Here is a 72,089-nt window from a genome sequence, read left to right as displayed (position 1 = left end):
TTTTGCTTTGTAGCTTAATTAGGTTTGAACCCATAACCATATCTTAACCTTGAACTAGACACACAGCATTGGCACATACTGCCAACTGGTATAGTGGTGTGGGCCATTATGGATCATTGTAAATTTCACAGAAAGGATAAGCAAAACATACTTAAATGATGCGTCTGTGAATGTCATTTCTAATTAAGCCTCATGAAAGAACAAAAAGTGATACGATTATCTATGGAAATCTATTATAAGAACATAATGTTACACTTTTGCATTTATAGTTTAAATTCAATATTTTCAAGGACAGTAGATCTTTTAATATTTGAACCTTATAGTTTATTTAGAGGGGTATTTCTGACTTGGGACATGGAAGAATAGAAGCAGCATTCTAAGGTCTTTAGATTTTACCCATTTTTCAGTCAACTAAATCTCTAATTGATTAAGATAAGCCCTGTTCGTTTCTTCTACGAGCAGAGGATAAAATTTTGGATACTCGTGGCACGCTTTTCAAACTGCTAAACGGTGTATTTCGTGCGAAAATCTATAGAAAGTCTCTAAAATATCAGATTAATCCAATTTTCAAGTTTGTAATAATTAAAACTTAACTAATCGCACGTTATTACCACCTCGTTTTGCATGAAACACTTAATCTTTATCTTCATCTTCATATTCACGAGATTCAAACACCACTTTAATATGTTCAAAAACTAGCATTTTATAATCCACTACAGCCCAATTTTCAAGTCAAAACTTCATGATTAAAAGCATGCACCTTGCTTTGCTCGTTGATATGGAGGACTCCACCCTGATGTGCTTGCTTAGTCCAGCACCGTGATTGGCCATTGTCCCTCGCCGCAGGTCACCTCTATGTGGGTAAGAAGCATCCAATGAAGAGGACGCCTTGGTAATGGTGGAGTTGGCTCATCCCACACCAAGAGCCACATCATAGCTCATCAGCTCGCAAATTTCACCGCCTCCCTACCCGTGCAGTGCAAAACCATCGTGCACCATTTTCATGGGCACAAAATCATCGAACCAATCAACTATCAAGTCACCGCCTTCATCATCCAAATCAGGCTAGAACTCATACTCATCCAAATCAGGCCTATCCTGGATATCCAAGATTATATTCTTGCCTTCTTATACTAAGTGATCAGATTTACAATCAAACCACTTGACTCGAAGCTGCTGCCCACACCTCTGGGTAGCAGGCCATATCCTTCCAAGATGTGAGTGTACCATGTTGCTGCCGCCACAGATCACACTACCCTTCTCCTCCATTTCCCTACAATCCTAAATCCCACTAACATTCTCCTCCGTTTCCCCACATTCTTGAATTCCACCACCCTTCTCCACCACTTTGCCATAGTCTTGAATTCTATCACCCTTCTCCTCCACTTCCACACAATCCTAGAACTCAGTCTCGGGCACAAACTCCTAGTCTAGGGAGAACCGACGGTCGTCGACTTCATCATCGGAATCGGGGGTGAACTTGAACTGGTCATCGTCAGACCCATCTTATATATCTAGAACAAAATTCTTGCCTTCTTCCAATAAGTGGTCGTATCTACGCGATTTCCATATGCCTCAACAACATTGCTTATTGCGCATCTAGGAGGCACTTTGCAACCTGCTGCCATCGACATCGTCACAACCCAACCTTTTGCGTATGTCACCGCCACCAAAACCCAACCCTTCCCCGCCATCGTGGCCGCCGCCGCCACCACATCCCAATCCAACGTCGTCGTGTTCGCCGCGACCGCAACCCAACCCTCCGCCACACCCCTAGGCTTGTTGCCACTGTAGCCCCTAGGGCCTCTGTTCCCGCTGCCCTAGGGTTTATGCCGCCGTCGCCCCTAGGGTTTCCGTCGCCGCCGCCCATAGGGTTTCCACTACCACCGCTGGACATGTTGTCGTACGCTGGATGTGGCTTGCTTGTGGGGAACTGGATGGGGGTTGGTGCGGCATGGTGATGGGAGGGAGAAGTGATGCACTGCTACAGAAAACATTTTCCTGGACGCTGGGCCTGTTTGTTTCCAGATGGGCCGTAAGTGGCGCCGTTTGGAAAAATCGGACGACTGGCATCGGACTGTCGCCCGCACGGGAAAATAGATTATCCCGTGTGGGCGTCTTAACCCGACCGCACCGGAAAATCCTCATTATCCTGTGCGGTCGACTTAAGAGAACCGCACGGAAAAATCAATTTTCGCGTGCGGGTCTATTAAGTGGACCGCACGGGAAAATACCTTTCTCTCTTTTCCCTCTCACCCATTTCAAACTTCACACTCTCTCTCTTTATTTTTCCTTTTTATTCTCTCTCTGCCTTTACTCCTGCCCATCCCTCTCTCTCTGCCTTTACTCGACTCCCCTCCCCCCACCCTCCCCACCGAGCGGCGCGGCGGTGCGGCTGCGGCGGCGGCGGCGGAGTGACGGCGCGCCGCCTGAGTGGTGGACCGCAGATCTCGCGGCCCTCTCGCCGGCATCCTGAATGTCGACACCGTGCGCCGCATCATCACCGCCTTCGTGGAGCGAGACTCGGCGTCTTCGGGCGGCGCGAATGGCTGGAGCCGAGGTACTGCAAGGCGGTGGTGGCGCGATGCAGACAATGGCGAAGACCATGGACGAGGTCGCGGCAGAGATCGCGACGGAGGCAGCGAGTAGCAGCATGCATGCATGAGCAAATGAAGGTACGCCCAGGAAATGCAGTAGCAGCATGCATGCATGAGCGGCTGCGGCGGGGAGCGGCGGCTATGCGACGACAGCGATGACGACGAAAGCGGCGGCGTGACGACGGCGATGACGACCGTGGCGCGACGACAGCGACGACGACGGCGACTGCTGGCAGAGGCAGAGTGGCGGCGGGGGGACAAGCGGCTGCGCAACCACCATGCGGATCGGAATCGGGATCGGGATACGGCGGCTGCGGGATCGGGATATTTTTTTGTTTTTTTGGGTTTTTTTTCTTTTGTTTCCATGCGGTTGGTATAATTTGACCGCACGGGATAATCGATTGTCCCGTGCGGTTACGTCGCCCGCACGCGAAAATATTGATTTTCGCAAACACCTAGGTGTAGACGGGCGCTACCTCTGTATAGAAAAATAGATTTGGACCGCACGGAAAAATGAATCTTGTAGTAGTACGCGATGGGAGAAGAGAAAATGAGAGAGGATAAGGTAGCGCTTGGGTGGAAAATTCGTATGGAGCAGAAACATTCGACGGTGCTAGATGGACCCAATGTGTGTTCTTATTTTTACGAGTTCTTTTGCTGATGGGGGAGTTCAGAGCGTGTCTTCAGGGTAAAGCGACCACGAGGGAGAGAGTATGAAACTTCTCTGACAACATCTCGTGTACGATAAGCTCCTCTGTTGACGAGTGACAGATACTCCCTCCGTTTTACAATGTAAGTCATTCTAACATTTCCTATATTTATATAGTTGTTAATGAATCTAGACAATGTAAGTCATTCTAGCATTTCCCACATTCATATAGTTGTTAATGAATCTAAACGTCTAGATTCATTAACAACTATATGAATGTGGGAAATGTTAGAATGATTTACATTGTCTAGATTCATTAACAACTATATGAATGTGGGAAATGCTGGAATGATTTACATTGTCTAGATTCATTAACAACTATATGAATGTGAGAAATGCTAGAATGATTTACATTGTGAAACGGAAGAAGTACCATTAATCCCGGCAGGAAATCAGAGAGCATTTGTGCAACTGGGCATAGGTACGCCTAACTTAAATTCCCAAATCTTGAGTTGCAGAGTTGAGAGCGATCGATGGGATCAAATTTGGTTGCAGTTAGCAGCCGTAATTATGCAGCCAATGCGATGGTACAACAAGGGGAGGCCCTAATGGGCGATCCAGCGATCATATCCGCCCCCCTCCCCTATACTCGATACATTCCTCCCTCATCTCCCCCTTTCTCCTCCCTTATTCTCTTCCTACTACAGTAAAAAAAAAATTTAAAAAAAACAAAAAGTTAGAAAAATTTATGTATAGAAATACTATATATAAAAAATTTGAATTCAAATTCAAATTTGAATCGGGTATGTAAACTTTTGACTTATAAACTTTGGGTCTATAAACTTTAGGTATATAAACTTTAGATGTATAGAAATACTATATATGGAAAATATTTGCATTTAAATTTAAATTTGAATCGGATATAATTCAAATTTAAATTTGAATCGGGTATGTAAACTTTTGACTTATAAACTTTAGGTCTATAAACTTTAGGTGTATAAACTTTAGATGCATAAAAATACTATATATAGAAAATATTTGAATTCAAATTCAAATTTGAATCAGATATAATTCAAATTCTAATTTGAATTGGGTATGTAAACTTTTGACTTATAAACTTTGGGTCTATAAACTTTAGATGTATAGAAATATATATAAAAAATATTGAATTCAAATTCAAATTTGAATCGGATATATAAACTTTTGGTCTCTAACTTTAGATGTGTAAACTTTGGGTCTCTAGATGTGTAAAATTGAGGTGTATAAACTTTAGGTGCATAAATTTACTAAAATAGGAAAGTAATGCGGTGCCAAAAAAAAAAGAAAACCAGTGGAGGGAGGGAGGGGGGAGGGGAATTGATCGCTACCCCCGTCCTAGGCGATCGATCGCCGATTAGGATTTCCGACAACGAGGTCGATCACTACAGTTTAGTCCTACCTGCAGCGGATTTAATTTGGAAACTACTCTATCCTAATTTAATCATCCACTAAATAGAAAACACCAAAATATCCATATTATTGCAAAATTAATCATCATCGATCAATGTCCTATATCCAACAGAAATTAATTCGCACTTTAAATGTTGCATGGGTTAAACCAACATAAATTAATCTTGATTGGCTACATACATGCAGAACATTCCATGATGAACATTTACTCTCTGCACAAATAAAGAAAAAGATATTTTGTCAGATGATATTCATTTTGAGAAAACCTAGATAATGATCAAACTAGGATAGATGGTGTATTTGTACTGATGAAACTATTGATAGATAAGTAACTCCACTTGTCCATGACAGAACTCGCACAGTATAGACGGCATGCATGTAGTCTCGTAGACTCGTATACATGCAATTGCAAGCGGACGACACTAGTATACATCTCATTCCTTTTTAAGCAATATATACTTCCTTCTTTTCTGTATTTAACGTTGTTGACTTTTTTTTTTTTGCTTGCAATTGAACTATTAATCTTATTTAAAGTTCTTTCAAATATATATATATATATATATATCATATATATATATATCATGTTTAAAGGGCATGTAATGATAATATAAATCACAACAATGTAAATGATAATTATATAATTAATTATGCTATAAGACGAATGATCAAACTCATATAAAAAATCAGTGGCATCAAACATTTAAACATAAACCAAGGGAATACAATATATACATCTCAGTGTGTTTCTTGAGTGTTCTCAGTGGTCTCTATAGTACCAGTCACGGGTGGAGAAGTGGTTTACTCTCCTAAAGGTCTCTATAGTACCAGTCACCGGTGGAGAAGTGGTTTACACTCTTAAAAGATAGATCGGTTAAAATAATCGGGACTAAAGATGATCTTTCACCAACCGTGACTAAAGATGGTAATGCCAGGTATATTTAAGGTGTTACCAACCGGATCTAGAGTTTTTTTTCTTTTTTTTCATTGTTTTTTTGCTTCTTGCATCTATTGGTTTTTGCTCCCAAATTCTCAAATCTAATTGAAATCCCCAAAGTCCCAAATCAAATTAACATCACAGATCTAATTGACATTACAGATCCAATTCATAACATCCTCAACAACAAAATTATTCACAAAAACATAACAAAAATATACAATGGAGAGGGATTCACAAAAACATCACGAAAAAATTCTGCCGCCATCAACACCTCCGCAGCCCGCCTCATGCATCGCCCGCCGCCCACATCGCCCGCCACTGCCTAATGCCTCCCCTCCCATCACATCCAGTGGAGGGGAGGGCTCTGCCGCTGCCTCCTCTCCCACAACGGTCGTCGTTGCCTGCCGCCCCCCTCGTGCCTCATGGGCGCCCGCCGCCCACATCGCCCACCGCCGCTTGACGGGGCTCTGCCGCCGCCTCCCCTCCCACAACGGTCGCCGCCGCCTGCCGCCTCCCCTCCTGCTAGATCCGGCGGAGGGGACGCCAGATCCGACGGAGGGGGCGCCCGCCACATCCCCTCCCACAACGGCCGCTGCCGCCCACCACCGCCTTGTGCGCCGCAGCTGCCACCTCCGAGCCGCCGGGCCACCGCCAACTCCGAGCCTCCCATCGCCGTCGCCGGGCGCGGGGGAGGGAGAGGCCTCGAGAGATAGAGCTGTGAGAGGGAGAGAGAGAGAGAGAGCTGTGAGAGGAAAGAAAGTGCGGTGGAAGGAGAGGGAGCGAGAGAAAATATTGACGCATTTGGCGAGAGAGAGTCCGGGAATATTATAGACGCGCAGTTGATTTTTCCAGTCCCAGTTGAACTTACCAACCGGGAGAGGTCATGACACCGCATGTTATGCTTTAACCAAGACTAAAATGATATTTACTCCCAGTTGATGTTAAAAAAGTACCGCCGGCTTTTAAAACAGGACTAATGATATTCTTTAGTCTCAGTTCCTTGTTAAATCGGGACTATTAACAACAAGCAGTTTATTGTCTTTTAGAATTTTAATTCAATGGATACTTAGTTTTTTTTTTTACTCACATATCGCCCGACCAAAAAATTTGACAATTTAGCTTTTTTTTTTTCTTTACCCAATTACTTTAATTGACACTTGTGAGGATAAGATTTGGGAACATCTAAGTGAATGAAAGTGGATGATATCGAATAATTGAAAAGAAGTGTTAAATTATCAAATCTCTCTCCGCCGACCAGTCAGTCACCACCCCTTCAACCGCTGCAGTCCTTCTCTCCCATCTTCTCCCTTCTGACCAACAGCGAGGTTCATGAATTGCAGTATATGTCAGCCACCAATTTTCTGTACCCGCAATCGCCACGCCCAATTCGTTCCACCATCGCCGTACGTTGTCATCATCTCTCCACTGCTGCCGATCTGCTCATCCCCATCATTAACTGCTGTCATTGCCTTCCCCAATCGTCCCTTTAACCACCGCCCTTGTCTCTCGTCGCTCTTGATCATCTCCTGCTATATCCCCTGTTCATTCTCACTACCATCATATGATCCTCTGGTCACCTCTTCTTTGATCCTTCTTCCCACAACTGCAGGGAGCATCAAGAAGAAGACTCTACGCTCCGAAGCGAAATCTTTCCTAAGTCTGCTCCTCGGTTTCCTGATTAAGAACGGACAACGCCGCCAACGTCTCGAGAAATTTGGGATTATACCATCACAAAAAGAATGATTTCGCTAGAATATCATTGCTTCAAACGGGTTCGCTACAATGCCATCCTAAACTGTGGTATGCGTTCTTTTTGTTAATATAAATGTTTTTGCTTTATTTTATTTTTTTTCTCCGGAACCAAAATACCCCTGCCTCTATCTCTTTCTCCCAGGATATCGCACCCGTCGCCTTCCAAGAGCCACGACCGCCGTCGTTGACCCTCCTTCCGTGTCGGCTCCAGGGCCAGCGCCGGTGCCGACCCACACAAACAAATCCAGTGAGTGCCAAATGGGCACTGAGTTCAGTTATAGATAAATGGGAGAAGCTAACTTGGGGGCACCACTACTTCTTTGCCGTTTAGTCCATGGATGTTGGTACTGGTCATCGCTGTTTGGGTTGAGCGGGCGGCGGTGGCGCGAATGGAGTGAAGGATGGCGGCGGTGCGGGAGGAGGGAGAGGAGGTGGAGAAGGTAGGGGAGGGAAGGCGCCGGCGCCTACAAGGAGGAAGGGGAAATGGCGGTCGCAGCTTGAGGAAGAATGGGGCGGCGGCACAAATTTAGTGAGGGACGTTGGAGGCGCGGGGAGGAGGGAGGAAAAGCGACGGTGCGATATCCAGGGAGAAAGAGATAGGGGTGTTTTGGTCTTAGAAAAAAAATAAAATTGAGCAAAAACATTTCTGTCAACCAAAGAGAACGAAAATGGCATTTTGGTGAACACCTCTCAGTTTAAAATGGCATTGTAGCAAACCCGTTTGAAGTGATGGTATTTCAACGAAACCACTCTTTTTACAATCTCCGGTTGTCTATGGTACGCTGTTTAATTAAGAACGAAGGAAGCTCGTTCCAAAAGGCTAAATTGTAGGGTTATGAAAATATAGTAGTTCTCATCTTACTATATGGTGTCCGAAAGAGACATTACATTTTTTTTCTACCATATATTACCAATATATAGTCACCTCATTAATCGAAATTGAAGGACAGGAAGAAAAACCTTTGGTTTTCGCATATGAACCATATATAGCCTTGCCCTCTATTTAATGTAATAAACTATATATGAACCAGTGGTGGACACAACTTTAAAATAAAAAAGATGTAACGGAGAACGGAGATGTTCACTCGATAAGAACAATCAAACACAACGCATATCGTATTTATAGTTTAATCACATAACTGCCTCGATCATTGCTTGCGGCGTGATTGCGTTGTGAAGAGACGAACTACTCTGTTAGGCGTTACCTAATTTTGATGACCCATGACTGCTATAAGGGGGTAGGGTAATCTTGGAGGTGTGGAGCGACACGGGTCGTAGCTAGGTCAATCGACCCACCCAGTATAATGGGTACGTAGATCCGCCCTGTATATATCATTGGCAAATGAAATCTTCTCAACTTCATATTAGGATGATGGCATTTTGCGAAATTCATCTCTTCGGTGAGATGGCACGATCAATCATATGTACTTTTTCAGAACTAAAAGGTCAGGTGAAGTTCACTTTAGGTAGCTACTCCTACCTAGTATATGTAAGTTACACAGAAAGCAGAAAAGGTTCTATCCTGAAACGCGTGTTTGAAATTAATTTGAGACACTACAGTTCGATCTAACCCCCATCCAATTTAACTCTTGTTCGTTCGCTATCAAACACAGACGAGGCACGAGAGAATTGAAATACACACCTGCTGCTGCTCATTAGTCCAAGTCGATGATCATATATGTCTCTAACGTCTAAAGTGCATCCTCGATCTGCACACGGCATCCACAAATTTTTTTTTTCTTAGGGCCTGTTTGGTACAGCTCCAGCTCTACCTCTTTTAGAGTTGCTCCACCAAAAATAGGAGTAGAGCTGGATGGAGCTCTCTCACAAAATAAATTAGAGAGGTGGAGCTGAGTTTAGGCAGCTCCACAACCCTACTCCAAACCCAACTTCTAGAGCTAAATTTAGGAGTTGGAGCTCAACCAAACATGTCTTAATTAATTTATCGATCCTTCTCATCTTTTTCACCTAACAAGACCGACCGCCTTAATTTTTCTCTTCTAGAATCAGATGCGATATTTGACATATCCCGTCATGTTAGCTAAATAACCTGGAGGACCCCATGATTGTTGGGACGCGTACATAATGGCGTGTAACATCACTTAGCCTATTCGGTTTGGAGGAGCTTCACAGGAATTCTGAAGAAATTGAACTGTATTATATGAAAATCCTATAAAATTTCTATTTTCTGAAGGAGCCCTTATGTTATATATACTCTTTTTAGCTTGTCGATCGGACATCCAACTTCATACAACAGTTTCGAATGCATCGATCTGTTTTATCTTTACCTTTTGTAATTATGTATTTATACAAAATAATATACTGAATTAAATTTCAATTATCAGAATAATAATAAATTTTTATAGTGGTTATTGAAAAATAAAGTTATATATTTTTTCAGTAATATAAGATTTATTTACTGAAGTTATTGAAAAAAAATATTTTTATAATGGTTGTTCAAACAAGAGGAAGAAACTATATTTTTCAATGATTGGCCAAAACCCAAAAGTAAAGGAAGATGAGATGAGAGAGGGCAAGGAGGAAGAAGAAGAGAAAGGGACTGACAGTGAGCCCTCAACAAGGGTATTTCACTGTCATTTCAACAAGGGTTTACTTTTCTCTTTTTTTTTTCTGACTGTAGCCCATTTAATCACCATGTAGGCACCTCGTCAAATGAAGATTTGCTAATTAATGTCCCACGCATGACAAAACCGCACCAAGCTTGAAGAGCAAGATGAATCGGTTTTGAGGGAGGTAACATAACTTTTTCTCCTTAATGAAAATATTATAATAAGGTTTGAAATAGGGAAGAATAAAACAAGCCCGTTAATGTGACCAGTTCACTTTGACTCCCTCAAATATAACTCCAATCTAATTCAACACCCCCCCCCCAACTATTAAAACCAATATAATTTGACTCCCTTAGTGATTTTGGAGGGCGCTTTCACTCGTGGCGCTTTGAATTGGTCCAACCTACTGAGTCATCCTATGGGGCTCACCCATCACTGACCCTTATCTTTCTTCTCTTCCTTCTCTTTTCTCTCGTAACTTTCCTCTCCGGTGGAAACAACAGGGCACGACGGTGATGAGGGGAAGCCGTCGTCATGCACATCGCTACATGAGCTTGAACAGAGACGGTGGTCAACAACAGTGGCAACGCGACGACGGCCTCCCCTCTCACCGACGCTAGCAGGCAGCCATGCAAAGGTGTCGCGCCATGCTAGTCTTCTCTTCTCTTCTCCAGTTCAGCGGGCAAGCAACCCTAAGGAGGGAGGCAAAGATGGCGTGCGTTTCACATCCCAGGAAGCGTATTGCTCCCTCCAAATCCAAGACCACATCAGAGAACACCTACCAGCCACCTTCGCCGCTGCCGCTGCCTGAGACGGAGCATGAATATCGATCGCCATGTCCCCGTCTACACCGACAGCACCTTCGATCTCTTCCACTTTGGCCACGCCTACACCCTCGAGCAGGCCAAGATGCAGTCCGTCATTTTATCCTCTTCTCTTCCTCTACCTCTCTTAGACAGATCAATACTACATAAGTGGATCCATAACTTAGAGCGATCCCTAAATTCGCTCGATTGTATTCAATCGCGGGCACCATGGATGAGCTTGGCAAAATCGGCCACGGTGGGCAGCAGCAGAGGGGAGGTGGAGGCGGTGGCGGGAAGGAGGGATGAGTGGCGCGGGGAGGTAGTGCACGATGAGACGGAGTAGGGTGGCCGTCGGGGTTGCGACGGCAACGTCGCTGGAGGAGCAGGTCTGGCAGCTTTCCCCATGCGCAGTTGAGGGTGGCAGCGGAAGGGAGGCAAAGGCGGTGGCAGCAGGGACGGCGGTGCAACGATGGCCTTCCCTCTCACCACCGCCACCATCCTCACTCGTGCTCCCTCCTAGGGGTGGGCAGAAAAATACCAAACCGAAAAGACCGAGACCGAGACCGAGAAATTCGGTCCTAGGCAGTGAAAGGCCGAATTTTGTTCGGTCAATTCGGTTAGTTTCCTCGGGTAACCGAATAGACCGAAAAGACCGAATTAACAAAAAAATATCTAAATGCAACCTACAATCCACTAAGTTCAATAGGATTAAACTCTAATGTCCACATCCCTACTTCTTATAGGAATGCAACCTAATAAGAATCTTTACTCATAATTGCTTATGAATTTTTTTTGTGATTTTTGTATTGAAATTTCCATTATTTCTTTGCATATATGAAAATGTTGTTGAATTTCAGTCAGGACCGAGACCGAATTTATCAGTCCTGACATTTTTGTGTTGAAATTCGGTCTTCACTTTTCAAAGACCGAAGACCGAGACCGAAATTTTCGGTCAGACCGAATATCCACCCCTACTCCCTCCTCCACGACGGAGGTGAGCGGAAGGGGAATGAGGGGGCGGCGTCATGACGATGGCCTCCTCTCGTCACCATCGCGCCCTGCTTCTTCTGTCGGAGACGAAAGCGAGTAGAGGAAAGGGAAGACAGAGAAGAAAGATAAGGGTCACTGGTAGGTGGGCCCCACAGAAGGACTCATCAAGTTGAACCAAGTCAAAGCACCATATCAGTGAAACCGACCTCCAAAACCGCTGATGAAGTCAAATTATACTGGTTTTAATAGTTTTTAGGGTTAAGATATCCGGTATTACGGTTGAGAGATATAAACTAGGTTGGAACTATATTTGAGAGAGTCAAAGTGGACTCATTCCGTAGAGAAAATAAGGCAGGAAACTTAGTGGGCCGAGAGTCATATGGGCTTGCCTCCAGGTGACAAATAAACGGAGGACAAGCAATGAAGCAATGGTTGGGAGAAAGGATGGGAAAAGCAGCGGGAGGAAATGAAGGACATATTTTTTTTTTTGTTAATTTCAACCATACTAAAATTTTGATGATATAAAATTTAGCGAGGTAATAAACTAACATAGCCTTATCGATACCATCCTATCAAATTTTAATAATTTCCGAAGTTTTCTCTCACAAAAACTCCACTAATATTTGGCAAAGCTTCAAACCAAACAATTCAATGCTTCCAAAAATTGGTAATATCAAAATGTGCTAAAATTACGTAGAATTTGACCACGAAATAAACAAGCTCAAAATCTTGAGTCAAGTGTAGATTTCTATGCTGGGCATGGATGTACTGGTGCTAAACATTGTTGCATTGCTACTTAACCAGATATAAATAGTGGTAATGGTTTTGAGCTTTCTATAGGCTCTATGGCCCTTTCTCTATGCTAGAATTTTGGCTCATGTGAATTTTATATTCTCATCACCACCAGAGTAATTGGCCCAGGCCCCAGGAGGTTCTTTTCTTTGGACATGCTATAACATATATTTTAAAGAGTAAATTACACTCATGGTACAACAACTTAATCTGTGAGCGCATTCCGATGCAACAACTTAAAAATTAACTATATTGGTTCAATGGCAAGATCGGTGCATCTTTGATCCAAAGGGCTCCACATAGGAATATTTTCCACGTCACTCATCCATCTCAGTAATTTTACAAAAGCGCCTCTCTCTTGTTCACATTTTGTTTCTTTTCTTCCAACAAATCAGTCAGCTTGAGGAGTTGAGGTCGAGGGTGAGGCAAAGTGGTTGCCTGCCTGACGAATCATCAACGAAGTGAGGGGCGAGGGAGACTTGGCAGTGGCCGGCGGAAGTGTGGCTCCAACGAGCAATGTCGGCGTGGTCAACATACGGGTGGTAATAAGCCCCAATATTTTAGCCTACAAAATGTGAGGGCTAGGCCCAAAAAAATTGGTCTAAGATTTAATAGATATTTTAGCTAAAACTATTTTAAGGGCTGAGATTAGTTATGAAAGGGCCCAGGCCTATCCCATTATCACCCCTAGGGCAACGTAGTGGTGTTGCATGGAGCCTACAAGCGGTCAGGAGGCGCATGGGTGGGGACTAGCAGGAGGCCGGTGGGGAGGTGCCAAGTAGATAGAAGTGACCAGGTCACTGCGTGCGGCATGCCTCGGTGCCTGCTTTGCCAAGCTAGAGTCCGGACTATCGGAGCCGAGGAGCTGATCGAGTAGGCAAGCTCTGAATCTTCTTTTGATTTGTGAAGTACACATTGGCCCATTGGGCATGCTTACAATATACCAGAACTTTACAATTTCAATTACGCTTTTGGTCGGTGGCAAGTCTGTTTAAGGGACAAGTGGATCCTTCTTATCTCTCTTCCTCTCTCTCTCAGCAAACCTTTCTGCTTGGTCGAGATGACCTCATGTTTTAGCTGGTTGGAGGCATTGGTGGGCGATTCAGTGGTGGCTTCATGTCTAGGCTTGGCGGCATCAGATCCTGCTTAGCGGCGGTCGATGCGGTGCTAGGTCTTTGGTTTGTGCAGGTATTGCTGGTGTTTGATAGTGGTTCTGTTATTTTCCCTGATTGTAGCCTTTCAAGACTGCAGTCTTGTAATTTTTTCATGCTATATCGATTTGAAACATCGCACTTTCTTGTGATGTTCGTTTAAAAAGTTACTCTATTTGGATGATTGAGATTCGCTTGTTTGTCAGATCTGAATTACAGTCAGTACTAACACACATGATATTAACCTAGAACATTACGTGTAAACTACTGAATTTCACCTAATAATTTTTTTTTAAGAATTAGTGTTGTTTGCCTGCAGGGATCTTATATAGTGAAAGCAGCAAGTTTTCTTGCACGAGAAGGTGAAGTCAGAAATAAGGAAAACTAGCCAAATCCTCCAAGGCATGTTCCCAAGAAAATTGACGTCCGATATGGTGCCTTCTCAAACCAATTTCTTAGATTATTCTTCAGATAATTAATCGAAGAAAGACTCTAACACTAACCCTAACAGTGAACAATTTATCATCTAATTCAAATAATGGAAAAGATGGTGTTCGCGAAAAATAAAATAATAGAAAATAGTTGAGGCATTCACAAGTAATCCTTGCCTTGTGCTGTGGCCTGAGACTGGCACAGTGGCAGGGGCGTTGGTGTCTCGCGACGAGAGGGTCGAGCCAAAGTAGAGATGCGGGGGGCCGGAGACGCTGAATCCACCGGCGGCGATGGCCAGATGCGTAAGTGCAGAGGCTGCCAACTGCCAAGTATCAGAGGTCGCGGACGACAGACAAGGAGACGCCGCCAATGGCAGCGGACGCGCGTTGGCGCACGGCGGCTGAGGGGCAGGACCTCCGTCGCCGTCGCGGTATTGCCCGCCACCAAAAGGACCTACGGTTCCCTCTTAATCGGATCTGATCGGAGACCCCTGCTCTAAAAAGGAGGAAACAAAAAAAAAATCGACACACCTGCAGTATATTGAGTAACTTAACTTTCCAACAAGTTCCTCTTCTAGATCACTTGGTTAAGCTGGTAATGTTGTGTGCGTTAGGTTGAGAGCTCGAGTCCTGCTTTTTTTGCATTGTTATTTTTTCTCTTTTACCCCATCTATAAAATATCTTATAATTCCTCCTTTTATACTACGTTGCTTTTATTTTTTAAAAAGTATATTATATTCTTCCATAGAAATGAGACATCCATAAGACGTCTCAACATAAGCTTCAACACGATTCAATTTCAAAGCGTCTCAAACTACGTCTTAATTCTAACTAAAAATATATTATATTCTTCCATAGAAATGAAACATCCATAAGACGTCTCAGTTTGTTTCAAAACGTCTCAACATAAGCTTCAACATGCTTCAATTTCAAAGTGTCCCAAACTACGTCTTAATTCTAATCGTGATTCTGAAAATAGAGACGAATAATAAAACGGCTTAATCCAAACATCTTATTAGAGATGGTTTGTTGTATTGTCGAGTCGGGGCCATCCTAGTTCCAGCTTCGATCATGCTAACAATCCCCACTACAACAGAATTGGTTCGTAGAGATTTTTTCTTTGCACAGTAGAGACACTTTTGTTCTGCCGCTAGTTAGTTGTAGAGACAGTATATAAAACGTCCCGTAAGTGCCTTGCTGTGAACTGCCTTAAAGATAATAGTGTTATAATAGGTGTCGAATATACTAGTCCTATTTAGCTATAGTTGGACTTGGAGTTATAATAGGTGTTAGGGGGTTGAGTTAGAGTCGGACTCTGTAACCCGACATCTCTCTTAAGTAGAGAGGGGGAACCACAATGTCACCATGGCGACTACAATGTAGCGTAGACACGCAGGGAGATGGTGGCGGCGTGGCCATGGACTCGTAGCGGCTAGCTAGTAGCTATATTGGTTAGGGAGGAGCGCCCATAATCAGAGCCCCGGGGATGTAGGCTTCGGCTGAACCTCGTTAACAAATATTGTGTGTTACTGTGTCGTCATCTGACATGTCTTGGATAATTAATGACTGAAGCGATCGGGAAGATTAGTCGTTGTTCCGCTATATCGACTAACTTTTATAACAAGTGGTATCAGAGCTGAAGGTTTTAACATTGGATCAAGAAGACATGTGGAGGAGGAAACACGAGGTAGGGATCGCACATCTACAGGAGATCGTCAGTCGTGGCGATGAGATCGATGGCGACAACGAGGACGTTGCGGAGGCGACAACCTCGCTCGCGATCAGACCGGCGATGGCGGAACGTGACTGGAAGACGGGGCCGGCCGTGACTGAAGGCGACCGGAGAGATCGGAGGGGTAACGCAATGGACAACGTGCCCGACGCACGCGGCGATCGCGGATCCGTAGCGGCAGGGAGGCCAGTGACGGAAGGGCGAAGCCAGCGAGCGTGGTGTGGCGCGGCGGACGTGTAGGGCCGATGACGATGGGGTCGTGAACGGTGAACACGAGGGCTACGACTGCGGTGCGTGCGAAGGCACGGACAGCGCATATAGAATATGTGCTATACACGTACATGTTAGATAGTATGAGAGAGATACTGCGTAACGTGGATCAAAATTGTCTTGAGCCTCAGGGGGCCGATATATATAGGAGTACATGGGGGAGGAGATAAGGAAGGATTACATATATGGAAGGAGTCCACACAAATCAATCATATCCTAATATGATCCTAACTACCATATACTCTAACATCCCCCCGCAGTTCAAGCGTGAGCAGCGCGGACACTTGGACTGGAGAAGAAACCGGCAAGAGTGCTCAACACGGATGATAGCCCTTTGTGCCATAGTCGACGTAGCCAAAGCGATGGATGCGAGGGAGCCGTGATCGATGAAGTCGTGCGTAGAGTAGCCGTGGTCGATGTAGCCGAAGTCAGAAAGCTGATGTCGAGGTAGCCGAGCCGCAGGGAGCGCATGAGGCGCCGTAGAGTGATCGTGGACGCACGGGAGGGCGTCGTGGACGAAGGTGCGCGAGGACACACAGAAGACGATAACGGTGACGCGATCACGGCAATCGTTGAGGTAGATGACGTCGAAGAGCCGATGTAATCGAACCGTGAAAGACGAGATGTCACGCTGGGTTTGCCAGACACGGGGACAACTCGGGACGAACACGTGCAACGGTGTTGCCAATACCGCGCGGGCTAGGTAGGGGACCACCATGAATCATATGCCAATGTCGAAGGAGACTAGTAGAGAAGGCCTCCAAGACAGTCGCGGCACGAGAACGGCGTAGAGGGAGAATTGCCGGAGCAGCACGCGATTGTCGGAGAAGAGCGAAGTGTAGTCGAGGAAGATACGGCAACGCTGGCGATGAATCATGTTGGACGAAGTAGAAGGCGATGTAGCGGGACCAACGGCCTGGATGGCGACGTCGGTAGCCATGTAGAGGTAGCTGGACCACCGGCCTAGAGCGGCGACAGTGGCAGCTTGGAGACGCGGCGGCGATGCTCGAAGTAGAGGAAGAAGACCCTAAGCGGCTGACGATGACCAGTGCGGATGACAAGGTTGTCGATGCACGAACGGCGATGAAGACGACGAAAGCGGCGAAGCTGCGGTTCGAGAGGACAACACAGCTACAGCTCCATGTTGATGCAGCGGTGAGAAGTCCACCGGTGGTGAGGCCACGCTGAGGAGGGCGCCTTGCAGCGTTCCAACAACCAGTGGAGATGGACCATGAGCGGCTACACTGCAGCCCGAGAGGGCGACGCAGCGGCAGCCCGAAACTTGATGGCGTAGATGCATGCTCGATGACGATCGGTTGTAGAAGTTGTTGTAGCCGGACGCTTGAACGGGTGATCAAGCCGAAGATGCGCGAGGCGGAACGATGAAGTCGAAGCAGAGTTGATGCCAATGTCGGAGACGTGCCGATGTCGACAAGGCGGCGGGCGACGCAAACCCGATCACTGATCGGGATAAAAGAAAGAGATACACGGATACAAGCAGCAGCAGCAATGCAGTTGCAATTAATAGATAGCCCAACTAGCAGCACATGGGCCAAGTCCATTAATGCACCACAGTCCACACGGGCAAGTCAACCAGCCAACCAATCATCTCCCATCTCCCATTACCACAACGAGAGAGACAAAGGGGACAGAAGCCAAGGAGCGGTAGGACGCCGCGTTGTCCAGGTCGCCGACAAGCCGATGGCCTCGGCGGGAGGAGGTCGTGCGGTGGAGGCTGGCCGGCGCCAACAGGGGGCCTCAAGGCCGGCTGGCCGGAGGGGTCGAGCCCCATCCTCCCGGCGGCGGCGGTCAGACCGGGAGCTGGGAAGGCAACGCCGACCGCCGGCCAGGCGGCGGCCCCGTAGCCCCGACGGCAACGGCGGAGCATCGGTGGCCGGCGGCCTGACGCGTCGAGAAGAGGCGGCTGTCCCCCTGGCAGTGGCGGAGACAGATCCCCCCGGGCGGCGGCGGTCCCCAGCCGGAGAGACGACAACGAGCAGTGGCAGCCTAGGCGGAGGAGCCGACGGACGAGCGGTGGTCGCGGAAGGCTGACAGGGAGGTCGTCGGGGCGGCGGACTCCTCCAGATCGCTGCCGCCAAGGCAGGGGCTGGCCGACGACGATGGAGGGGGAGGGCGAGCCGGAGAAGGTGCGCCGACTTCCGGCGTGGCACCGGCAACGGGTTCCCCTAGTGAGGCTGGCATGGTGGTCTGCTAGCTGCTTCATGTTGACGTGACGATGAACGACGACGAGAAGAAGATGCATGACCGATTTGAAGATTGGCCTCAGATCGATCTGACGACGAGCAGAACGCCTAGAGATTGATCTCTCCAGGACGACGGCGACGACGAAAAGAGAAAAAAAAAACGGGTGGCCGCCCCCGGGAGATCGCTACTCCCGGGGGGGGGGGGGGTGCGGCGGCGGAAGCGTGGGAGCGGCGCTAGATCGCCCGCTCTGATATCATGTTAGATAGTATGAGAGAGATACTGCGTAACGTGGATCACAATTTTATTGAGCCTCAGGGGGCCGATATATATAGGAGTACATGGGGGAGGAGATAAGGAAGGATTACATATATGGAAGGAGTCCACACAAATCAATCATATCCTAATATGATCCTAACTACCATATACTCTAACAGTACACGAGGGCGCGGTGACTGAGCAGGAAGCCATGAGCAGAACTAGCGAGCAAAGAGAACGATCGCAAACGGAGATTGCAGGGGTGTCGTCGTGTCGAAGATGGAGTCGTGACTTGGATCAGGACACGTATAGTTCTGATTGGACTGCATGGAGGAGTCCAATCTGGATTTGGTAGTGCAAGCTCGAAACCGAATCAATCTCTTAGGAGGCTCGGCTAGGTTCTGTGGCAATCTGACTTTGGATTGGTACTGAGCTTACTTGCTGCATGCAAGAGGTAATTAGTAGTGTAATTAAGTGCATGGGCTATGTCACACGGTGGACCATTAAATGCATGAGAATGACACTACTAGACCAAGGTCACGTGAAAAACCAACACCAGTAGATACGCTGTATACTCAGCGTGGTGGTGCACGAGAGGATGTTGTGCAGTGGAGTTGCGAGCCATGCAGTCAATTTGGCGCAGCGGTGCATCGGCAGGTGGCTGGGCACAGGGAGGCATGCATGGTGCGGTTTTGTTGTGATCAAGGTGGTGCAGTGTGTGAGTATGGCTTAGGAGAAGGTGCGTGAGGTGTGCATGTATGACGGTTAAATTGGGCCGGCAGGGTGGTCAGACCAACAGACTGGTTAGACTATGGAGCTTGGATGGTTAAACCGGGTTCAACAGACGTGTGGTTCGTTGCTGGAACTTGTTAACAGATTCATAAGAAGGACAAGAAGGTTCTACGGATGGATAGTTTGCAAGTGTAAAGAGTGAGTAGATTGGCGGCAACAGGCTAGTCAGGTTGCATATGGAATTATCTGGTGAAAACAGGATATATCTGGGACTTGGCGAGGAGTTAAAGATACATAGAGTTAAGCCAAGACTGAAGAAAAGATCCGGACAACAGCGGGTCAAATATCGTTGATGGGGTCAACGATACTGTTTGGCGGTTCAGGATATGCGGGTCGGCATGATGGGGATATATGAAAATCTGCGTCACTGAAGAGGAAGAGTGAGCACTATCGTGGTAATTCTTCAAGTGATTCAAGGCAACGGTGAATTTTCTCAAAGTATCATGGGTTTAGTCTGCGGATGCGGGAAAGCGAGGATGTTAGATTTATTAGCTCGGTTCATAGGGCGACAAGGACGAAAGGGTTCAGTTCTTCATGTCTGGTGAGTTTGATTTATCTATTTGGTGATGGCATCGGTTATCTAGCCATGGATTAGATCAAGTCAAATTTAAGACGGTAGATGGAGTGGAACATGGTTTTCGGGAAGTCTATGATGTGACAGGTAGAAAGGAATTCAATTTCGCTTGGCAAGACGACTGTGGTGATATGAGAGAAGGTGGAGCACTGTTACAGGTGGAGTCAAGAGGAAGAAATTACAGGGATAGCAGAATCTCTTAAAGGCGCGGGTTTGGTGCAGACTCGTCGGGCGGCTTGCGATGAAGCTGCAAAGAAGACAACCCAAGTCTGGAGGAACAGTGGATCGGCATGGTGATTCTACAACTTCTAGGTGGCATATATTCGCCAAGGTGAAGTTTGTTAGAATAGGTGTCGAATATACTAGTCTTATTTGGTTACAGTTGGACTTGGAGTTGTAATAGGTGTTACGGGGTGGAGTTAGAGTCGGACTCTGTAACCCGGCATCTCTCTTAAGTAGAGAGGGGGCACCACAATGTAACCATGGCGACTACAATGTAGCGTAGACACGTAGGGAGATGGTGGTGGCGTGGGCATGGACTTGTAGCGGCTAGGAGCTATATTGGTTCGGGAGGAGCGCCCATAATCAAAGCCCCGGGGATGTAGGCTTCGGCTGAACCTCGTTAACAAATATCGTGAGTTCATATGTCGTCATCTGACATGTCTTGGATGATCAATGACTGAAGTGATCGGGAAGGTTAGTCGTCGTTCCACTATATCGACTAACTTTTATAACAAATAGTGACACTATAAAATGCCTCTATGAGATATGCGGCTGCCATAGAGACGCTGCATTTGTCAAAACAAATGTAGCGGCACTTTCTGTAGGTGGAGTCATTTTACAGTGAACTGGTAACATGTCTCTACAGATGTAGAGACACATTATTGGTGCATTCAAACTAATGTATCTGTAGAGATACTTTATTGGTACATTCAAACTAACAAGCCACGTAGTCGCGCGTTGCGCGACTTTTGATTCCGTATAAGAACTATTTGTTGTATAGGATCTATTAGTTTACTGGAGGTTTTAGATGAGTTATTTTATTTACAAAGTATCTGTTGGTTTAGCTAGTCATACTATATGATAAATCACTAGAACCTTCTTTGTTTTTTTTCCTTCATTATCTTTGCACCCGCTTTCTTTGTACCATGTGTCTAAGAGAAGGCACTAGAAACCTCTAGAAATTCCCATACGTTTATCCCATTGTTGTTTTTTAATGCATATGTAACCTTGTGATCCAATGGCCATTATTTATCTAAACTCTTTATTCAACGGTTGATATGTTTTTGATGATGTGCTGTGTTCTCGTGCAAGAAAGCTTGCTGCTTTCACTATATAATATAAGATAAGATAATATGTAGAGGCATATTCTATAAGTATAGTTTTGCATTAAAAATAATCGATATTTTCATGTTCATATGCTTATTTTCCATATATAGTTCTAATTTCCATATGCACTGAATTATTACCACCACCTTGAGACATCGTCATAGATAATAACATTTTTTCCAATGATAAAGTGCAAGAAATATAACACATACATCTCAAGAATATCTGAGAAATAACAACATATATTGATTACACTTCGCTACAAGGATGCCAAGCATTCATTTGAAATTAAAATACTCTGAATAGACAAATCCCAAATATTAACTTCTCTAAATTCCGTGGGATTGCTGGAGAATTACGTGTGCCATGTCATCGGTTATTTTTGCAAAAAAGCCCCCGTACTTCGTGTTAATTATGCATTGGTTCTCGCCGCTATCGTATGTTCGATCTCGTGCTAGAGACGATTTGGACATCCACGTGTCCCAGTGTGGTTGCCCTTCCACCATCGTGAGATCGTTGGATCATGCACAGAAGAACAAAGTAATTCATAGTTTTGGGAGGACAAACTAATCCTTGGTAACTAAATACTTTACTACTATAACCTTTCAACCAGGCATGCTTGTGGGGGCATCTATTGACGGTCGTTATAGACCAATTTCGACCGTCAATATAATCGGAATAAAGGAGAACTAGCTATACCTGCAATGCATATTTTGTTAGAAATAATCTATTTCCACTTGTACTTGGAATTTTATTTGAACACGGAGATTTCTACATATACGGATGAGAATCAGTCGAAAATAATCAAACAATCAATCGACGACCACCGAGTGGCAGACTTATGGATGTTTGGGCTTACAAAACTTGTTTAACATATGCAAATAAGCCCAACTACCATGCCACAAAGAATAAGGCCCAACAAGGAAGTCCTCGGCCAAAATTGGAGGCCAGAGGGGTCGGCCTAGGTTCGCCGAACCCTAGCTGAGGCCCTTCATCTCGGCCTTCAACGTGAACATCCAGGATTGCTCCCCAATGACGGCTGCGAGGCATTTCAGACAATTCCAACCGCCACAACCGTCATTGGCAACCTATTTAAGGAGGAGGCCTCACTCCACTCTAACACACACTCAAGAAGAAGAATAAAGAGCTCTCTCAAGTTTAGTTATTTGTTCTAGTGCTAGTGGAGTAGGAATAGAATAGCTTCCTTAGTTCTTCGAGTCTTCAGGAGATTTCGGATATGGCTCTAGTAGCTATTCCTTCTTTTGTAAGACGTATACCATTATCAATGAAAGATTCTTCTTTACATAGCTTCGGTCATTTACTTCATTTATATCTGAGTACCGACTTTATATTTTACTTGTCTCGATATAATGATTTGGCTAGCTTATTAGAGATGTGCATTGGTGTGGGTTTAATGTTGCTTTCGATGATTGCTCTATGTCAGCTGCAGCGATATGGAGTAGTATTTAGTAATGTAAGCGTGGTGCTTAGATTATTAGATATCATTAATTGGTATTATATGCCACGGGGCAGTAGAGGTAGGCCGCTGATGGTGGCAGGGTATTCCTCCACGTGGGTATATAGTACTAAGACAAATTCCTGGTGTGGGTATTCTTCCATATTCATTACCGGTTGGATGGCCATGACATATTGCCGTAAGAAACTCGATAATCAGGGGTGGTCTCTCAAAACACCAGGAGGGCATAATTAGGGCGTATTGGCTACATTGTTGTATACTAACAAGTGTATATTAAAATGGCTATATACTACAAGTACAGAAATGATTCTTTTCTTTTTCTTTCTCCACTTAGCTTAGACTTTATTTTTAATGAGAAAAATATGGTTACTTATTCTGTGTGTCAACATATCTCTACCGATAAATATTGCTTAACCCCTGTATAGACTTTGATCTATACAAGTGATGTAAATTATTATCATAGTACTCTCTTATCATATCTTCCCTTGGAATTAAATAAATATGATACCTTGGAATATTTCCGGGTGAAATGCTATAATATCTTCCCTTGTAATCGTCCTGGTGGGCCACGGCCATGCTCATGTATGAACGTCCGAACGAGAAGTGCTCGTACGACTACAACATGACCAAAAGTGGACACCCCGTGAAAATCGCCTCCCTTTGTCCGGTCTTAATACAAGCATCACAGAATCCACGGTACGTGGCTGCAAGGACGGCTGATCCCCAACTAAACTGTGCAGAAGGCGCTATATTACCTTCAGCAATTTGGCGAGCAAGGAGGATTAGCCTGGCGTCCACAGTGTTCCCGTGCGAGCCGGTGAACATGACCCAACCAAACAGCCAAAGTAGATAAGCCTCAAGGTACAACGTCAGTTGGTACTCCTGGACATCGTCGGGCATATATCGCACCTAACAAAAAAACAATGTGTTGTGAGATATGTGAATGTGAATGGAATATGCCTTAATTAAAAATATTCAATTACCTCAAACTGTGACAACCACGTCAATGTGGGGCCATGAGTTTCTTTTTCAGAGAAAAATATTTTGTCCTCATCATCGTCTGTATCATCGGTAGCGTACTGTGGCAAAATACATGCATATCGTGATACAATATCATCTCTCCAATCTTTTGAGGGTCCGGAAGTACAATTGCCTGGCCGGCTAGGGGCAGCCCCGTGAGCATGGACACATTCTGCAAAGTTATGGTCATTTCTCCACACGGTAGATGGAATGTATGTGTCTCTAGCCTCCACCTATCAACCAGTGCCATAAGTAGGGACTTGTCGATATTTTGTTGTCGTTTGCTATGTGCCCCTATTTGTTTTTGTTTAGGTTCTCTAGCGTCGTAATGCATCCTTGACTACGTCATCTGAACAAAGGTAAGAAGACCTGCAGCTGACAACCTATGAGGAAATTTATTAGTCACATTAGGCAATGTTATATATAGTACGATATCATGCTGTTGCAAACTTTAACCATTTATGCAGCTCGGCTTCCATCGTGGATCAATACCCCACCATCCGGCTGTACGCGGTATCAGGACAGCTAGACTAGAGCAAGAATTTCCATCAGATATCTTATTTGCACGATGTCGTGCATCGATCTCTTTGCTAAGCAACGGGTAAGGCCACTCCTCTTCCATATCTGCATGTACATCATGAAGGGTAAATTAGAAATTTCATCAAGTGCACATACGAAAAAGTACATAATGCATTAAATTAAGAAATAAAATTTTCTCATAGTACAAGTACAAATTCGAGCACACCTTACGAAATAAATAGTACAACAATAGGTTTACAAACGTTACAAACTTGGTAACACCTTACAATAAAATCTTACAACATTACCATAATAAAATAAATATTACACATACTTATTGACTAACATATTAAAAACTTATTGAAATACAACGTCATGCAGCAAACATATCATGACCGAACATAAATAACCAGACAGTGTAGGTTATAACTACTGCAGGTTTCCTTCCTCCCTATCGTGAGCACCCTGAGAGCCCCTTCTATTCCTCCTCGCACGTTGTTGCCTAGGTTCCATGCTTGAAGATGTACACTCCTTGTTATTCTTGCAATCTCTAGTGCGGTGCCCGTATTGAAGACAGTCCTCACATCGCCTCACAGGCCCTCCCGCTTCGGATGCATCCATATCATTTCTTAAGCGCCGTGTTTGTCTTCTACCCTTACCAGCCTTCAACAAATCCAAGTCTGGCACATAGATCCTTTTATCACCCCCAGTTTCGACTAGGTGTTGGAGGGACCTCCACCCGAGGATCTCAGCACTTCATACATTCAGAACTCTATCCTTTAGATAGAACGTCGACACGTATGATGTTGAATCAAGCTTAATTTTAGCGCACGCGGCCAGGACATGACTACATGGCTTATGAAGAAGCTTCGGCTTATTGCAAGAGCACGAACATGTGTTATCAGATTCATGCCCTAGAGTAACTTCATGAGTGATGACCCCAGTAGAAGATCCAAACCCCCCCTTAGTGCGACATGTGACTTCCCACCTTTGTCTGATGTTCCCAATGGTAATGACCGTGTGAAATCTTGCCTTGTTAGCCTTCTCTTGGAGGTACTCTGCCATCTTTTTGCAGAAAGGTGTTTGTGCGTTAGACATTTGTTGCAATGTCACGGCCCGCCTCGTCCTCATCCACATCGTTGTCCTGTACATAATGCCTTCAACAATAGCAGTTAGAGGTAAAGGCCTTAATTTGCGAAGAATCGCATTGTACGCCTCTGCAAGATTAGTGGTCATTATGCCATGCCTAGCCCATTAGTGTCATGCAGGAGTGCCCACTTATCATTCGGCTCGCACTCAATCCAATGGGTAAAACATTTGATATTCTTTGATGACCTACGCTTCTTTCCATTTGATGGAATAAGATCATCCATTGGTTCCAGGGCCTAGGGGACGTACATCCTGCGGGTTGTTATTGGTCTGCTTTGACCGGATATGTGTCCTTGTCCCCTCGTCAAGTTGTTTCCAAAGCTCATCGAACTTTGTAGACTGATTTTCCTTGCACAACCGCTTGAACATGTTCATCAGCCGCCGGCTGTTGAATTGTTTGAAAAAATTGTCTCCCATGTGCTGCATGCACCAACGGCTGTGCATGTCAGGCCAGTAGTATGCACCATCACCATCCTCTTGGAGCTCTTTGATTGCCTTCAACAGACCGGCATTCCGGTCATGGATGATGCATATCGATGTGCGTTTTTGCACCACTCCCCACTTTAGATGTTGCAAGAACCACAACCAGCTTTTGTAGTTCTCGCTTTCAACAAAAGCAAAAGCTACTGGAATTATCTGGTTGTTCGCATCCGCACCAACGACTGTTAATATCTGGCCTCGGTACTTCCCAGTTAGGAAAGTACTGTCGACACACAGCACCGGCCTCGAGCACTGGAACGCATGAATGCATGCTCCGAATGCAAAGAATGCCTGTTGCATCACAAGATAATTTGGAGGATGAATTGACTCCCAATCCTGCACCGCAACATAGGTCCCAGGGTTCCTTCTCTTTAGAATGTTAAGCATATGTGGCAGTGTGTCATATGCTTCCTCAAATGTCCCATATATTTTCTCCATGGCTTTCTGCTTCGCCCTCCAAGCATTGTGGTAACTAATTGTGTATTCTTCACCTTTCTCCACCAGTTTTATTATGTGCCGCATAGGCAGTGTCATCACCTTCAATAATTTCCTCGTAGTACTTGTTCGCGACGTATGCCGCGGTCAGGTTGCGGTGCGACTCCCTAGTGTTCCGAATCAGACAGGAGTGTTCCTGTAGTTTGGACACAATCCAATAACACTCGTACTTTGGCACGTGACTATGAAGACGGAAGGTGCAACCTTCCGTCTCACAGACGACCGTGTACTCAGTCTTGTTAGATTTCACAACCCTGAACTGCCTTTGCATCTGGAATGACCATGACTTCACTGCGTCTTGCAACCTAGTTTTGTCACGGAACATTGCACCCAGATTGATTTGGCCATCCCTGTAGAACCATATTGAATCATGACAAGAGTTTTCTGCAATATAACCAGGGTCTTCAAGGTTCCACGAAGCAGGCATAGGTAGTTCCTCAACTTCTTGTTCATCTTCGTCATCATTCTCTTCAGCAACGAGGTTTTCCTCATCTTCGACTGCATGTCGGTCCACCCTCTCAATTTCTTCAGCTATAGCAGGTATGTCCTCCCCTTCATCGGCTTCACCAGTAGGATGGCGGTTGACTACTTCATCTCCTTGTATGGATAGATTTTGAATGTCAGGACCAACATCGCCACCACGATGGGGAGCTACAACTTCATCTTCTTCCTGTGAACTAGACCCCAACTCCTCATGGTTGCTGGATTGCCCCGCTGCGTTCTCCGTGGGGACTCTTCCTTGACATGCTTGCACCAGCATGACATATTCATATCCCCGTCTCCTATAGCTAGCGAGCCAATCCTGCCAGGCCTTACTCCGTGTCACATTTTTTAACTCCCATCTTATTTTGTTGGCCGATCGGCTCCACATAACCCTCACGTTAACACTATATATACCCGGATCTAAAGAAAATGTGCATGTTAACCAGTGCCAAACTTTGGGCATGGTAAGGGTGTCAGGATTTGGATGGTATAGTGTGCATTGCCTAAAGTTGCTCAGATCACGTTAACACTTTCATTTTCCATAATTTCACCTTCACCGAAATACACTCTAAATGCCGACATTCCTGTCATTGCAGACAACACGGACTACTCCGTAACAAACGTGTCCTATTCACGACTAAAATTAGTTTACACGCATACTTTTTTTGATAAAAAAATCTTTATCAATAACTAATTATTTATAAAAAATTCATGTACTTGTAATAAGAAAATTATAAATAAATAATTATGTAAACATAAATTATTTACTTACGAATACATGACAATGCAATTCATTATTTATAATTTTATTACAACTTTGACATAAAAAATAAACACATGACAATAAATTTAATACAGATTAATTGATTAAAACACGTAATTAAACATAACTATGGCAATTAATTTAAGTAAAAGAGTATGTAATACTTAAAACAACACAACCATACCATATCGTACATAAATATGATGACAAAATATTTACCTGCGTTTATCAGAACCCGCCTACTCCTTTTTAACCAGCTTGCTCGTATAACAATTGCTGCCTCAAAGTTTATTTCACTGCATAATCCATATGTTTAACTAACAAATTAATTATACATATCAATAAATTTTAATACAACAAATGACTACGTGCACCGAAGAAACATTGACGGAAGCTAAGTTAAAAATCATTTTGGTTAGCTCTTTCTATTCTTTATCTAGGACAATGACACTCATTGAGCCGCATCATATTCTTTGCTACGGACTGTTTGTATCTACTTAGATATGACCTCTGAAACAATACTACTATTGCAATTTTGGATTAGTACATTTAATATATTACAACTTTAACTATGAATTATCTAACGGACCGTAACTTTACTTAAATACAAAATATTTGTAACTATCAGTTAGTACAAAATTATCTATAAATTAATCATAACATGATAAATTAATAGAACTAAGTTCAACTTCACTTGATTAATTACATAATCAATCAAATTAATCATAACTACCAATTTATTATAGTATAAAACTAGTTGCAGCGACATAAATTTATATAACTGGACTTTAATTACAATACCAAATAAAATACAAACTGTCTATTAATTATAGTAAAAATTTACTACATCTTCCATTATAGTACCATACCTTGTCTTGCCTTCTTCTTTTCAACCAATTTGCTCATATAAAAGTCCCAATTTCAAAGTTCTTCGTAGTACCGCATTTCTTTGTTCGTTCGTAACTACCTACAATATAAGCATATGTTTAAGCACACCATATATTTCCCGCTACTTAACGAATATTTATACCTTTTCCATTTCTTATGAAATAAATAACTGCATGAACTACTAAGTAATTGTAACTTAAAATTACTACGAATTAATTACAACTTTAATTTAATTTTTGTACCATATTTAATAATTATCAATACTATTAATATCAATATCAATAACTACAAATATAACTATTAATATTTCAGTTTTTTTCATTTGTTACATATAATATTGGCCATATATATAATTAAACATCACATGAACTACTAATTAATTATAACTTATAATTACTACTAGGTACAAATTAATTGTAACTTATATTATACTTTTGTACCTTATAAATTAATTATGTCTACCTATTTTTTAACCCGAATCGACTCTATCAACTTTCTACATTTCTATTTTTATATGCAACCTAACAAAATATAGGCTGTGTTCGATTATGTAAGATAGGGTGAGAAAGCACCTCGTTTTTCACGCGCACGCTTCCCAAACTACTAAACGGTACGTTTTTTACAAATATTTTCTATAGGAAAGTTGCTTTAAAAAATCATATTAATCTATTTTTGAAATTTAAAATAGTTAATACTCAATTAATCATGCGCTAATGACTCACTTCGTTTTGCGTATCTTCCCAATCTCCCCAATCTCCTTCTCCTCAAACACACCCATAATGTAGTAGTAACTAATACATACCTAAATTTTTCTATGACATAATTAAAAACAAATATTAACTACGTGAACTAATATTTTCTAAATCCTCATACGAATTTGTGCTAATAGAAAACTAATCAACTTACGTGTCTTTTTTTCCAACTCTCCACTGCCTGCATCTCTTGCTCTTCCTCTCCTCCTTAGTTCAGTCCTTTCTGTCTTGCTCTGTGAGGACCATCTCCTCTCCTCTCAATTTAACCCGTGAGCGCATTGGATTCAAACGCTACAGCGGTTACAAATGGCTGGCATGATGTGACTACAACAGTAAACTGATAAGAGAGTGCACAGAGCTCTTCCACCCCTCCCTAAAAAGCTAAAGTAGATGGCTAGAACTCGTGCAAAAAACAAAAAGAAATAGAGATGGGAAATAAAGGTGTCGGTGGCGTCGGATGCGGAAAGCGCCGTCGCTCTCGCACATGTGGAGCGCGATACCGAAGACGGTCTCGCGCATGCGGACCACGAGACCGAACCCATTGCCGCTCCCTCGATACCCTCGCTCTCGCGCACGCGTAGAGCGAGACCGCCTACGGTCTCGCGCGTGCAAAGCGCGACAACGCTGCCCCATTGCGCTCCTCGCTCTCGCGCACACGTATAGCGACACCGCGATCGGTCTCGCACTCCCAAAGCGTGATGCCGCGGTCCCACTGCCCTTCCCCAGGCTTTCTCTCTCTCGCGCATGCCGCGTCACCAGTCTCGCGCACGCAAAGCGCGATACCGCGTGCCGACGTCTCCCCCGTCGCATCATAATCGGTCTCGCGATTTCATATTACGATACCGACCTCGGTCTCGCGCAACGAAAGTGCGAGAGCGATGGCTCCGCCCAACGTAGTCGCGGGGATTTCTCCACGTGGCGCTGTCGCGTGAGGGAAAAGCGATACCGCTATGGTCTCGCGTCTCGTTGGCGCGAGAGCGCCAGCTCAACTTCGCTATCGCTCTTTCAGATAGCGATTTCGCCACGCTATCGCACTTTCTAGGAGCGAATATCGGTATCGCTCTTCCACCGATGGTTTATTTCCGCAAATCCTTCGCTATCCGGTATATTTTTGCACAAGCAATCGATAAATAGTATAATTTCAAATTTTTTCCCCAAAGATTTCCCCTCCCGGGGATCAAGCTGAAAAAAAAAATTGGCCCTAAAACAAACATGAATTTGTCAGAAATGGAAGCTTCAGTTTCTCAAATCCGCCGCTCTCCTCCTCGAATCGAAAAAAGAAAAAAGAAAAACTACAATTCTCTTTCGGGCAAAGCCCCCCCGACTCGTGGCAACTGCGATTCCCTCCCTCCCGTGTGGAACGCGAAGTCAGCAAGTGAATGCCACTGGACACGCCGATTGACTTCCAACTACCTTTCGCTGGTGGTGGTGGTGGTTGGGGAGGAATTGCCCCCGTGCTTTGCTCCTCCTCCCATGGAGACCCCGCCCCCCGACCCCGTCTCGCCTCCGCCGCCCGCCGCCGACGAGGGCTCGCCGGGAGGCGACGACGGGGCGGAGGACGCGGGGGGGTTCAGCGCCGGGCTGGATTCGCTGTGGACGGCCCTGTTCGGCTCCCCGGAGGAGCTGGAGCCCATGTGGTCCCCGCCGAGGGGGTTCGGCGTGGGGGCCGAGTTCGCCGCGGCGGAGGTGGAGCCCGAGATCATGGACGTCGCGGGGGGCCCATGGGACGGCGCGCCCTGGAGGTCCTCCGGGGTCGTCGCCGGCGAGGGCGCGGCCACCGCGCTCGTTCCCCCCACGGCCGCCGCGGGGTTCGCGGAGTTCGAGCCCGCGGCGCCGATCGATTCGTCTCCGGCGGGGGCGGCGGCGGCTTCGTTGGGCGACGTTCCTGAGGTGAGTGCGCTCGATTCCGGCGTTGATTGTTCGCCTGACCCGCCGCCATCGTCGTCTCCTCCGGTGGATTTTGATGCGCGGGGGTTTGACCCCGTCGCCGACTCCGCCCCGGCGATGGAGTCTCCACTACCGCCGTCTGTCGCTTCCTCGGAAGCCAATTTAGACGGGAGAATGCTCGATTGTACGCTCAACTCCGTGCCATCGCCACCTCTTGCTTCCCCATATGAGGTCGCTTCGGGGGCTGAGGATCCTATCAAGGATTCTTCCCCTTCGGTTGCTTGGGGAACAACCATGGATGCGAAGGATCCCGAGGTGGATGCTACTTGTGCAAATGGTACAGCTCTGCGGAGATCACGGAGGATCATGAAAATCAAGTCAGCGGCGAGCTCCATGCCTTTGAATCAGAATGGAGACTCATCTAGAGCTTCCAAGCGACGAGTTGCGGATTCAAGGAAGAGTAGAAGCAGTGAAGGGAGCAAACTCCCTGCGTTCACAGGGCCAATTTCAGTAAACACAGTTGATTTGATTAACGGGGTGAAGGTTCAAGGATTGCAAGAAATTGTTGCCGTGGAAAACGTAAGTTCCTCTTACGACAATAATCAGAAAGCAGGTGGTCTCTACAATCAGGTTGTGGTGGCTTTACCAGCAGCGAGTAATAGTTTGTTGAAAGACAAAGGAGCTTCTGTTCTTCCTCGAAGGAAGACTAGGTTAGCCTCAAAGGTATTGGTGAATTCAGACAGGGTGTCAGCTATATCACCAGTGGTAAATGGTGGACCTCCTGTGCAGAAATCAGATGTTTGTATACCTACTAAAAAGCATAAGCTTGCTGTTGAAGAGTGCTTGACAAGTCTGGATGGAGTGGATGGTGGTGGTATTGTGTTGTGCAACTCAAAGTTGAAAAGTGCAAAATCACGAGTGGTCAGCAAGACGCCTCAAGGGAGAGGAAGAAGATCCCCTCAACCTCCAAAGACACAGAGGGCCAGGACGTTGTCGGTTAAATACTTGGAAAAATTAAAGAGGGCAGAAAACAATAATAATAATGGCTCAATGTCCAAATCACCAAGAGTTCCAATGATACCAGAAAATAATGGCTCAATGTCCAAATCACCAAGAGTTCCAATAATACCAGAACTGAGCACTAAGCACGAACTTGTTTTGGACAAGCACATGGTTGATTCAGTGATGTTGGAAACGGACGATGGTTCCTGTTTCTTTGTGGGGGATGCAGTTCCTGGTGATGAGGCTAGGAAGCAGTGGCCTCACCGTTACGAAATAAATGATCAAATCATGAAAAAGGTATGCACGTGATTTGGCTGGTTTGCTGCTCTCTGCATGACTTCATCGCCATATTTCTGTAGCAATATAACAATAAGATGTGGACTATTGCAGATTAGTTAAATAGATATACAAGTAGATCATCTTCATATTTCCCTAGGAGTAGGAGTTCTCTTTGAAATATCTATTCATGTCTTTGTCACGGAAGTACATGCAATACAATAGTGAGAACTGCTGATTCGTGCAGATACAATTCAGGGAGTAGTTTGTATTCCTAACAATAATGTTCAAGCATGGAAGGAAGTGTCAGAAAGCATAGATGTGAAATGGGTAAACATGTAATTGTTTGCACATTCATTTTACTACAGTACATGTTAGAACATAAAAATTGTATGGTGGATATAAATACAAGTATATGACTATATTAATAAATTTGTTTCCATCGATCAATATCAACCTATATATGTTCCAGTGTGTCTTATGGTTTCAACCTTTTAGATGATATTCAAGCTCTGACATCCAATGTATGTTATGGGAATGAGAAGCTATGCATCAGTTGGAAACAGAAAGAATAACAAGAAAAAAGTTATAACTCGTGCATTGGTTTTAGGTTTGGAAGGCTGCATCTCCTATGTAATCAATCTATTTTCTTACCCATAGTTTGAACAACGGTTCAAATAAATGAAAATTGATTTTAGGTAACACTTGCCCACAGAAGCTAATCTAGTCAATCATTTATTTGTTTACATCACCATCTTTGATCTTTGCCATAGGACACTGTTATTGTGTGATCATTACCTAGAACCCAGAGGACCTTGGTGCCAGTGGAAACATCATTCCATTGTTGGAGAGTGTAATATCCATAGATGATCCCTTTTAACATCAAAAGCTTTGACGCTGACAAGGCTAAGAAGGATATTAAAAATATGAAATTTCAAAGAAAGAATGCAAAACTTGAATTTTAGGCAATATAAATTTCTAACTATCTAATTTCTGATTTTTAGCCAAAAATTATGATTTTTAAAATATAAATAATTATACTATTTGAATAGTAAATGTGATCCAAAATTTAATAGAATAAAAATTCTGAAATTTGAATTATTTAAATTCAAGCTCAGAAAACTTGAATGCGGATAAGTCAATATCCTGTAAAAGTGTTTCTTAAGTTCAAATTTGAAAATTCTGATTTTCAATGTTTTATATTAAGAATAAAATACAGTGATCGTATTAGTCATCTTGCCAAATGCTAACTGCTCAAATGAAGTCCAACTCATGCCATGTGGGCGCTGACATGGACACTGGGTATGTTTCGATCCCCAACAAGCCTACGCCTGGCCTTCATAGCTATTTGATAGCAGGCTTCACCTGGGAATCTAGCCTGTACTGGAAAGGTTTTCCTATGCTCATGACATGAGCGGAAAGTGAAAGTTTGATCATTGATGAGATCCGAGCATGCCCAAGTCGGCCTAAGAGCAACATATGGCAGCATATGGTACAGTTACATTCTCTAGATAAACTTGATGTCCTAGTATAGGCTGCCGGGAGCCCAACAGCAATGATGTGTTCAATTTGTCCATTTTCGATTGCTTTGTGCTTCAGGCAACCAATCTTGTGTCCAATTTTACGCAATCACTCTGTGTGGCATGCGTTAGACTCAAGTTGTGTGACTTTTTGAGCATTTTGCAAGATGAGTGCCTAATCTCACCCACCTTGCAAGTTGTAGCACCTTAAGGTTCAGCCAATATTTGTGCAATATGGTTGAAGGGGAAATTTGTCATTTCACCTCATTCTCTCTCGTGACAAGAAGTGGTGCTATATCAGCTGCAGTAACCTCTGTCAAATGGTCATGAAATAGCAGTGGTCTGCAAAGATTGACTTTTGCAGTGTGAACCAACAAATGATTGCCTTGATTAGCTGCCAGGAGCAAATTTGGCCGTGATTAAAATATGAACATATAAATAAGAGAAGATAAGGAATATCTAGAATCTGGATAGGATACTCAACTTGGTTAGATGAAAGGTTTAATTTGAAGATTGAATGGCAGTAAATTTTGGTGTAAAAGGATAAAATAACGCATAAATACAGAAGTTGTGTGAAAAAGCTGTTGCCTCTTTTTCTTTTATCTATTATATTACACCGATATCTTGCAAGAAGTTTCCCCACATAGATGTGGCTAAGTGAATCTCAAAAATCTTCGACATGTGGAGCCATACTCATAGTTGTACATGAACATAAACATGCTTGTACATTTTTTGTCAGCTTATAGGGTTTCATCTGAAGTTTGTTATTTTGGATATTTGTATATAAAGAATTTATGGACAACACTATTGTACACTTAGACTCTATTTTGCGTCCAGGTGTAGAATAGTTATTCTCCTCGTGGAGTAACAGCATGAAGGGTGTGCCGTTTCAAACATAGTGCACTCATTAATGAGTTTCCAGTGGTGTGTTACTGCACTCCCCTTCTGATGTTACTATTTACTGACTGTACGACTGGTTTTGTTACTGGATGTCTCCTTGTGGCACTACTGCGAGGTGCTGAATTGCTATTCTACACCTGGGTTTACATTTAATTTGCTAATGGTATTATATAGTCTGCCCGTATGCTGCCTATAACAATTAAATTTAAGTGAGTAACATTTTTTTTGCTTGTTTTCTTGAAGGATAAGAGGACCAGCAGCCAAACATTTTCCAAGTGAGCCCAAATGCGCTATTTTATTTTCAATATTTATATCAGATAAATAATTGAAGCTATTCATGGTAACAGCTATATGCACTACCTTATATTACAGTGCTGGCAAAGCTGTCTTGGATGTCAAATGTCATTATCTACAAGCCAAAGTCTCCAGATACACATTTTGCATTGGAGAATGCGCATTTGTAAAGGCAAGTTGAGATATATATGTTTATTTTTCGTTTCTGTAGCTTTTATGGACTTGCGTCTTCATTGGTTGATATTCTTTTAACTGACCAACGTGACAGACTAGTTCACAAAAAGGATAAATCCACCCTCTGTCACTGAGTTTCATCCATATCCGCAATACAACACTCGTTGTGAGGCCTATATTTAGGTCCTTGATTCAGATATGATACATCAGTGACACATTGCATTTGAATTCAATTGTATAAAATTGACTTCCCTGAGGAAAAATAACTCAAATGATTCTTATGTTCATTTTGTCCTTCTGTACAATTGTGCAGACTAGTTACCGTATCTTTTTGTGGAGTCTTTATGTATGTTTATCTACAGATGCTTGATTTCAGGGTATGTTTTTTGTGAGTTTACTGCTTTCTTATATTGAAGTAATGTTTATCTTGCTATCAAAAAATATTTTTGTTGCACAAGTTTAATAGATTTAACTTTTGCAGGGTCCAGAGGGAAAACCAAATTATATTGGCAGGTTGCTAGAGTTCTTCGAAACAAAAACTGGTGAATGTTACTTCAGAGTGCAATGGTTTTTCACAGCTGAAGACACGGTTAGTTCTGGTTGACTAAAACATTATGCTTGTTTTGACAAGTTTTATATTGCCTATGCATCAAACCTGGAGTACTGTAACCATAACATCATTTCTCAGCTTGTAAAAATAGAAGCGGACAGACAAGTTTATGTTACTTTTCCTTAATGCTTTAAGGTTTAAACCTCTAAACCGATCTCAGGTCATAGGAGAGCAAGCACAATCACATGACCCGAGGAGGCTCTTTTACTCAGACCTGACAGATGACAATTTACTGGACTGCATTGTCTCGAAAGTGACAATCGTGCAAGTTCCTCCTAGTGTAAGGCTTGATGTTGCAGTTTTGATATTGTCTTGTGATGGCTGTGTTCTACTGAAACATTTTCCATTGAGACGTATGATTCTGATTTTATTTACAGGTAGATGGAAAATCAAAGTCAGTTCCTTCATCCGACTATTACTATGACATGAAATACTCTATCGACTATAGTACATTCTCTACCATAGAAATGGGTTAGTATTCTCAACAATGAATGCTTCACAGAGCCAATCATGTCTGTTTGTAAGCTGATATCTACATCTTGCAGTTGTTTGAATTAGCATTTTTTTTTATTGATCATAGTTTTCTGTAATGTACTGTCTTGTAAATTACATTTTGCATGGTTTCTGTTCTTTCATCTGTAATAATTTCTTTTAGGTGCCTATTATTCTGATTAAATTTCTTGAAAAGCAGAAGACACAGATGATTTAATGCAGTCATGTTACACTAGTAGAATCAATGACAAAATGAAGAAGATAGATGTCAATAAGAAGCACAAGTCTCCTGTGCTAGAGAAGATGGAGCTCTCTTTGCTAGACCTGTATTGTGGTTGTGGAGGAATGTCAACTGGACTATGCCTTGGTGCTCGTGGTGGTGGTGTGAATCTTTCAGCGGTACTTGTCTTACACAAACAATCATAGATGTGCTATAACTTAGTGGCTTCATATTTTTAAATGTTTTCCATGATACTTATAGAGATGGGCCATTGATGATGATGAAATTGCATGTGAAAGCTTCAGGAACAATCATCCAGAAACACGGGTACTAGTTTTTTCCCCCCCCAGTACGATTTTACTATTGTTATTTCTTACCCATTTGCAAATATTGGAATGTTGCTTTGGTAGGTTCGGAATGAAACCACGGATGATTTCCTTGAACTGTTAAAAGAATGGGAGAAATTATGCAAAACATATGTGAAACATAGTAGGACTAAGGCATGTGTTGACAGTACAACAGAATCCAATAATGAAACTCCAGATTGTTCTACCGTCCCACCTGAGGAGTTTGAAGTATGGAAGCTAGTTGACATTTGCTTTGGTGATCCAAATAAAGTCAGCAAACACGGCTTGTATTTTAAGGTTTGTAAATAGAAGTTCCAGTGTTATAGCTACCAGATCAGCAACTTGATTCCTTTTCAGAATTATCAGCAACATAAATTTATCTATTTACCCTTCGATTTAATAATTTGAACTCAGCGATTCAAATAACTAGTCAGTGTGCATGTGAACAAACATTTTTAATGAGTAACATGTAGTTTCCATTATCTAAAAAACATGTAGTTTCTATTATAAAGGAGCTGAACACAAGAGTGATATGGCTTTTGTAGTGAAATATGTTTTTACATCTAGGAATGCCAAGGTGTTTAGACTGCTGAAATACAAATGGACATTTGAATAAATATTCGGGTGACCAGGAACATATGTTATCCATTAATAACAACTGTGTAATGTAGTAAAATACTTTGACCATTGATTGATGCCATAGCAACCAAAGAAATAATATAACTCCATAGTCCAGCATAATGTCTATAGAATTGCTAAGAGTTAAACAAAAAGTACTACTCTTCATTAACAGTTAACACTGCAGGACGTAGTAATAAAGAATCCCTATGTTAATGGCATCTTAATTGTGTAGGAGTGATTATAAGATAAGGATTCAACTTTGAGTCTCAGCCCTCGTTGAAATGATGAATGTCTTTGATTCTATCTATCATTCATGTAATTGTAGGCTAAATCTTATTGATATTAAGTATGGAGAATTTCGGATTGTGCATTCATGTTATTAAATAAGTTCATTTTCTTGCCTTAACCTTGGTACAAGCTCTTTTTGATCATTTGATGTTATGTTATTTGCATATCATGTAATTATCTATTTATTTCCATAGATCATGCACTGCCCTTTTCTTTTTTTGAAGAAAGCACAGTGGAGGAAGCCCCCATGGTAGATATTAATTTCAAGGTTTATGTACAAAAGAAAAGAAAAAAAATTACAAATGGTCAATCCATGGTTGCACTGCCCTTTTCTTTGTTCGTGTTCATTGTTTTTACTGTTTTATGCTAAGTTAATGGGTTGATTTATCATGCATGTAGGTCCGTTGGAAGGGTTATGGCCCTCATCATGACACATGGGAGCCAGTTGAAGGATTAAGGTATGCAAAATATGTGAAGACTGCATTCCCAAATAACTTGCCTCCACCAAAGTTTGAACAGTTTGACTTTTAAAGTGCAGGAACTGCAAAGAGGCAATTAGGGATTTTGTTATTGAAGGCCACAGGCAAAGAATACTACCACGCCCTGTAAGTGTTTGTTATTTCTTTACTGTCTTAATAGTTGTGGTAGATTAAACCTTTGTGTAGTCAGAATTTGAGAAGTGCACTTGCATTTGATGGGGCTTATATGGATTTCCTTTTCCAATTTTTAGTTTCCATTAACATTGAGAAGTCTACTTTGTGTTTGATTATTAATTTCCTTTAGCGAAGAAACATAGCTGTGTTCTTGCTTCGACCATCGAAGTTCCCTCTGGTGAGCCAACCGGCTGAGCTTTCGGTTCCATGGTCAAGTTGTCTGACTGTCCGATTGGATGTTTGGCCCGTCGTTCAGTCAAAGACGATATATTCTATATTCCACTTTCAACACAAAAACCACTTGGAATGGTGTAGCTTGCCAGTCTGGGATCAAACCTCCACCAACGATTTTGAGGCATTTTTGGGTTAAAAATGGTGTAGCGAGCCTTTGAGGCAATAACTTGACTCTTCTACACCAGCTGGTCCAGCCAGTCTTGGTTTAATTCTGGTTCACCACAAAACCACCTGGTTCAAACGGTTGAAAGTGGTTCAGTTGTTTTCTACACCACAGCTGGTACAACCAGTTGATTTAATTCTGGTTCACCACAAAACCACCTGGTTCGAACGGTTGAAAGCGGTCCAGTTGCATGAAAAGTTTTTTCATTCAACCAAGCCAAGGCTACGCAAGCACCAGTTTTGGTTTCTTCACACCAACATATGTTGACAATCCACCATTTTCTATGCGTGTTTGTCAATACGGACTAAAACCGCCTTGCACTTTGTTTTAGTTTTTGATACACGTGCTAACTAGCTCATGGCTGAGAAGGATTAGGAATTAATTTTAGTAGAAGGTTAAATTGGTCTCTTGACTAACTAAATAGAGAAAAAGGACAAAAAGTATCGATGGCAAAGCAACAAATGTAGATTCCAAGTGGTCTTTGGATGGCATCATGGCAGATTTTATGTTGGTTTCATTAATTTCTTTCAGGTTGAGTAGCAGTTTTTAAGTTACTAGGAGTTGTTACGCGAATTGCTGCAGGACTGGTTGTTCCATAAAACAATATGCATTGCATTAATGATTAGATTACATATTATATTTATCAACGACCTAAATTATTCTAAAATTAAAATGTTAATGGGGAAGTATTAAGATAGGTCATGTTTATATTTGTGAAATATGGACAAAGACATCCTCAAATAGACCTCTTGTATAAAAATAAATTTCCTATATGAGATAAACTCAAATTTTTTTTAGGTAGCATATAAATCGTTGGTTAAATTATGTTTTAGGGTGGTTTTGATGTCAGAAACATTGGTTTTGACCATATAGAGTACATATCAGTTAATCCACTCAAACACAATGAACCTGAATTTGGCTCCAATACTAGATTAACCCATATACCCGAGATACGAACAACCCTCAGCTTATTGGCGAAGCACATATTTCTGTTACCTGTATTTGTTAATTTCTTGGATCATCATATATTAGACTAAGACATGTAAATGTTATGTGTCCACACAGAAAAAAAAATAAATGGGAAGGAAAATGCTTCCATACACAGTTAGCATTCATGAAAACAAATTAAATCAATATAATGTAGCTTTTTTCAAGGGTACATGTACTTAACATTTTGATTACTATGGTATAGGTGCCAACCGGTAATACCAGCGTATCAATTCAGTCTTTGACAAATATACTTTATCTCATATCGACAACTACTAAGAATTATTTTAGGAAATAAGAGTAATTATTTTAATTTTACATATACTTGCTACAGTTGGACTCTTTGATATTCATTTCCATGTCATGTTTATCATGTGTTCAGGGTGATGTGGACGTTGTATGTGGGGGTCCACCATGCCAAGGAATTAGTGGCTACAACCGCAATAGAGAATTCGAGGCACCATTTAAATGTGAGAAAAACAAGCAGATCATAGTTTTTATGGATGTTGTGCAATTTTTGAAGCCCAAATATGTGTACATGGAAAACGTCCTTGATATATTGAAATTTGCTGATGCAACACTTGCAAGATATGCTTTAAGTCGGCTAGTTGCAATGCATTATCAAGCAAGGCTAGGGATCATGGCTGCTGGATGTTATGGCCTTCCACAATTTCGGATGCGTGTATTTTTATTAGGCTGTCATTCTAAGGAGGTAAGTAATCATTATCTTGTATAGGCATATTTGCGTTCTTGGCCCCTCATTATACTATTTTTCACACTATAGAAATTACCCCCTTTTCCACTGCCTACGCATGAGGCGATTGTGAAGAATGGCTGCCCGTTGGCTTTTGAGGTAAATATACTTTGACCTGATAAGTTTATTTTAAGTTTAGACATCTAATTGTATGGAGAGTTGGAGACATTCCAGTTTACCTTTTGTATGTAACACGATTGAGGCACACCACTGTTCAAGTGAGGTCAGAGTCTGTCAGATTGAAATGGCTTGAGAGAGAACGTCACTAGGTCAAGGTCCTTAAGGGGAGCACTTATTAGGAGGCATAGTTATAGAGTAGCCATTCAAGGGAAAGACTCTATCTGGACATAAACTATGAGCCTTGTTTATCCATCTTTGTTTAACCCTTTAGCTTTATGCCCCTCATATAGTTTCTGTCAGCACTTAACAATCACAACTAAACTCTCAAGTAAACAACACAATCTTGGCCCCAAGGATAAATCTAAGATGATAACAAGTTTATCTCCTAACAACTCAACTGGAGTGCCCTTCCTAGATGTGACGTAGAGTATCGATCTCCTTCGTGTGGCACTTCCTCTGGCACTGTTGCTGCATTTTTTTATAATCCCACGTACCATTTTTTGGTTGTCATCAGCATGTTTTATATAATAAATCTTATGGAATTTCCATTTTTGATGCCAACTATGATGTCTTCGGTTTTATGTTATAATGAGAATTCATTGGCATTCAGAGTAATAATGACACTTTCCTCTTTCTCGTTGTAGCGTAATTTGGTTGGTTGGCCCAATGACACACCAATGCAACTAGCAAGACCAATTGTCCTTGAAGACATTCTTTCTGATCTCCCAGAAGTAACTGACAACATTATATCTTTGAAATATCTAATTTGAATGGCATTTTGATACTTAAGTTGAATTATTAGGTGGCAAATGGGGAAAGCCGTGATGAAATGCTGTATGTAAAGGGTCCTCAAACTGAATTCCAAAGATACATTCGGTCATTTAATGTTGGTGAGTTGATCGCATACACTTCTGTAAAATAAACTTGGATATTCTTCCATGAACTTGTATATTAGATTTAGGTTTTTGTAACAAGGAATATGTATTCCCATACACAACCGAATATTAAAATGTCCAAATCATGGGGGCAGATAATAATAACTAGATTAGTTTTCTTAGCAAAGAGAAAGAAAGAAACTAAGTTGCAGAGTTCAGTTTATTTTCCCATGATCATTTATAAGTCTGTTTAATAGCAATTATTGTAAAATATGGAACAAGGAATTATCCATTCAATTGGCGAAATATTGAAAAACAGCATATGATGGGTGTAATAATTTAACATTTTAGGTGTTAATTTTCTCTATATGGTGTTCCATTTTTTTTCCAAGAATTAACTAATACACCTTTTGTTGACCAATTATATTTATGTTTCTTGTAGCTATATCAGAAACTCATGAATGAAATTTTATGCAGAAGTGCATGGTCCCAGAGCTCATGTTACAAAAGATTCCAAATCCTCAAAATTGTATGATCATCGACCATTGGTACTGGATAATGATAACTACCAAAGGATATTGCAAATTCCCAAGAGAAAGGTTGGCTGAAATGCTTTTTACATTCAGATTTAAGTTTGGTAGGTTAAACCTTATAGTCTCATCTGTCTTATTTCAGGGAGCTAATTTTAGAGACCTTTCAGGAGTCATAGTTGGTCCTGACAATGTGGCTAGATTAGATCCAACGAAAGAAAGAGTACTTTTGCCATCTGGTCGTCCTCTGGTAAGACATTTAACAAGAAACCACAAAACTCCCCTATGTGGAACTATACCTCTGTTTGTGCAAATTTTGATTAGCTTACCATGCTATGGGTTCTTGTTTTTCATGTCAGGTGCTTGATTGCATACTAGCTTATGAGAATGGTAAATCTTTAAGGTTGGTTCCAAACTTCAGTTTATCTAGTTGTGTTGTTCGTAGACATATTTGTTCTTCTTTATGCTTTATATGTTTGTTCTATAATTTATTTTTAGACCTTTTGGTCGAGTATGGTGGGATGAGGTAGTGGGAACCGTGCTGACAGTTCCAAATGCCCGTATGCAGGTTATCTTTGATTCTCTCATTTCTTTTATCCACTTTGGTTGTGATTCAAAATAATTACTGAGGGTATGTTTCAGGCCTTGATACATCCTGCACAAGACAGACTGCTTACTATTCGTGAAAGTGCTCGGTTGCAAGGCTTTCCTGACAATTACAGGTTTCGTGGAACAGTCAAAGACAGGTACTTGTTTGTCTTTACCTTTTTTATTTTGAGTGATGAAGGGCTCAATTTTTTCCATGTTGCTCTATGAATTGGCATATCTAAACTATTGAATTCTGCGATTTATTGTTAGTGCACGTATGAGGTTTTCTTAAATAATATCATTTGGGTACTTTTGATCCCTCGACTAAAGACCCTGTACTGCAAGACAGGATGACCATTGATAACTTTCAATATCAAGTAACTTACCCACTCAATGCTATTTGAAGCTGGAATTAGCTGAGGTGGCATATACATGGATAGTTTAGTTGTTTGATTTGGAGTCCACGTCAGTGGCCAAAGCAGCCCTTGTTTATTTTCCTTTCTCCTGCCCTCTTCCTGAAGAACCTCCCTCACCAAGGTCCTCCGCTGCTGCTGTCATCCCTGAAGCCTACCATTTCCATTGCCACTATCGCCACTCCGCCAGCAACATTTGTTGCGTGGCCAACAGTAGTGAGCTCACTACTGCTGTCATCATTAAGATTCTGTTACTGTTGGTCATCATGTGCATGGTGAAAAAGGATGAGCTTATCAATTAGGGCTTTCAGAGAGATCGATGGGTGGTTGCGTGCAGAGAGGAGTTGCATGTAGTCGAGGATGCTAGAAGTAGAAGATACGGACTGATGGGTGAGGGCTATAACTTTGCTAATTCTTCCAATTGGGGTGCTATGTTAGCCAAAATTTAATTCACGACACATGCCAAAACCAGTGGAACACCTGCACCGCTTCAGCTAAAATCCATGGTTCAGTGGCCTCACATGATTAGTAGTTCAGGGTTTGTAGTTCAGGGTTGGGGTCCATTCCTGGGGGCCAAGGTTGGATGCGCCTTTTCTTTCCTAGCAGTCAATGCATTCAGATACCCTGAGTAGTCGACCCTATAATTAGAACTTGGATCAGGTGGCCAAGGTTGACAGTATGTCCACGTGCAGATCACGGTCCTCTTGCCCAAAGAGGAGTGATAATATGTATAGCTACTGGTAGTTTTTGAGCCTTCTTTAGCACAGGTTAACACGTGATGAGCCTGGCTGCAGGTATCGCCAGATTGGAAATGCGGTGGCCGTACCTGTTGGACGAGCACTTGGATATGCCCTGGCGATGGCCTACCTGAAGAAGTCTGGAGACGATCCCCTTATGTTGCTGCCGCCCAACTTTGCATTCTCCCATGACTTAAGAGGGTTTGCCTAGTCAAACACCCTTGTCAGAAGGCACAAATTTGAGTTCCTTCCCTCGTTGGTTTGATTGAAATTCACCATCTACATTAATGCTCTGCTACAAAAGCTGCTCCTCTTCTTGTTGCCACCCTTTCTCGTGAATAGTGAATAGCATTAGGAGTTAGGACATGCCGTTTATCTGTTGGGATCAGATCAAGGAATCTGGGTTCCCCAATCTGATGATCAGCTGTTTGTTGTAGCAAAATCATTCCTTGATTTACAGTAGTTGTGACATCCACCACACTAGTTATAGAAGGATTCCATAGGGCAAGTGTAGTGACTCATATCGGGAGCCTATGTTGTAGTGTAAAAGAATGTATGTACAAGTTAGATGATTAGGAAAATAAAATGTATGGACATCATCTTACCTGTTGTTGTGTTAGCCAGCGATGAACACAAATGTAACGACTTCAATAAATCTACATTGAGCTGCAGATTTCCAATGGAACAAAATTAATCTATTGCGTGATAGATTATTCCATGATGTGATTAATCTCGTTTTTGTTAATTGGTTAGTACGAGGATTTTTGTAAAATTGATTAACAATCGGATTATTCCTGCATCACGATATAGATTTCTCCTTCTGGTTTGTGAACAAAGTCTACAATTGTTTCGTAATGTGCTAGCGAAAACAATTTGAACAGCTCTTTGGTGTATTTCACAAGGAACAGGAGCACGGATTAACAATTATTAGTATTTTTTCAACATTGTATTACAGTCGACACAATGATGTAAAATTGTATATGATCATATAGAAAATACATGCTGCAACAACCGTCATCTTCCTCCAGAAAGAGTGGTTATGGTGGTTGCTACAGAGGGATTTGATACAACATGCTGACCATAAACTTCATTATTAGCTTCATTGATGCTGAAGAAACTAAATGCGAAGTCCTGGAGCGTTGCTTCCCTTTCCAGGTATTGCATCACTAAGCGCATGCTAGGCCTCACCTTGGGCGATGAATGTGAACATAGAAGCCCAAGCTTTAAAACTAATACTACCTCCTCTGCAACGTGATCTTCCAGACTTGGATCTATGGAGTTTATGATTGAACTGCGTTGCCACGCATTGAGCACATGATCTGCTAGCGCTTGAGGTTCTCCACAGGAATTCACCTCAATTGGCCTCTTTCCACATGCAGCCTCCATCATGAACACCCCAAATGCGAAAACATCGGTACCCTTGGTTGATTTTCCAAGCCTAGCTAGCTCTGGAGCAATGTAACCATATGTGCCTGCTACATGTGTGGTGTAGGCATCAACTCCGTGATCATATAATCTTGCAAGGCCAAAATCACCCAACCTTCCATTCATTTCCTCGTCAAGCAATACGTTGCTTGACTTGATATCTCGATGGATGATCACCCGCTCCCATTCCTCATGGAGGTAAGCGAGTCCACACGCGACACCTTTGATGATGCGAAATCTTTGAGACCAACCTAAAGCCAATTTGTGTCGACCATACAAATATTTATCAAGGCTGCCATTGGGCATATAATCATAAACCAAGAGGAGCTCGTGCTTGTTCCTGCAATAGCCAAGTAACTGAACAAGACTCCGGTGACGAACATTGCCTAGTATTGCAACTTCAGACAAACTCCTTCATCCCTTGCTTCGACTCTGGGGAGATGCGCTTGATCGCGACATTCCACTTAGAGGCAGGAAGAAATCCTCTGTAAACTTTCCCAAACCCTCCGTTCCCAAGGAGCATTTTGTCACTGAACCCAGAAGTTGCATTATATAGATCTTTGTATATGAAAGATGGTGGCCTGCACTTCATTTCCCAGTCTTCTTGTGGCCCAGCTTTTTTCCGCCAACCAAGGAAAGCAACAAGAAGAAGCAAGATAACTGAAGTCATAACTATTGGTAGGAGAATTTGCAAGGAGTGTTTGTGAACTTGGTGTGTGTTAAGCTGTGGAGGTGGTGGTGGTGCAAAGAAGTTGCCTCCCCATCCATATGTTTCTGGGTCTGTGACTGGGACTGAAGGAAGGGGTGGGACTCTCCCATTTTCCTTGAAGCTCCAACCTAGAATAAAATGTCTAGTTTTCGGTGAATTTACCGACGCGGAAAACCCAATGTACGAAGAACTTGGTAACAAGGATGAGAGATTGACGATGCTCGAAAGTAGCGGATATTCAGGTTTAGGGGAATAGGGAAGACCTAAGGTGACATTTAGTTGGTGAGCTTTGCCATCATAGTCCACCCATAGCTGCAATATTGGAGATCTACCATTGGCAAGCCTAAGGAGTTGGAATCCACCATCAGAGGTGTAGAACCCAGCGGTATGGGAGTTGATTGAAATCAAGCTGTTGACATCTATTCCAACATGGTTATCATCCATGTCGTTCAAATCAGGATTCATGAAGGTATCAAGCTCGATAGCTAATATATTTTGTGAAGTATTCGACGCATTGAAAAGGCCTAGGTACTGACCTCCCAAGGAGTGGTTTATCAACTTGTTGGTGGAAGAAAGCACAAAGGCAATACCATCACTTCCTGCTTCTTGAGGCTGATCTCTCCAAGTAGTAATAGTGAACACGAATGTTGTAGCAAAGGAGGGGTCATTGGGACTATTTGAGTTCTTTCTAAAGTTTAGAGGATACTTGTAGAAGGCATGGCCAAAACCTCCTATGTTAAGGCCACTTGTTAGCCCTAAGCGATTCCTGTCAATTGAAGCTTCACCTTCGAGTGTTAGCTGATCAGCATCAGTGAATCCATTGTAGATGAATTCTTCGGCATGGGAGGTAGAAAGGAGGATGATAAAGGCATAAAAGCAGTAGTACAAAGCACAAGAAAACATAGCTAATGGTGTTACCGTATGGGATGAACATGCATAGGCTGCTATGGCTCTAGGCAAGTCAGGTTGTTAATGGCGAACTTTGTTCAGTCATGCTAAAGATACACATGGATTGATGATGATTTTGATAGATAGAGAACAAAAATGATGTATCAGACTCGACACGGCAACGACTTGGAATGATGATTTTTGGTCAACTTTCAGAAAAGAAAAACAGTTTTTCTTTCATTTATTCTTCAAAATTATATTGCACAATTGAAGTCCATCTCCTATATTGTTGGCTACGGACAGTGAATGCTTTATTATTGCCTCACATTATTAACAAGTCGTAAACAATTTTATTGTACATCTAAACAAATTGTTGCCCTTCGGTATAAAAAACATCAATTCACTGTGCCATTTAGGGGCCGGATTAATCAGTTGCCACTTGCCAAAATCAGTGACTAGCCCTGCGTCCAACTATGGATAGATTAATTGGAATTCAGACTTAAATCTATTTCATTTCTCGAGCTCCACTGTAAATCAGAGATGCATTTTGCAGAGAAACTTCCTCTGAAACCCGGTTGCAGATCGTTAATTTCTCCTGAAGCTAGATGGTCGTTCACGAATCACCATATGATTGACTCAATTTGAATTAACATAGGAAAAAAAGAAATTTCTTTGTAAAATTTAAAAGCTTTCTACTTCTCTCGGCAAAAAGTGTGTAGCAAAGAGCAAACTGAAGCAGACAACACGATTTGCCAAGTGCCAACTACTACTAGCTGTCATAGACTAATTTGTGGCAAAAATGATTTGCTTGTCAGGGTAACATCTGGGGTATTTTGATGTTACTTGCATATTAAGCTGATTGTAACACAAGGAAACAATTGCACAGAGAAATATTGCAAATTCGACGTTGCAAAGGCAAATATCTCAGAAAGGAATGCAGCAAATATATGCATAGGAGAACTGTGAGCAGCGATAGGAAACAGAGGTTAAACGGCCATGACAATTCGCATCATGCTGAAATGCTAAACATAGGGCCAAATGTCACTTACATCAACAGCCAGCATCACAGCTACTGGTCTAATCATCATCATCATGACATCAAACTACAGACAGCAGGTTAAAGATAATACATTTCAGATCCATTCATCACCACTAACCTGTGGAAGCAGTTCATAGTGGCCCAAGATAGTCACCAGCCAGGGTAGCAAGGATCTGGAACTGGCGATCAGCTTCCATCCAGCGGAAACCCATCACCTTGAAGCGCACAGCGGTGTCCTCCAGCTTCGAGTGGTCATTCATGAACATAGGGTTCTCCCCACCGATGTACTTGTAGTCGCTCAGTGTCTTCTCTGACAGGAAGATGCTTTCTATTGGTCCAGATTTGAGGAACACGCCATGCTTGAGGATCTTATCCACAGAGCCAACTAAGATCTCGCCCTTCGTAGGCTTCTGTGTGATGCAGGTGAATGTCACTGGGAAAAGAACATCTCCGGTCAGCTCGCGCACTTTCCCTTCTGATATCGCCTTCAGCTCACTGACAGCAATGTAGTAACCATGATCCTTGGAGGCCTTCCTGTTTGCTATCTCCTCCAGAAGACTAACAATGACAGCCTTGCGGAGCAAGAGACCCTTGGGGCTCAGCTCGCTAGGTGAGATCAACACATTCCAAGACATATCCACCTTAAGGAAAACCATGGCCGATTGCCTGCCAAAGGTCCCAATATACAAGATGTCAGCCTATGTGGTTGTGTCAATCTTTGAATCAGAATAACATCCACAAATGCTTAAGAGATTACTGCACAAAGCTAGGAATGTTGTGTCTTATGCTATCAAGGGCATAAATATGCATACTTACTGTGCTGATACAAAGAATATAAAATTTTGCAGATATTTTCAAGGACATATAAACCAAATTTTCTCATGTTTGCACCAACAATTCAGCATATAAACACTAAGAAGCAAAAAATTAAATGGTAAAGAAAAAATGGATAATGCAAGTACATGCTGGAAATGATAGGATATAATAAGCCTCGGTCTTGTAACCCATCATGTAAAACCGTGATCCAACAATTTTAGGCATATGCACTTAATTAAAGTTCAATTTAATGGTGTCCTTAATTCTATGCTAGTACACATTTTTAAGAATGTAACTAGAAAATGAGCGTGCCAGTTGTCACGCTAGCTAAGTTAGTTTATAGCATGTGTGTATTTCCCTTCAGAAATCATACATCGAAAAGGATTGTTGAAAGTCCATTCCCTTTTATTCTTATGTTTGTGAACAAAATAAGGTAGAATAGTAAAATCATCTAGATTAGTGGTATTGTCATGCTGAACAGACTATATAACATCGAGAAACGACTAAAGATGATGTACATTAGTAAAATACATGTTTTATTAATATCCAACATATAGATGTAAGCCATTGAGTTCGTATTAGTAGGAAATACATATCCGAAATAAACGTGTCTTCGATTACCTATTTTTTATACTAATTTCATTTAGAAATAAAGGACGATGACATGGTAAAGACACTTATTTTGATTTCATATATCCAGATATACTACTATGTAGAGCTCAGCTGGTCAGGTTCTCTACCTATACGAGTTAAGTTCTAAACTTAGCATAGACGTTTGTATTTACGGCTATTTGTTTTTTCAATGGTAGGAAACCCACTATTCTTCATCACTCCTAAGATATGCCTGACGGCCCAATCTTCGGAGGTGCTTGTAGTGATTGGGTTTGTATGTGTGCGTTTACAGGTGTGTATACACACGTGTATATAAACATCTATGTCTATTGTGTTTCGCAATAAAAAAAATAGCAATATGATTGTTGTTACTTACCAATGTTCTAAAATAAATGAATTCCTAACATAAAAAAGTATAATGTGAGGAGAAAAAAAAACAAAAATACTCTGAATTAATAGGAAAGTAGTTATAAACTTCTCGGTTCACATGGAAATTTCACTTCTATTCCTTCCATTCTATAGAAATTAAGGTATTTTCCTCGTTTCAAGTAAATCTTATCTGAAGATTTTTAATTGTCCTAACGCAATCCTTGCTGTCACTATTTTTTTTCCATTTGATTTAACTATTTATTTATTTTATTCTCTTGAAACACATGATATTAACATGAAGTGACTTTTCCTCATTCCGAGTAATCTGTAGTAAATTGCATTTGTTAAAAGATTATTATGCAAAGGCTAAAAATCCTATTATTTTTTCTCCTATTTTTATACATATTATTTTATTCTAAACTGGCTTAGTAATCTGTACCTGTATGTGCTAGCTTCACGCTGCATGAGGACCATGCGCAGCAGCGCAGGTACATTGCGGAGAAAGGCCGTGCGGCGCCAGGCCCAAGCTCGCATGGCCTTGCGAGATGCCTGGCCCACGTTGCAAGCGTATATAGGCGAACGTTTTCCCGATCTCTCGGAGAGTGAATACCGTCACTTTGACACGTGGCAAATTTTTGGAGGGGGTGTAACCAAATTTTTAGGGAGCCACGGCCCAATAAAAAGCCAGATCCATAGCCCTGATTTTGGTATTAAAGATATCTACCAATATGCACCACATAGCCAGATCCATAGCCCTGATTTTTCTTGCAATGTGAGGCTTGGAAAACATATAGGGAACCTTTTGAAACATTTTCTAAGAAATAGTTTTCAAATTACATTGATTTTGCAAAAGTTTTGACTTATGTTGACTTGGGCATTTTGAAAACACTACTAGCACTTTTAGTTGATTTGCTCACATATAAAAGAAAGTAGAGCACATGCAAGAGTGCAAAACTCCCCCTTAATGTGACATGCTCCATTTTCGCAATGAAGAACCAAATGGAAATAAATCCAAAGCATAAGAGCAAATAAGAGCAAATATACAATATGCAAAAGAAGCAACCATGGTGCACCATCTCAAGCCACATTAGAGAAGTCTATGATATTTAACTCATTCCTCAACTTGCAAAAGCGGGTTTCATCAAGAGGCTTGGTAAAGATGTCGGCTAGTTGATCCTCGGTTCTTATGTGGCTAATGACTATGTCACACTTGGCAACATGGTCTCTTAGGAAGTGATGGCGTATGTCAATATGCTTGGTTCTAGAATGTTGGACCGGGTTATTGGCTATCTTTATGGCATTATCATTGTCACATAGGAGTGTGGTTTTGGTGAAGGATATGCCATAGTCCAACAATGTTTGTTTCATCCAAAGCAATTGGGCACAACAACTACCCGCCGAAACATATTCCGCCTCGGCGGTAGAGAGGTCTACGGAGTTTTGTTTCTTGGATGACCATGACACAAGGGATCTACCAAGCATTTGGCAACTACCGGATGTGCTCTTTCTATCCACTTTGCAACCGGCATAATCCGAATCGAAATAGCCAACAAGCTTAAACTTAGCACCTTTTGGGTACCACAAGCCAATAGTAGAGGAATGCTTTAAATATCTTAGAATCCTTTTCATGGCCACTAAGTGACACTCCTTAGGAGCGGCTTGAAACCGTGCACACATGCAAACACTAAACATGATATTCGGCCTAGATGCGGTAAGGTAAAACAAGCTACCAATCATAGAACGATAAAGCTTTAAATCTAACGGTTTACCTCCCTCATCAAGGTCGAGATAGGTGTCTTGATGGGCTTCGCATCCTCCAAGCTAAACCTCTTGAGTAGATCCTTGATGTACTTGGTTTGGCTCACGAACGTTCCATCCTTGAGTTGCTTGATTTGAAGTCCAAGGAAGAAGCTCAACTCTCCAATCATGGACATCTCAAATTCCCTAGACATCATATCACCAAATTCCTTGCAAAATACCTCATTAGTAGAACCGAATATGATGTCATCAACAAAAATTTGACACACAAAGAAATCATCACCAATGATTTTTGTGAAAAGGGTGGTGTCAACTTTTCCAATTTTGAAATCCTTTGACAAAAGAAAATCTCTCAATCTTTCATACCAAGCCCTAGGTGTTTGTTTTAAACCATAAAGAGCTTTTGAGAGTTTGTAAACATGGTTAGGATTTTTAGGATCTTCAAAACCGGGAGGTTGTTCAACAAAGACAAGTTCGGCAATTTCACCATTTGGAAAAGCACTTTTCACATCCATTTGAAATAGTTTTATATCAAAGCATGATGCAAATGCAAGAAGGATGCGAATAGCCTCAAGTCTTGCCACGGGGGGCAAAAGTTTTACCGAAATCCAAACCTTCAACTTGTGTGAAACCTTGTGCCACCAATCTTGCCTTGTTTCTCACCACCAACCCGTTCTCATCTTGTTTGTTCCTAAAGACCCATTTTGTCCCTATGACATTGTGGTCTCTAGGTCTTTCAACCAAAGTCCACACCTTGTTTCTTGCAAAGTTGTTGAGTTCTTCATGCATAGCATTCATCCAATCTGGATCACAAAGAGCTTCATCTATATGTTTTGGCTCAAGACAAGAAACAAACGAGTAATGTTCACAAATCGAAGCGACACGAGATCGAGTTTGAACACCCTTACTAATGTCACCCAACACTTGGTCAATTGGGTGATCCTTGGAAAGAGCGGTGTGTATCCTTGGAGGCATAGGTGGATCTTGTGCCTTCTCCTCCTCCACTTCAACTTGAGCTTGACTTGGCGTAGCGGAAGTAGACGGCTCATCTTGAGTGGAGGTGGATGGCTTGTCTTCCACTTTAATAGGCTTGACATCTCCAATGGACATGTTCTTCATAGCTCTCATCAAGCCTTCATCACTTAAATCATCCAAATTCTCGTGCCCCTCTTGGGAGCCATTAGTCTCATCAAATTGAACATCGGCGATTTCTTCCACAATACCTTTGTTCTTGTTGTAGACCCGGTATGCCTTGCTATTTGAGGCATAACCTAGAAGAAACCCTTCATCACACCGACTTTCAAATTTGGTTAGTCTAACACCCTTTCGGTAAATATAACACTTGCAACCAAAAACTCGAAAATAGGCAACATTAGGCTTCCTCCCAACAATTAGCTCATAGGAAGTCTTTTTCAAGAGACGATGCAAATAAAGCCTATTGGTTGCATGGTAAGCGGTGTTTATGGCTTCCGCCCAAAAGGAATCGGAAACACCATATTCATCAAGCATAGTTCTTGCCATCTCAATCAATGTACGATTTTTCCTCACCACTACACCATTTTGTTGAGGTGAGTAGGTAGCGGAAAGTTCGTGTTTAATACCAAGATCATCACAATAGTCCTCGATATTGGTATTCTTAAACTCGGAACCATTGTCACTTCTTATTTTCACAAGAGTGCAATTAAATTCATTTTGGGTCCTTTTGCAAACTTTTTGAAAAGCTCGGCAACGATAGACTTGACATGCAAAAAGAACACCCAAGTATAGCGAGAATAATCATCAACAATCACAAGACAATGACTATTACCACCAATGCTCTTATAGGTTGTTGGTCCAAACAAATCCATATGCAAGAGCTCCAATGGTCTAGATGTGGACATGATATTCTTAGTAGGATGAGAACATGCAACTTGCTTGCCGGCTTGACAAGCACTACAAAGCTTATATTTCTCAAACTTCACATCTTTCAAGCCCACAACTAGATCACGTTTTGAAAGTTTGCTCAATTGATTCATGCCAACATGGGCTAGCCTCCTATGCTAAAGCCAACCCAATGAAGTTTTTGCAACTAAACAAGTTTTCAAATTTGCTTCACTAGAATTGAAATCAACCAAATAAAGATTTCCATATCTAAAACCTTTGAACACACAAGACTTGTCAAGAAGGCTAGAAACAATAACTTCTTGCGGGAAGAAAGCACATGACAAGCCAAGATCACAAATTTGAGCAACCGAAAGCAAATTGAAATTTAGAGATTTAACAAGAGAGACATTATCAATTGACAAATCATTGGAGATAGCAATTTTACCTAACTCAATTACCTTTCCTTTGCTATTGTCTCCAAATGTCACTTTCTCTTGTTCATTTCCTCCTACTTCAAATATGGTGAACATAGCCCTATCACCGGTCATGTGTTGAGTGCATCCACTATCAAGCACCCAATGGCTCCCACCGGTGCGGTAGTTCACCTACAAAAGAAGATCAAGCTCTTTTAGGTACCCAAACTTGTTTGGGTCCTTGGAGGTTAGAGACTAAAGCTTTGGGCACCCAAATGGCATTCTTTTTACCACCGAGTATAGGGGAACCCACATATCTAGCAACAATGCTACCATCATGAGCCTTCCTAAGCATATAATGAGAATCAAACATGCATGTCTTAGGAGGCTTACCACTAGGGCAATCATTCACCAAATGCCCAACCTCACGACACTTGGAGCAATACTTACCATTGCTCTTGACAAAACGAGTGGCACAGTGAGAAGGTTTCTTACCCTTCTTTGGAATGAATCCAAGTCCCTCCTTGTTAAGAATGCACCATTGCTCACTCAAAATCTTGTCGAGAGTGTTCTTACCCTGGAAGCACCTCTCCAAGCTCTTGTTGAGCTTAGCCACTTACTCCTTAAGCTCATTATTCTCAACAACAAGTGAGACATCACAAATAGAAACACAAGAGCTAGATCTAGAGCTAGACATATCCACAAGATCATCACAAGAGGTAGAAATGCTAGATGATGTAACATGAGCAATATGGCAAGTAGCACTATCATCAAGCAAATCACAAGATATACCAACATCAATGAGAGCTTCATGTTGAGTAGTGGAAAGGAGGTTGTCATGAGCTTCCTTAAGCTTCTCATGAGAAATGGTGAGTCTCTCATGAGAAGTTTTTAGCTCCTCATACAAGACCTCCAAAGAAGCATGATCCTTCTTTAGGGCCTTGAACTTGACAATCTCCTTCTCACTATAAGCATGGAGCTCCTCAAACATACTCACAAGCTCATCATAGGAAACATCATCACAATCATTATTACTCTCACTATCACTAAGAGATGTTACCTTAGAGGAGCCCTTTGCCATGAGACAAAGTGGAGCGAAGAGTGATGGAGCCTCCTTGATGGCAACAATGGCCATCTTCTTCTTCTTGGAGCTTGCATCATCACCACCTTCTTCCTCGGACCCGGATAAGGCGGAGCTCTCCTCATTTGAGTCCCATTCCCCGATGAAGGCTTCAATCTTCTTGCCTTCCTTCTTGAGCTTCTTCATGAGCTTGTATCCTCCACTCTTCTTCTTGGATGACTTGTCTCCATCATTATCCTTGGAAGGGCACTTGGAAGCAAAGTGTCTCTTCTCACCACACTCAAAGCACCTCAAGTTGGAGAGAGTCTTGTTGGGTCTTCTATTTCTTCTCCTATTTGAGTTGGAGCCCCTTCCTCTGTCCTTTCTCCTTCCCAAGAGATCATTGAACCTTCTAGCAAGAAGGGCAATCTCTTCCTCCAAGTCCTCATTGGCTTCATTCACCTTGCCCTTGCCCTTGTCTTCAACTTCGGCTTAGAGAGAAATGCACTTCTTGGAAGGTGAGGCTTCCTCCATCTTCTTCTTCTTCAACTTGTACATGTCATTGGTGTTGATCTTCCCCAAGAGGCTTGCCGGTGTCATCCTTGACATGTCAGAGTTGATGAGCATGGTGACAAGGGTCTCATACTTCTCTGGTAGAGCCCTAAGCATCTTTTGGGCAACCTCAAGATCGGTGTAGTTTGCCCCAAGCCCCTTGAGATCATTCACAATGACATTGAGCCTCCCATATATGTCATTCACACTCTCATGAGGCAACATGGAGAATGTCTCATATTGGATCTTGACGAAATGAAGCTTGGCATCCTTGTACTCACTTGTGCCCTCATGGATCTCCGCCAACTTGTTCCAAATCTCATATGCGGTCTCAAGGTTGCTCACTCTATCAAACTCCTCTTGGCTCAAAGAGTTGAACAAAGCATTCATGGCTTGGGCATTGAGTTGGAGGTTGCGGTGATCAATCTCCGTCAAGGGTGTGCCGTTGATAGCAAAGCCTACATCCACAATACTCCAAATATGGAAGCTCATAGCTTTGAGGTGAGTAGACATTTTAATTTTTCAAGTGAAATAGTTTGTGCCATTAAACATGGGAGCCTTCCCTACATGGTTCACCTCGTTCGACATCTTCTCTCTAGGCGGTGAAGCCCAATCAAGAGAGACCAAGCCCTGATACCACTTGTAGGATCGAGATGTCGACTAGAGGGGGGTGAATAGGCGATTTAAAACTAAATCACACCTAATCAAAACTAACCTAAGTTGCTAGGCTTGGTGAGGGTCAACTCTAACTAAGCAACTAAGTTATGTTTTGCAAACCTAAGGTGATAGTGGCTCAATTATATCTCTAGGAAAAGTAAATCACACTCCTATGTCAATGTTTAGCAATCCTAGGGTGATATGGTCTCAAATATGTCTCTAGAAATGTAAATTGCACAAATGTAAATGCGACAATCAAATTAGACAAGGAGACAAGAGATTTTTCACCGAGGTTCGGAAACTCGCCGGTTTCCTATTCCCCGTTGAGGCGAGCCCAACTCCACCGCTCAACCACGAAGCCACCGCACGCCCCCTTCGTCAAGGGGTGGGCAAGGCGGGAGCGGCCCATGGAGAGGACTACCCAAGCCTCGATCACTAGGGTAGTTCTTCCTTCACTCCGAAGGTGGTGAACTCTAAACCACTCACAAACCGACGCCGGGCCTCCTCCACAATCTTCTCGGAGAGGTCACCAGGCAACTACTCCACAAGCCGTCTAGGAGGCGGCAACCTCGAAGAGTAACAAGCAATGACCCGGCGTGGAGATGATCAATCAAGTGCGACACTAGCTCTACAAATGGAAGCAATGCACTTGACTCTTGGCTAATCAACCCTCTAACACACTGGATGAACACAAAGCTCAAGTGGGTGTGAGAGAGGTGCAAGGGATGTATGCAATTGAATTGGGTGCCAAGAGAGTCCCCTTGCTGCTGGTGGGGAAGTATTTGTACTCCCACCCACCAAAACTAGCCGTTGGGGGTGAAATCCCCCAACTTTGTGCTCTGCCGGTCTAACCGGAGGTATGTGGCCGGTCAGACTGTGCTACTGTGCAACTAGCCGTTGAAGTGTTGTCAGAGGGCCTCATCGGCCTGGCCGGTCAGGCCGGCGTTGTGTGGGCGGTCAGACCGGCCTCGGCTCGGTCAGACCGCCATAGGCTCGGTCTAACCGACTACGGCTCCGTCGGCTCTGCATCGGCCACCCCGAGCAGCACCATCCCGGCCTCCAGTGGGCCGGTCTGACCGCGTATGTACCGCCGGTCAGACCGGCTTTATGCGCCGGTCAGACCGCCTTCTTGCGGCCGGTCAGACCGGCCAAGGCACGCCGGTCAGACCGCCACTATGTGGCCGGTCTGACCGCTCCTGGTCAGGCCGAGCCCAGTGAAATCCCAAGTGATTGTGTGTGTGATGAAAAGCGAGCACACGTCTAAATGCATAATGACCTAATGTGGCAATTTAATCATCTCTTTGCTAGGTCATTACCCCTCTTAATAGTATGGCGAAACTAGAAAATAAACTAGCAAATTTGATCGCCCTACACCTCGATCAATTCTAAATTTGATCGCCCTACACCTCGATCAATTCTAAAATAAACTAGCAAATTTTAATCCATCGATAGTCATCCATGCGCACACATGATGTGGATCTAACTTAAAATATTATCTCAATAGCAATGGTTAGTCCACAATTAGCGCTTGTCATTAATTACCAAAATTAACAACGGGGGCCTAGATGCTTCAAAGCGTATCGACGAAGCCTTGAAGCAGGAGTGCCGTCGATCGAGCCGATATGCCGGAGGGCACGTGTTGGCTTGCATACGAGATCATCGTCCGCAACTGCACCTCGAGTTCCTCCACGAAAGGTTTTCTCGTTCTCGGAGAACTCCGGCGGAGATAGATCACCTAGCGAAGTCGATGGCACTGCTGGCAGGGAAGGACTTCCAGTCTATGGACTGGTGTTGGCCTTCCTGGTAGTCTCTGTACCCTGTGACAAATATCTTAGGGAAAAGTGTAATATAGTTTTGGGTTTTTACGGAATTGTAAGAAGTACGTGTGAAATAGAAAAGAAATCTATCTTAACTAAGCTCTCTTACTCTGGATGTAGTGTGTAAGAGTGTCTTCTCACTTCGCGACTTCGATTAGTCGTTTGAGTCATACACTCTCCCTAGCCCCCAGCCTTGTCATCGGAGAATTCTTCTCGGAAGATAAGGCTCTTGGACCTTTGACCTACCTTGGTTGAACAAGCACTGATCCTAGCCCCCAGCCGTGAAGTTGGAAAATTGATTTCCGATTACACGGCTTGGTTAATACGCACGGCGAGAACTCTTACATGACCAGATCTTACATGGTCTTTTGTCTCTACAGGATCCGACAAGGCCTTATCGGCTCTGGGCGTCCCCAGCCGAAGATCCCTTAGGTTCCTCGGAGGACTTGTCAAGACGGCGTAAAGGGACATGAGGATAGATTTCAACGCTAGGTGTCATCTGGGTAAGGGATCATCGGGAAGGAACACTTTGATTGTAATCTGTACCTGAAAATAGGCTTTATTGAAGCTGTAAGATGTCTTACAAGTATGGATACTATTGACTTATACATAGAATTTACGTAATTGATCAATGTTCCAGAAATTTGCCAACTCGCGACCATCGCCGTCTGCAATTTTGAATGCGTCTGGCCGCAAGACATGTGTGATCGTGTACGGTCCTTCCCATTTGGGTGAGAGCTTGTTTCGCCCTGCTTGGCTTTGAACCCGTCGGAGGACGTAGTCACCGATCAAAAGCGTGCGTGCTCGGATGCGCTTCTCGTGATAACAGCGAAGGGCCTGTTGGTAGCTGGTTTCTCGGACGACAACTCGTTCACGATGTTCCTCGAGTAGATTCACATTGTCGTTTCGCTGCTCCTCCTGATTCTCATCGGAATACTTCTGTACTCGTGTACTTTGATGTCGTAGCTCGGTGGGGAGTATGGCCTCTGAGCTGTACACGAGGAAGAAGGGTGTTTCCTTATTAGACGTTGTCGGTGTGGTACGCACGGCCCATAGTACTGATGGGAGTTCTTCGACCCACTTCTTGTCCTGTGACATGAGCCTGTCGTAGACGCGGGTCTTCATTCCTTGTAGTACTATGCCATTTGCCCTCTCGACCTGTCTGTTGCTCTGAGGGTGAGAAACCGAGGCAAAGCAGATCTTGACTCCCAGCTCGATACAGTAATCCTGGAAGTCGGCACTGATGAACTAGGAGCCGTTGTCGGTTATGATGCGGTGCGGCAGTCCATATCTGCAAAATATCCCTTTGATGAATTTGATGGCGTCAGCCTTAATTTCCCCCATGGGTGTCGCTTCGATCCACTTAGTGAATTTGTCGATCGCCACGAATAGGAACCTGTAGCCGCCCTGTCCTCGTGGGAATGGTCCGAGTATGTCGAGCCCCCAGGACGAGAACGGCCAAGTAAGAGGGATAGTCTGGAGCGCTTGTGCTGGTAGCTTTGTGTGTTTACTGTGAAATTGACAGGCTTCGCACCGCTGAACCATGTCGCAAGCGTCTTTGAGGACGGTTGGCCAGAAAAACCCTTGTCGAAAAGCTTTTCCAACCAATGTGCGACCGGCTGCGTGTGACCCACAGATCCCTTCATGTATGTCGAGGAGGAGATGTCTGTCGTTGTCGGACGAGACGCATTTGAGAAGTACCCCGTTTGGCGCTTTCTTGTATAGATCATTGCCGACCATACGGTAGATTTTTGCTTTACGGGTTATTTTGTCGGCTTCTTCATCGTCCTCGGGCAACTCTTCGCTGCATATGAATTTCATCAGTGGGGTGCGCCAGTCGTCTGTGGTCTCAATATTGGCAACGGCGCGCTCTGCCTCTATAGCCCCTGAGCTGATGTCGGGGGCGACTGGGCTATCTTCGTCGCTTGCCTCTTTCACTGATGGCTTTGTCAGGACGTCCAGAAAAGTGCCGGGTTCGAGTGGCTCTCGTCTGGACGCACGCCGTGCTAGTTCATCCGGCTCGATGTTGTCCTTGCGATATACGTGTCGGACCTCGATCCCATCGAACCTTTTTTCTAGCTTCCTGACTTCTGCGAGATACTTGGATAACTCGGGGCTAGAGCACTTATAGTCTTTGTGCACCTGGTTCGCGACTAGTTCGGAATCCCCTTTCACGACCAGTCGCTTGACTCCGAGTGTGGCTGTAGCTCTTATCCCGGCGAGTACTCCTTCGTACTCGGCTGTGTTATTGGTCGCTCTGAAGTTGAGGTGAATTGCATGCTTGAATTGATCTCCCGAAGGTGATGTCAAGATGAATCCTACCCCTGCTTCTTGGCTATTGAGTGCACTGTCGAACGCCATTATTCACGTTTCGTTGTCGATTTGGTTGTCTGACCTGTTATCAGGCATAGTCCAATCGGCTACGAAGTCGGCGAGTACCTAGGACTTGATGGCTGTTCGTGGCACAAAGTGGATATCAAACTTGCTTAGCTCGACTACCCATTTCACAATGCGGCCGACAACGTCTTTATTTCTCACGACTTCACCGAGAGGGAAGGAGGAGACAACTGTGACCCTGTGGGTTTGGAAGTAGTGGCGTAGCTTTCTTGATGTCATGATTACCGCGTAGAGTAGTTTTTGGATCTAGATATCTTGTCTTTGCGTCGTGGAGAGCTTCGCTAATGCAGTAGATTGGTCGTTGTACCTTCTCTCTCTCGACGACAATGACAGTGCTAACGGAATATGGCGTGGCGACAATATAGAGAAATAATTCTTCATTAGGTTGGGGAGCAACAAGTATAGGGGGATTTGATAGGTAGCGCTTGAGTGCAATGAATGCCTCTTCGGCTTCCTATGTCCATACAAATTTGTCTTGTTTCTTCAGTAGAGCGAAGAAAGGTTGTCCTCGCTCTCCCATCCTAGCGACGAACCTGCTTAGTGCCGCCATGCATCCGGATAGCTTCTGTACTTCCTTGAGTCTTGTGGGCGACTTCATGTTCTCGATTGCCTTGATCTTCTCGGGATTTGCTTCTATTCCTCTGCTAGAGATGAGGAAACCGAGCAGCTTGTCCGATGGTACTCCGAACGTGCACTTCTCTGGATTGAGCATGAGGCAATATCATCGGAGGTTGTCGAACGTTTCCCGCAGATCGTCAATCAATGAGTCGCTTGTCTTGGTCTTGACAACAATGTCATCGACGTAGGCCTCGACATTGTTTCCAAGTTGGTCGCTAAGTACGCCCTGGACCGTGCGCTGGAAAGTATTTCCTGCGGTTATCAGTCCGAACGGCATCTTAACGTAGCAGAATACCCCGAACGGCGTGATGAATGTTGTTTTCTCCTCGTCCACTTTCGCCATGCTAATTTGGTGGTAACCGGAGTAAGCGTCGAGAAAACTCAACAACTCACAACCGGCTGTTGAGTCCACCAGTTGGTCTATTCGAGGAAGAGGGAAGTGATCCTTGGGACACGCCTTGTTGAGGTCGGTGAAATCGACGCACATTCTCCATTTCCCGTTGGCCTTCCGCACCATGGCTGGATTGGCTAGCCACTCTGGATGGAGTACCTCTCTGATGAAACTAGCTTTGAGAAGTTTGTCGAGCTCTTTTCGAATGACTTGTTTTTGATCTGTTACAAATCTCCGCAGTTTTTGTTTTACTGGCTTGGCGTCGGGTCGCACCACGAGTTTGTGCTCAATCACCTCCCTAGGGACCCCCGGCATGTCGGACGGCTACCAAGCGAAAACGCCAGCATTGTCGCGGAGGAAGGTGATGAGCGCGAATTCCTATTTCTCGCCTAGTGATGCCCCGATCTTGACGGTCCTGTCGGGGTTGGCACTGGAGAGTGGAACGATCCTGATTGCACCGTCTGGTTTCGGCGTCTTGTTTGTTTTGCTCACTTTCTTGGGTGGCTCAGCTGTGGCGGGTGGGCTGGGCGTGTGCTCGACCATGTCGAGGCTCCGCTTGTCGCATTGCACTGCCAGCTTAGTGTTCCCTTGAATAGTGATTGTTCCCTTCGGTCCCGGCATATTGAGCACTTGATACGCGTAGTGAGATGCGGCCATGTACTTCGCGAGTGCAATTCTCCCAATGATGGCATTGTATGCTGTATCGAATTCAGTGACATCAAAGGTGATCTGCTCCGTTCGGAAGTTATTTGCTTGGCCGAAAGTCACAGGCAACGTAATTTTGCCCAATGGTTCGGACGATGACTAGGGAGTGATTCCATGGAAGGGTTGATCGGTTGGTGTCAATTCGCTTCGTGGGATCCCCATCGCGTCCAAGGTGCTGGCGAAGAGAAGGTTGATTGAGCTGCCGCCGTCGATCAGAACTCGTGCGACCTTGATATTCCGAATAGTAGGTTCGACCACGATCGGATATCGCCATGGGATGACGGCAGTCTTGGGGTGGTTTTCTTCTGAGAATTCTATCTTCTGTTCAGACCACTTCATCTTGGGTGTGGCCCCCTGCCACGTCGAACAGACTTCACGTTCCACTTTCATGTATTCTCGCTTTGAGGAGTATGCCGTGGAACCTCCAAAGATGTGCGAGACATGGAGATCGGAGTCTAGGTATGCTGAGTCCGATTCTTGAGTAGCCGCCTCAGCGTCCTTCTCGACCACACGTACTCGCTTGCTTTTTTCCGATGCCATGTGCTTTCCGAGCGACTTTTTGAAGACGAGGCAATCTTCCAGAGAGTGTCTGTCCGACTTGTGTATAGGGCACCATGCTTCCTTCGCGTCACTACCTTGTAGGTCTGGGCGTTTGGGAGGGTCCACGTATTCTGCTGCAAGAACTTCCGCTTGAGCTTTCCTTTTCCCACTCTTGTGATTTTTCTTTTTGCTTGACTCAGGTGCGTCCTTGGCTGGTTTCTTCTCTCCTCCGGTCTTTGGCTTGTCGTTCTTGCGTCTCAGTGCGTCGTCTGCGTGGGTGCATCGATCGACAATCTCGAATAATCTCCGAGTAGTTGTGATGCGCCTCATTGCCAACTCCTGGGTAGTATAGCGATCTCTGGCATCGGACTTGAAAGCGCGGACTACAGAAGCGTCGGTGATTTTGGGGATTGTATTTCTGCACTCATTAAAGCACCGAACATAATCCCTCAAGGATTCACCCGGGTTCTGTGTCAACGCATGTAGGTCGTCTTCGATAGCGTGGCGCTTGTAAGTTCCTTGGAAGTTGACGACGAACTGCTGCCACAGGTCTGCCCACAAAGAAATCGAGTAGGGTGGGAGATGCATTAGCCATGAACGTGCAGAGCCTTTCAATGCAGTTGGCAAATAATTCGCCAACGCGTTGTCATCTACTCCGGCAGCGTAGAGTACCGTGGAGTAGACCTGAAGGAATTCTTCTTGGTCAGTACTCCCATCGTACTTCTCTATTGCTCCTGGTCGGAATCTCTCAGGCCATCGGACATCACGCAGCGAACGACTAAAAGCTCTACACCCAGCGCTGGGGGCGGTGGTTGTCGGTGATCGTACGTCCTTCGTGGATGTCTATCTGATGATGAGGATGAGGAAGATGATGACGATGACGATGGGTCACTTGGTTTCGGTGTGCGATTACAAGGGCGTCGGCCGGGTTCTCGAGAATCCTGCCGCGTCCTCGACCTGTATCGCCTGGCACCCGCCGTTCGCGATCGTCGTGATCGTGGCAGTTGTAGCGGTTATCACAGTCTCGGTCTTCGCTTGAGCGGCCTCCTCATTCTTCGTTATCGTGACGTCGTGAAGAGACGCGATGTCGGGAACGGTTCCCGTTGTCTCGTGTGCGTCGTGCCTCTCGGCGGCCATTCAGGTGATCGCGGAGATCGCCGGTGCCGCGAGGTGGAGGGGTGGCTCGATGAGGCGATTCCCGCTGTTCAGGGTTTTCGCCATTAGCACCACCAGTTGGTGGCTGTTCCTGGTGCGCTGCAGCGGCGGCCTCTTCGAGCGTGTTGTTGAGGTTGGTCACTGATTCCTGTAGCCGTTCTGTCCACTGTGCGAGATCGTCGTTCAGAACGGGATCGTAGGGGGTCTCCCTTAGTATTGCGTTGATGGCCCTGATGTGTTGGGCCGGTGTAGTCACTTGATTTTCTGCTTCCGCATTAGCGCGTGCTGACGTGCTGGTCCCGTCAATAGCCAATACCTCACGTGGCGTACTTGTTGATGATGAGCCATAGTCTTCGAGCAAGTGTAGAACTGACGGCTTGTGAGGATTGATGTCGATTACCCCAACGAATCGATCCGAGATCAGTGTCGCTCCTTGTTCCTTGTCCGCATCCCTAAGAGAGATACATGACTGCTGGACCTTAGGAGGCGCCGTCTTCATGGCGCTGAGAAAGACCTTACAGATTGAGAGGTCGTGATTCTTTGTCTTGTGGATAGGACAATAGATATCATGGGTTGGAGAAGTACGCTGAATTCCACACTCTTTGCAGGCACGAATTTTGGCATGTACATTGAGAAAAACCTAGCAGGCTTGCAAGGTGTGTTTTCTGGTTTTGTGGATAGGGCACCAGGACCTTGTCACCTCGGAAATTATCCTCGTCGGCTCGTGATTCTTGTCGAAGAGACAAGGTTTGGCCACATTAGGATCCTTCTGGGGCTCAGATGTCGTCGACGTTCCGTTCTCCGCTTCGGCGGGAGGATCCTTCGACATGGAGTCGTCCTGGGTTGTAGCCACTACGTTCTCGCTTCCGGTCACTGATGGACCAGCCGAGATTGGCACCATGGTGTAAATAGGGAAGACGATTTCGCCGACTTGAGTACACACCAGCATTGTTGAAGCAGGAACTCCTTGATCGAGGTTGGTGTTGACGCTGTTGTCGACGAAGCTAGATGAAATAGTAGTAGAACCTTGAGCACCAAGGCCCCCTACATGGCGCGCCACTGTCGATGGGGGATACCCGTAGACCGGATATAGTGGGTACTGGGGTACGCTGGTACGAGGATCTGCGTAATACGACATCAAGCAAACGAAAAGCATAGATTATATTGGTTCAGGCCCCTTGATACGTAATAGCCCTAATCCAGTTGATATGGGATTATATGATGGAAATCACAGGTTACAAAGGGAACAATGGAACTCAATGATACTGGCGAGATCGTAATCGAGCTGGTTCGACTAAATCTCCCGGTGACTTGGCTCCTGTAGATTCCGACTTCGTAGGCTGTGGTGGATGTGTTGGCTATGAGATTCGATGCCTTAGGTCCTCCCAGGGGGTCCCTTTTATATCGCAGGTCAGGCGGTTTCCAAGTAGAACTCGGAGACATCGGATCCTGCACGATATAGTAACGACCCAGTCCTGTCCGAGTAGAACTCCTTCCATCTGTAAACTCCATGATGAATTTCCTTAATGTATGCAGAGAACGTCTATATACGCGCAGGTATACCATATCGATATGTGACGTATATCGAAGGGTAAAGGGTATACCTTACCCGTAACCCTGACATAGATAGCATGTAAGTATGGGAAATGGGCGATATGGTCATTTTAGAAAAATCTAACGATCAACTCACGGTCAACTAATGGAATAGAGATAGAGGAGATCAAAATGAAAACTCAATGGCATGTAGGAATGGGACAAAATTTAGGGGTATAGAAGAGATTGTGAAACTTTTGAGGGGTATGTAGGGAATTTTCTCTTACTTGAAAGGGATGTCCACAAAAATACACAACATACATATTCAAATTCAACTCATGCAAGTAGAAAAAAATTTAACTTTAAAAATAACATGTAATTTGGAGTCAAATCTATTTTTTTATTATTTTAGTTATACTAGTTTTGTTCCTATCCAGCAAAAAGTACCGCCTAGTACTAGTACCTACAACCTACAGGTGCCAAAACAAATCCGACCGTTCAATTCATTGGGGGTATGATGGGAATCGAAGTTAGGGTGGTTGCCTCGACGCCTTTGCCCTTCCTAGCGTGCACCGCCTCGCCCTTTCGCCCTTCCCAACCCGCGCCGCCGTCACTTCTCTGCTTCCATTCCCCGTGCGCCCTTCTCCCCTTCCATCCCCTTTCGCATTCCCAGCGCACGCCACCCATCCCTTTGCGCCGCTTCTCCCCTTCCATCCCCTCGTAGCGCCGCGGCAGCAGGGTGCAAAATGGTGGCGCGGCAACGAGGGAAAGAGAGATGGAGAGCAAGAAAAGAAGAATAGGGGAACGGCGATGGAGGATAAACGTAGCAGCGGCGAGTTCGATCCAATCCTATTCTAGGATTTTTTTTTGGCCCACCTCAACCCCTCACCCATCCATTCAGCCTCATCCATCCATACTAAACGAAATTACTATCTTACCTTTTCACCTCTCTTCACCGTGCGGTACTAGATAAGGGACAAAAGTGGTACCTCGCGGTACTGTACACTGGCAGCCGTTGGATTTGGTCCGATCAATGATCAGTATTTGGTCCCGTCTCTCAGTGCTGAACGGTAAAAAAAACTCTAATTATATAGGTCGTACTTAAAACTTATATATTTGTATAATAATATATTACATATTAATCTATTTTATCAATCGTTTAAAAATTTTGTGATGACTTTTGTACTACATGGACAAACGATAGGATGTCCCTCAAGTGAAAAAAATATCCATCTGCTACAGTAGTTGTACTAACAAAGAAGAGGATAAAAGCATGCTACCACTATACAGCTAGGGATGAAAACGGAGCGGATAGTTTCCATCTGCTCCGGACAAAAACGGATACGGATACTTTTCGGATTGGATAATTCTCGGATAGTTCGGAAGACATGGTATGTGGTGGGTCATGCCGAGATTTAGTCAACTACTATTAGGTATGTGGTACCCATAACCCTGACAGTAGCCCCCGACTTCAATGCAAATGAACGAATTCATATTCTCAACCGCAGACCCTGGAGTAACTGTTGTTGTGCTCACGTGACTGTTCTTGATGAGTTCAGAGATAATGTTAGACTTCCTTTATCAGCCTCGTGCGGGCACCTAAAGGGTTTGTCTGAGTCAATCTCCGACGTCAACCAAGAAAGTACAGAATATACGACTAAGTTTCTCGTCTTGCTGTAATTGAGAATTTGGATTGAAGTCAAGAAATTTTATCTCGGCGGGTACACCATCTCTTCATTCCGTATTCCTTGTCGAGATCCACCAACCGTTCTCGAGTGATCGAGAAGGCGCAGAGTCTGCGACGGAGCCTTGTCAACATTTGTCGTACTCGCCTTAGTCGATCTTGGTATAGAACCATAGAGACATGGAGACTTCAACAATGTCGAATAGAATTTTCCTGAAATTAATACTCAGAAAAGAATATTAGATAGAAATAGCCCCCGAGCGAACGCTCAAAGGGTGACATGTTATAATATGTATGGAAAACTGAAAATGAATTAAATTTACATACCAATGTTTTATATGTGAGCGTCTTCTCTCTTACCGACTTCGATCAGTCAGTTTGTTAAGTCATACACTCTGCCTAGCCCCCAGCCTTGTCGTCAGAGAATCGTTCTCGGAGGAGAAGGCTCTTGGACCCTTGACCTGCCTTGGTTGAACAAGCACTGATCCTAGCCCCCAGCCATGAAGATGGAAAACTCAATTTCCGATTACACGGCTTGGTTAATACGCACAGCGAGAACTCTTACACGACCAGATCTTACATGGTCTTTTGTCTCTACAGGCTCCGACAAGGCCTTATCGGCTCTGGGCGTCCCCAGCCGAAGTTCCCTTAGGTTACTCGGAGGCCTTGTCAAGACGGCGTAAAGGAACAGTAGGATAGGTTTCAACGCTAGGTGTCGTCGTGGTAAGGGATCTCTGGGAAAACACTTGGCGATATTATGTACCTGATATCAGTTTTGTTGAAGTAGAGGTAGTGGGAGAATCGCTACACCTCTGGTCGCGGACCAGGTAGTAGTTGTAACTTGACCACTTAAAGTGGAAATAGTGGGAGAATCGCTACACCGTTAGTCGAGAACCATGTAGTAGTCGTAACTCGACCACTAGATGTAAATGTACGAGAGATCGCTACGATTAACTGGTTGAGAACCAGTGAATAGGTGTCTCTCGATCATTTGGACTCGTGGTATGAGGACTGCTGTGCTGTCGGTCGAAGATCAGTCGTAACTGTTCCTCAACCATCTGAAGTTAAGGTGCGAGAGATTGCTACGTTTTACTAGTTCGAGAACCAGCGAGCGAGTAGAATTATCTCTCGAACACCAATAGAAGTTTGTGGTGCGAGAGATTGCTACGTACTAGTTCGAGAACCAGCGAGCGAGTAGAATTATCTCTCGAACACCAATGGAAGTTTGCGGTGCGAGAGATTGCTACGTACTGGTTCGAGAACCAGCGAGCGAGTAGAATTATCTCTCGAACACCAATGGAAGTTGCGGTGGGAGAGATTGCTACGTACTGGTTCGAGAACCAGCGAATGAGTAGAATTATCTCTCGAACACCAATGGAAGTTTGCGGTGCGAGAGATTGCTACGTACTGGTTCGAGAACCAGCGAGCGAGTAGAATTATCTCTCGAACACCAATAGAAGTTTGCGGTGCGAGAGATTGCTACGTACTGGTTCGAGAACCAGCAAGCCAGTAGAATTATCTCTCGAACACCAATGGAAGTTTGCGGTGCGAGAGATTGCTACGTACTGGTTCAGGAACCAGTGTCACGCCCAGAAATTTAACCCAAATTTCCAGACTATTTTGTGTATTAAATCCCTGTCCAGGACCAGCCAGGGTACACAAAACGACAAATAATAAACAGTTCCAAACATAAATAAAGCGTAAAATACTTACAGAAGAGGCACTTAGTCCTCACACCGAAAGAAAACAGCAGCATCGGAAAAAGGCGATCCTAGTGGGGCTTCAGCTCCACTCCACAGGCAAAACTTAACTGGGGTCTGAGCCTTGGTCTTCTAACTTTGTCTTCAGCTCAGAAGCACTACACTTCTGAAAAGGGGGAATAATAGCAAGGCTGACTACAACCACCGTACTCAGCAAGCCACACCAATAATGCAAACCTACAAGGGGATACAAGAATGGCTTGTGGCTATTTGCGTAAAGGCAGTTGTAAAACATTTCATTGAGCAAAATAGTAAAACAGTTGAGTAATTAAGGTAATATTAAATCTCCACATATCAACGCTACACCACGTTGAACAGGCCCAACCAACCCACTTGAACTACAGTGCATTGGGTCGATTTATTAAGTGTGGGACTAATCACGGTGAATCTGGTCGATCGCCCATAACCGCGGGCACGGCTATTCGAATAGTTTTACTCTGGCTAGAGGTGCACAACTGTACCCACAAGACACAATCCACCGGCATGTCACCGTGTCATCATGTGCCCATGATGAACATGTCACCACGTCGAGTGATTATGACAAGACCCTTTATATAACTCTCCCCTAACCATCCAAACCACGCTAAGGTTTCACCCCCACTCCTCGCAAGGCAGCAGGCAGTCCCCTCGTGCGCCGTGGTGAATCCGGCAGCTGGACAACTGGACTCCCCGGCCGACCCAACTCCATCACGCCCACCCTCGTCACCGGTGCCTAGGAAAGGGTCGAGCTATACTTCAGATTAAGCAGTTACCCACTCCCGCTTGTGTTAAGCACTGTAAGTCTTCCAGGGTTTCCCGTGAATCGGTCCTTAACTGCCATGGGTGCGACCAGCAAAACTACGCACCCACAGCCCACCATTCAGTCGCATTTTAGTTGGATAATTACGACCAATACAAAATGGTCGGGTGTCTCGAGCACACAGCTCGTTCTGATACTAAAAAGGTCTAATACTGCAATTATCCCATCAACTGAGCTAGTGGTAATTAAGCATGACTAAGCATATAGTTATAGCTATGTCACATAAGTAACATGAGCTAGTCGATTTATTACCCACGGTTGACAAAGGACATGTATCAAGTAAACATGGCACAAGCGAGCAGATAGGTAATACCCAGATCCCATGTAATGAGCAAAACAATGCATATTTATTTGCAAACGGTAAAACATTTGTAAAGTAGGATCAAAATGCTCAAGGGGAATGTGTGACTTGCCTTGCTTCTTCAAGCAATCTTCCGAACTCTTATCCTCGCGACCGCGAACTTCCGAAACAGCGAATTCTACACGCTGGCACGTAAAACGAGGAAAAACTCTAATAAACAACAAGGAAACAGTACATAAAAAGTAAGCAAACATGTAGATCTCAATTTTAGATGAATTTTGCAAGTTGAATGGCCTAATTTGGAGTTCGAATGAATTAGATATGAATTTTAGAAGTTTTGAGCCATTTTAATGGATTTCTGGAATTATTAATTATTTATCGCGCAATTATTAAATATTTTCTCAAAGGAAAAGACCATCACTGACGTCAGTAAGGAGCGGCCGGCGCCGACACGCGGACCCCGAACGTCAGCGGGCAATGGGGACGGGCGGACGGTTGACTCGGTCCACCGCGGCCGGGGTGGCACCGTGGACCCGGACCACGGGAGTGGTCCACGGGACCGACAGCCTTGGCAGCACGGCTAGGGCACGGCACGGCTCAAAGCTGGCCAGCCGAACGACGGCGCTGGGCAGCGCGCGGCCACTGGCGGTGTGGAACGGTGGCAAGCGGCCGAGAGGCGGCGGGAAGGGGGACAGGAAAGGAAGGGGGACGGGGGAGGAGGGATCCTCACCGGAAGCGGCAGCCGGCACGGAGGAAGACGATGACGGCGATGATTCGGCGGCTTCCGACAAAGGAGGAGGGGAGGCCGAGGGGTGGCTACACTTGGGGAAGCTATTGGAGGGATTAGGGAAAAGGGAGAAGGCGTGAGCATGGCCGGCCGAAGAGGAAAAAGAAAGAAGGGACTCACCGGCAACGGAAAACATGTTTTGGCGGGGTTCCGGCGATGGAAAAAAGCAACCGAGGTGCTCCTCGGCGTTGCGAAGCGAGTGGCGCAGGCGACGCGGTGCGGCAACACTGAGGCGACGGCCGTGCGCGGCTGGAGGCGACAGGCGGTGGTGGAGCTCGGGATGCGAGGTGGAAAGGTGGTTGCGGTGGGGTTTCGGGGAGGAGGAGTGGATGCCGAGGTGGAGCTCGGTACGGCGATGCCGATGGTGGCAGTGGCACAGCGCGGGCGCAGCTAGAGCGGCGGCGGTAGGCGGCTGAATGACGCCGACGAGCAGCGCAGGTTGGTGGCGCGGTGGGGCGGCTTTCCGGTGGCTATTGGGGAAAATGGAGCGGCTGCCGGGGTGCGGCAGAGAGCGGCGAACGCGGTGGCGCAAGCGGCGTGGCGCGGGGACGTCAGGAGCGGCGGTAGCGGCCGACCGAAGAGCTCCCGCGAGCAGCGGCGCACGGCCTCACGGGGAGGAGGGGGTTCCGGGCATGGGGGAGCTTGGGAGAGAGGGGGAAACGGAGGAGGGGAGCCCGGGGATCCTTTTTATGGGCGCGGGGGAGGGAGATCGTGGCTGAGAGGGGTGGAATCAGGCGGCAACCGACCGGCGACGTGGGCGACATCGTGGGTGAAGTGGAGCTCAAATTGGCACCAAAAATTGGGGAAAAGTGGGGGAAAATGTGGAGGAGATGGTGGGGAGCCGATTTCATGTGGTTTGGGCACGACGGCGCGGGCGGGAGAACCCAGAATCGGCGGCGACGTGGGTGGCAACGGCCGTCCATGGCAGCTTCTGCTATGGAGACTGATGGTAGAGGAAGGGCCTGACAGGTGGGGTCGCCGGGCCCACCTGTCGCGGAGGGAGAGAGGGAGGAGAACCCAGGGGGTTATTTAGACTTTGCGCGAGGGGAAGGAAGATGGGTCGACGGCCGAGGGGAGGGAACGGGCCGCGGGGAGGGAAGGAGGGCTTTGGGCCGGAAATGACCCAAAGTGAAGGAGGGGAGATTTAACTTGGTTTTTCTATTTATTTTAATTGATTAAATGAACTTTGTGACTTTTAAAATTATTTCTCGAGCTCCGAAAATTCTCGGGAAATTTTCAGAAAATATTTAGGGCACAAAGAATATTACAAAATATTCCCGGCCGATGATTTTCAAGGGAAAATTTTAATCCTCCCATTATTTCACTTGATGAATTTGTTTTAACTTTTATTTAATTTCTAGAAAATGCATTATTAAACGATTTTTAATCCCGAACGAAAATCGGGGCGTTACAACCAGCGAGCGAGTAGAATTATCTCTCGAACACCAC

General features: G+C 44.1%; 2 protein-coding genes and 1 pseudogene across 2 annotated transcripts; 1 reads left to right on the top strand and 2 right to left on the bottom strand.

Annotated features, from left to right (window-relative positions):
- The first annotated feature begins 30,682 nt into the window (after positions 1-30,682).
- On the top strand, positions 30,683-44,771 carry LOC127772620 (DNA (cytosine-5)-methyltransferase CMT2). The gene is made up of 21 exons (XM_052298568.1): positions 30,683-32,493; positions 35,136-35,167; positions 35,265-35,358; positions 35,842-35,949; positions 36,131-36,250; positions 36,348-36,441; positions 36,662-36,861; positions 36,944-37,009; positions 37,093-37,326; positions 38,338-38,396; positions 38,477-38,543; positions 40,358-40,687; positions 40,760-40,828; positions 41,494-41,580; positions 41,652-41,739; positions 42,202-42,323; positions 42,400-42,504; positions 42,614-42,657; positions 42,753-42,822; positions 42,897-43,000; positions 44,050-44,771. Exons 1-21 carry the CDS (start codon positions 30,781-30,783, stop codon positions 44,201-44,203), a joined length of 3,960 nt encoding a protein of 1,319 aa, XP_052154528.1. The 5' UTR covers positions 30,683-30,780; the 3' UTR covers positions 44,204-44,771.
- A 228-nt stretch (positions 44,772-44,999) lies between these two features.
- Positions 45,000-46,787, bottom strand: LOC127772621 (L-type lectin-domain containing receptor kinase SIT2-like; annotated as a pseudogene).
- A 1,230-nt stretch (positions 46,788-48,017) lies between these two features.
- Positions 48,018-48,709, bottom strand: LOC127772622 (DNA-directed RNA polymerase V subunit 7-like). The gene has a single exon (XM_052298570.1). The coding sequence runs from the start codon at positions 48,707-48,709 to the stop codon at positions 48,185-48,187; it is 525 nt and encodes a 174-aa protein (XP_052154530.1). The 3' UTR covers positions 48,018-48,184.
- Positions 48,710-72,089: the final 23,380 nt, after the last annotated feature.

This window comes from Oryza glaberrima, chromosome 5, assembly GCF_000147395.1.
Source record: "Oryza glaberrima chromosome 5, OglaRS2, whole genome shotgun sequence".
In the NCBI taxonomy this organism is placed as follows: Eukaryota; Viridiplantae; Streptophyta; class Magnoliopsida; order Poales; family Poaceae; genus Oryza; species Oryza glaberrima.
This window is presented reverse-complemented; position numbering and strand designations above follow the sequence as displayed.

Bases quoted from the DNA above. Each gene is read 5' to 3' on its own strand.
- LOC127772620 (XM_052298568.1), top strand. From the start codon at position 30,781: ATGGAGACCCCGCCCCCCGACCCCGTCTCGCCTCCGCCGCCCGCCGCC. The intron at 32,494-35,135 runs GTATGCACGTGA...GTTTTCTTGAAG, and splicing joins ATGATCAAATCATGAAAAAG to GATAAGAGGACCAGCAGCCA. The intron at 42,823-42,896 runs GTTATCTTTGAT...GGTATGTTTCAG, and splicing joins TTCCAAATGCCCGTATGCAG to GCCTTGATACATCCTGCACA.
- LOC127772622 (XM_052298570.1), bottom strand. From the start codon at position 48,709: ATGGTTTTCCTTAAGGTGGATATGTCTTGGAATGTGTTGATCTCACCT.